The 71,560-nt window shown below is 46.5% G+C and overlaps 1 protein-coding gene across 3 annotated transcripts; it reads right to left on the bottom strand.

Annotated features, from left to right (window-relative positions):
• Positions 1-38,564: 38,564 nt before the first annotated feature.
• On the bottom strand, positions 38,565-71,273 carry LOC309395604 (uncharacterized protein). Of its 3 annotated transcripts, XM_081960006.1 has the most exons (6): positions 71,223-71,273; positions 68,953-68,988; positions 67,903-67,938; positions 66,904-66,954; positions 39,944-40,050; positions 38,565-38,840 (listed from the first exon to the last, which is right to left on the bottom strand). In XM_081960006.1, exons 1-6 carry the CDS (start codon positions 71,241-71,243, stop codon positions 38,687-38,689), a joined length of 405 nt encoding a protein of 134 aa, XP_081816132.1. In that variant the 5' UTR covers positions 71,244-71,273; the 3' UTR covers positions 38,565-38,686. The 3 variants fall into 3 exon arrangements, 2 of the variants coding, with proteins under 2 accessions (XP_081816132.1, XP_081816133.1); XM_081960007.1 differs by lacking the exons at positions 66,904-66,954; positions 67,903-67,938; positions 68,953-68,988; positions 71,223-71,273 and adding an exon at positions 47,705-47,892; XR_014175935.1 differs by lacking the exons at positions 38,565-38,840; positions 39,944-40,050; positions 67,903-67,938; positions 68,953-68,988; positions 71,223-71,273 and adding exons at positions 63,893-63,957; positions 66,085-66,126 and having other exon boundaries at positions 66,904-67,066.
• Positions 71,274-71,560: the final 287 nt, after the last annotated feature.

Genomic DNA, 71,560 nt, shown 5'->3' with positions numbered 1-71,560 from the left:
AAAGGAGCTATTAGCTAATTCTGAAGCTGTCTCCATTTTGTTGATCAAAATGTTTGCCTTTCCACTTACATTGGTTCTCATAACTTGCTCCATTCTCCAGCTGTGCACATTGGGATGAGATGTTCCATGCACCGATGAAGTAAAATGGCTCCCAAACCACCACCAGCAAAAGGTACGCTAGCTTTTCTTCTCTTCAAAATATGTCGTTATCATCGTCATCGGATGGGACCTTGGAGGTCTTCTAGTCCAACTCCCTGTTCAAGCAGAAGGCCATGTATGAGAATGTCAGTGCCCTCCCTGCAGGCTTCCTTCTTGGGAGGATCCTTGTGTGGTGACAATGGAGGCTGCAACCGGGAATGAAGAGCCCAGAACATGAAATGAGAATAAAAGATCTGGGGCTCTTCTAGGACTCAGAGCTGCTGCTTGGTGAACAGGTGGCAGCTGTGGCCAGGAAGTCTTGCCCGGTTCCATCTGGTGCACCAGTTGTGCCCTTTCCTAGATCAGAAAGTCCTTCAGAAAGTTACCCATTCCCTGAACACCTATGGCTTGACTACTGCAAGATGCTCTACTTGGTGCTGGTCTCGAGGCTCCCTCTAGTCCAGAAGAGAGCAGCACAGGCAGTGATGGGTATGCCTTAGAACGCCCATATAACAGCCCTACCTTTTACCTTGTGCTGGTTGCCAGGTTGATTCCAGAGAGAGCTCCAGGAGGAGATGTCACTCCAAGAGAACCCCCAGACTGGGCACGATGGGTAGCAAGTTCCTTTGGCTAACGAGATGGGTGGCATATAAATTTAAATCAATAATTGGGTGCAACCCGTCTTAAGACCAAAATTGGAATGTTCTTGCAAAATGGCCATAGTCCAAATAAACCTAATCATGCCAGGATTAAACCTGAATCTGTTCACCCCCATCTAGGCCCACACACTTTCCTGGCATTGGATCGGGACTTTGACACGGTCACTTGATCTTCCTGGGGTCCAGAAGAATAATATCATCAGCATATTGATGATATTCTCACCCCCAAACTCTGTGGTCCTTGGTGTTCTCTGAGCGTGGCTGTTTTCTTGCAGATGTTTCATTACCCAAATAGTGCACTGATGCTGTTACCTAGTTGGGTGATAGAATGCCTGCAAGAACACAACCAGGCTCAGAGAACTCCCAGGATCCCACCCTCCTCTTCCTCCTCCTCCCATTAATGCTGTTACCTAGTTGGGTGGTGGAATGCCTACAAGAAGACAACCAGACTCAGAGAGCTTCAAGGATCCCACCCTCCTCTTCCTCCTCCTCCTCGACTGGAATGGAATTCCTGCAGCTTCTCACCCAGTAAAAACAAGCTTCCTCATTAAGGCCGCCTGCTTGATGAACCTTTAGGCAGACATTGGGCTCTGGGGGATTGGATTCTTGGGTCATGCATTAGGCTGAGGCCGATCGCATTTGATATATTGAAGGTCAATTGGTTTTCTGCCTTTCTCTAGGTCCAGCTCCAGCGAAAGCTCCACCAAGTAAGTACAGTAGGCACCCAAAAATCCATGCTGTAGGTCAGGGGGCGAGGACTGTGCCTTGTTTATTTTTGTGTTCTTTTTAATTAATTCATTATTATTTTGTAAATGTTATTTTCATTTAAAAACAACAACTGGGCCTGGGCTTTTCCCAGCATGTTTAAGCTCAATTACTTCAGGGATGAGTTCCGGCAGGCACTACTGCCGGTTCGGTCGTGTGCACGCCATGCGCTTGATGCACGCTCTGCATGCCTGCGCAGTGCAATAAAAATTGTTCTGCGCATGCGTAGAAGCGAAAAACAAGATGGCGGCACCAAAGGCACCTCCCAGAGAACCAGTTCGGGGGCGGAGTAGGCCTGGGTCCTTGCTGGTTGCAGCGACCCCGGCTGCCAAACCACTAACGGTCCAGACTGGTAGGAACCCACCACTGAATTACTTATCTGCAGAAGGCAACTAATAGTGCTTAAGATTCCTCCTCCTCCTCTCTGCAAACCCCCCTCCCTTCTAGCACTGAGGATGTTACCTAGTTGGGCCATGAGACGTCTGCAAGAAAACCACCAAGTTCAGGGAGCTCCAAGGACCCCACAGTCCTCCTCTTCCTCCTCCTCCTCCTCCTCCTCCTCCTCTCTGCAACCCCCCCTCCCTTCTAGCACTGAGGATGTTACCTAGTTGGGCCATGAGACGTCTGCAAGAAAACCACCAAGTTCAGGGAGCTCCAAGGACCCCACAGTCCTCCTCTTCCTCCTCCTCCGCCCTACAAACCTCCCTCCCTCCCTCCTAGCACTGATCATCTTGTCTTGTTGGGTCATAAAACATCTGCAAGAAAAGAACAAGCAGAAATAGGAAATGAAGGGGAGGAAAAGGAGTGCGTTTGTGGGGCTAGAATACAAGGAGAGAAAAAAAGGGGGGGAGGCATTGACTTCCAACTCTTTTTAGCACAATACAACATAAAAACACTCAAGCCTCAACTTTTTGCTTTTACACATCAATACTGTATATAGCTGGCCATTGACAAATCTATCTGATTGACAAAACCAAAGTCAAAAGTTTCAAAAAAATTTCCAATCACAAGCACAAAATTCAGAAGTGATACCCAAGTGGAAAATGCCTTAAATGTATTTTCCTCTTTGAATAAAATAATCAATGTAACCATTCCTGCTTTATCTTCCTTGCTATGGAAATAGTATATATCTTTACTTACACCTAGTATGTCAGGGTTCCAGAAAATACCCCCAAAGAAATAAAACTCCGAGGCAAAAGATTCCTCAAAGTTCCACTTTATTAGAGATATCCTGTTGGCACATCTGGGAAAACCCGAATCGGAAAGCTTCCAGGTTTTTCCCACCCAATTGAAAGTTCACAACACTGCCCCACCCCCACAAGTCCATCACGTCGTCCAGTCCAATCTTCGCAGTCAGCTGGATACAATCCCCAGTCACACCCATCCCGTTGCAGGCAAATGTCCTTGACTCCCAAAGTAAGGAATGTTGTTATATGTAGCTAAGTTTCTACCGCTCCAACAACAACCAAAAAGAAAAAAACCCTCCCCAATTTCCCAGGCTAAAATATGTGGCAATTAGGAAACAAAAAAGGAAAAATGGCTTCCAAAAGTGACATGATAATCTTTGTGAATTGTCACTATTTTTATTAACAAGATTCCTTGTCTTTTATCAAATTCTTGGACCTTGCCAGGAAAACAAAAGAAACAAAACCTCTTTTTTCACCCTTTTTTAAAAAAAAATACTAAACTTTCTTTAATCACTTTTCTAAAATCAAAACTTTTGAATGGATCTTTTTCTTTAACGTCTTAACATACAGGCTTTGAACTTCAACATTAAATTTAGATCCCTCCCTCCAAACTCTCCTTATAGAACAATATATTTTTTCTTTTGTAAACATCCTTTTAAAAACACAATTTTTTTTCTTTAAACTACTACATTATATATGCGCGTATCTGTGTCTGTGGCCATGCGGGTGGGGATGAAATAACGGTTTAAAAAAGCACCCTTTGGAAGGCCAGTGCGAGGCAGTGGGGTACCCATCTCCTGCTGCAGAAGTGGATGCTTCCAAAGAGCACTTTTGGGAGGGGAGGCAAAGGGGAAGCTCAACCTGTTCTTAGCAAAACAAAAAAAAGGGACATTAGAAAAAGACCTGGTGTCCATCAAGTCTGTTCTTTGAGTTTGCCTGTTTTTTGAGTTCTTTTTAATTAATTAATTTATTATTTTGTAATTTTTAAATATTCATTTATTCATTTACTCATTTCATATTTGTCAGATGCTGGACCTGTGATTATCTCAAGGATCTTTAAAACTCCTTATCTGCAGAAGGCTACACCAATTTCTTAAGCAGCCAAGGAAATTGGAATTAGCTGCCTTAGCATTTCTAGCCCTGGTGCAGATTCACCCTCCCCGCAGCCTTCCATCACCGGGATGGTGGTGGGGATGCGTGCCAAGCAGTGGGAGGGAGGATCCGGACCCTCTCCAGGCAGAGGAGGAATGGAGACCCCCTGCTAAGCCTGGGATGCTGTCACAGAGGGTGGTGGAGGGTCTGCTCAGAGGAGGACACACAGCATGGCCCACCAAAACCTTCGAGGCCCCCAGTAACAGGGGGGAGCTGAGGGAAGCCATTTCAGGGGCAAGGAGCAAATACTGGGGATGTTCCATTACAGGGAGAGACAGAGAAGGATTCTCTCATAAGGGAAGGAGCCCCCTTGCCAATTTGGCTATGGTTAACTGTCTTTCTACGGTGGGTGTCTGGAACGCCTAAGCACTTTTCTTGCCCAAGGCCAGCCATTGGTCTGCTGAGGGTGAGCACAGTTGGTCCCAGTGCTTGTGCTATGTTACGTTGGCTGCTTTGGGCTGTTGGTCACAGTGACGGCACAGAGTGCGGGTGAGTGGTGAAGGCGTGGGCTAGGATTAAGGATATCCAGGTTGAAGCCCATCCTCGGCCATGGAAACTCCCTGAGAGAAGGGAAGGGACGGGGGAAAGGAGGGGATGGGGGGGAGGGAAGGGAACGTGAGGTTATTCCAGCCCAGGAGAGTCAACTAGCAGTTGGGTCCAAGGCCCAAATCTCTTGGTTCCTTCTTGGGCTGGATGCCTTGGCCCTTCAGTGGTGTGTCCAAACTCTCTTCCCTACTTACTCAGTGAAGCCTGGCATGGATGTTGTGTGTATAATCCAAGGCCACCATAGTGTGTAGGGCAGGTTTAACATCTCCTCCAAAGGTGAGCATTTCATGAAATGAAGGCTTCTTGAGGAAGAGGTTTGCTTGTTGAGGGCCCAGCTCTGGAGCAGTTGCAGATTAGGATCCCACAGCATGTGAAAATGCACCATGAAGATAGTGTGATTCTTATTGTTGCCTCTTCCGATCGTTTCTAATCAAGGCTTCCTTTCCAAAACACAGGCACTCCAAACAAATTTGCACAATATCTCCAAAGCTACAATTGCGCAACAGTTGGCATTATCCTGCTCTTCTCTCTGTTTCTGTACACCCTTTGGTATATCAGTCTATGTAAGTTTTTAATTTTATCCAACTAATGAACCAACTCTGAGGGTCTGTTATGTGGGAATGAGCTTGGGAGACAGAGGGAGAATCCAAAGCCAGTCAATGGTTGGCAAAGACCCAAGTTAGTCTGCAGCTGCAAAGATGCATTCAAAGGAACAAAATAAACCAACATACATATGTACACATATTTTCCCTTCTAACTGAATACTGATTAATACAATGCTACAATATTGATTCCTCTCCCTTGCAAAACAGGCTCTCATAATTTTTAAGATAGTATATCAAGGTCAAAATAGTTAACAGGAATCAGCAGCAGCAGCAGCACCACTGGCTGCAGCAAAATCTCACAGGCTGATTATCTATAACATCATGATTGAGTGGCCAAAGTCACACAATGATTGGAAGCTTCGCCAAAAGTTGGGGTTCAAATGTAGCAAAAGTTGCTGGGAACACCAAGTTGACAAAGTTCTTGAAAATGAACAGGTCAAGATCCTGTGGAACTTGTGGATGCAAGACTGAAAGCGGAACATGGAAAGGAAACAATTGAGCACTGAGCCTAACTGGAAAAAGAATCCTATGCGCAGCCAATACCTGAAGGAGAGTGAAGGAAAGGAACATACAAAGCTCACATGGAGCTTGTTGAGATCAGGGGTGTGGAAGAAAGAAACCGAAGGCTTAATTTCGGCTGCCCGAGAACAAACCTTGCAGACCAATTCCTTCAAAGCAAAGAATCAACATGTCAGTAACCAGAGCGAACAAGAAAGATGAAACAGTGGATGACCTCATCAGTAGCTGCAGCAAAATCTCACAGGCTGATCATCTACAAGCTCATGATCGAGGTGCCAAAAATCATACATTGATGCTCTTGGAGCTTGTGTCTTTTCTTGCAGGCGTTTCATCACCCAAACTAGGTAACGTCATCAGTGCTAGTGAGCCGTGTAATTTGCTGTAACACTGTACAGTGCTGTTAACCCTGATGACGTTACCTAGTTTAAAGAATGAAACCCTTGCAGGAACAAATGCTCAGAGAGTACCAAGGACCCCTCAGGTCAACCAGGGCTGGGTTCTAGCCGGCTTTACTGCCGGTGTGCTTGTGTGCACACTGTTTGCATGCGTGTGCATGCACAATTCAATTAAACTTGTTCTGCACATGAGCAGAACTGAAAAAAAAGATGGCGGCGCCAACAGCACCAACCAGAGAACCAGTTCAGGGGCGTGGCAGTCCTGGGTCGCTGCCGGTTCCAGCAACCCACACCACCATACCATTACAGGTTCAGAACCGGGCCAAACCAGTCGGAACCCACCTCTGATGTCAACCCTGAGCTACAAATATTCTCCTTTATTACATCATACATTGGAAGCTTTGCCAGAAGTTTGGGTTCAAAGGCAGCAAAAATGATTGGGAACACCAAGTAGACCAAGTCCTTGAAAATGAGCACATCAAGATCCTGTGGGACTTTGAGATCCAAACAGACAGACATCTGGCCCACAACACGCTTGACATCACTATTGTGGAAAAGAAAAAGAAATGTTTTTCATTGATATTACAGTACCAGGTGATGCACAAATTGAAGAGAAACATGTAGAAAAAGTAATAAAGTATGGTGATTTTTCAGCCATGGCGGAAGAAATCAATGGCTGTACCAATAGTAATGGGAGCCCTTGGAGCAATACCCAAAGGGCTGCCTAGATATATGGACATTTTGATCTTACTAGACCTGAATATCCTAACTTTGCAAAAAAAAACACCCTACTCTGAGGAGCTTACATACTTTTTTTACCAGCCCCAGACTGTTTCAAAACTTGTGTTAACAAATGAGGCTAGAACTTCAAAGAGGCAAGGTTTACAGAAGGGATTTGCCATTGCCTCCTTCCTAGGGCTGAGCCAAAATGACTGGCCCAAGGTCACCCAGACGGTTTCGTGGCCAAGGTGGGAGAAGATTTCATGATCTCCTTCTTTCTAGCATGGTGCCTTGACCACAACACCAAATGGGTCTCATTTCAACTTATTATTATATGGTAATTAAACCTCTCCTTCAGGTGCTGTTGAAAAAGCAAAGCGGGATCCACTTCGGAATGCAGTCGCACAAATTAGGCAATATATGATTGCACAGAATGCTGAATATGGTAGTCTTAATGGTAAGTAAAGAGTTCCACTCTGAACATTCAAATGCATCCATGTCCCCAAGGCCACCGAGCTCATTTTCCTTCCTCTAGCTAGATTGGTGGGTTACATCGGCTTGGAAGGAGCATTCCCTTCCACCTGCTGCTGGCCTTGAATTCTTCTCCAAGTGACCTCCAAACTGGTTCTGCAGAAGAATCAGGAGCTATTAAAAAGCCCAGCTCTGTCCTGACAGTAAATAAATTGATTGGCAATCTACTGATGGTCGGGAAACAAAATCTAATCAAAGCACGAGGGAGCCAACTGGATGAAGGCCAAGCCAAGGGTGGACAGGGGAGGAGATCCATTCATTCATTGCTAACCTCCAGCCACTCCACCAACCCGATGCCAGTCCGCAAGGCACAAGATTTAGGTCATGGTTCTGAAAGGCCAATCTTGCCATGATTCTTTATGGTTTGGTGAGATTTGCCTCCAGGGACCTCGTAATGGGATCTTTCCTGGGAAGAGGGGAGAAAAACATTCCTAACTGCAGAGACCGACAGACCCCTTCAGAAGACTGTCTCATGCATGGAAGGAAGTGGGCTCTGGATAGACCAGGAGGCAGCTTCAGATCTGAAGAGATGCTCTTGCTACATGTGTTTCAGATACTGAGATGATCCTGGCGGCTGAGAAGATGGCAAGAGGGTTGCTTCCATGGGCTCAAAAGATCACTGAAATTCAAGCAGAGATTGGTAGGTTTCTCACAGATTGAGATGAATAAGAATCCAGAGGGATAGCTTTCTCCGTGTCAGGATTTGGTGGTGGTTTTTTTGCAATTTTCTAGGCACCATCCACCAGTCCTGGGGATTAGAGCGGTGCCCCCTGCTTTTTTGAAAGTATTGTCTTGGGCAGATTGTCAGCTATCCCAACTTGGTCAGTTAGAAAAGAAAGACTCCCAAGCTCATGATTAGCCAAAAGTTCACTTTACTAAAGCGAAGTGGTTACAGCAGAAGCAAAGCTGGATCTGGGATTTTCGGGCCCAAGGTGTCGTGTGTGGGACGAGTGAAGAGACAGGCTATTGCAACAGCTCTTTATTGGATAGCTTCATATTTACAAGTGCTGGAGCTGTCTGACAGCTCAGCCACTGAAAACCCTTGAATGTTCCTGCCTGCAGCGAGTATATCAATCTCTATAAACCAGCAGATTTCCAGCCAGACAGGCGGACGAGAGCGAAACGTATTCCCAAGGTTTCCCTCCTCATTATCATATTCAACACAAGCCATATGGTCCCTTGTTCCCACCCACCCTCACCCCTGGTTGCCAACAAGTAGCCAAATCGGTGCTAACAAATTGTTTGGGTAAAAGTCCCTGTTTTTGTGGGCTGGATGGTTCTGCATTCCTTCGTGTGACCTTGGAGTGGCCAGCGCTTCTCACAGGACAGTATGTTGCATAGTTTTGTTGCCTCGTGATAACCCTTCCCTTTATTGCACTCCACTGATGCCCCCCCTCCCCCCACTGTTGAGTATGGCTGTCTGATAGCAGGCAATGCATGGCTGAGCAGGATAGCAATCCTAACACAGATTTTGCTTTCTTGGGCTCCCTGAAACTTCGGCTCGGGCAGTGAGTAAAAACTACAGCCCTATTCCACTCTACCATTCTCCTGGATCAAGGGAACTCCCACGTTCATGGTGTAGCTATGAAAGTGGCAATCTTTAGAAAATGTCAGAGAGGCTCGTAACACTAATCATATCACCATAAGAGAATCTCTCAGGTGGCTCAGGGTTGAACTGTAGAGTCCTTGGTGCTCTCTGAACTTACTTACCTGCACAGGCTTCATTACCTGGCTGGGTAACATCTTTAGTGCTAGTGGGGTTTTGCTCCCCATTTATGTACAGTAGCCTGCCCTGTCATTGATGGGGGGTGTGGCTTAGGCTATTATTTGCTGCTTGTTTCTTTGTCTGGTGTTAATCCCTGCTTATCGTGGATGCACCATGCACTGGTGGTGCTTACGGTGCTCTGATGATGTTACCTAGTTGGGTATTGAAAGATCTGCAGTCAAACAAGCCGACTCAGGGAGCACCATGGATTCCGCTTCCTTGCCACTCAGAACTTTTTGCAATTCAAATTCATTAAGTCAAATGGTTTTCTCTAAACCAAGTGATTTCTCCCGTCTCTCTTGATAGCTCCCTTTTCATAGGTTTCAGAAGTTGCATTCCTCCATTTGCCAGGCTGAGATGTCAATGAAGGATCCGTTTGGTTTGCTCAGCCCTTTAGAAGCAAGCCAACTGGATATTTGGGCAATTCTTTGTATTGTCCACATTCAGGGTGTCTTCCAAGGACTTCCCTTCCATTCATGTTTTCCGGATACTACCAGTTGACAGTTCTACTGTTTCACATATTGCTGTTTTACTCATGCAGATCCTGAATATGCACTTCCCAGACACTTATTTCTATCGTGTTTCTCATTGTTTTATCATTTTTGGTTTTAATTCTGTTTATTTAATTATAAAATGTATTGGTTGCACATCTTATCATGCGTCTTACAGTCATAAAACTCCATCTATACATATACAATTAAGGGATTGGACAACCCTTTGTCTAAAATGGAATAGGATCTCCTGCTCGAGCAAGGGATTGGACTGGAAGATCTCCAAGCTTCCTTCCAACTCTGTTATTCTGTTAATATATAAACCATTCAAATCAAACATTAAAAGCAAAGGACGCATGGGGAAGGCGGGGGCAGAGTGGGGGGAAGGTAGGATCTGTTGTTACTTGTTCAACCACCTCCATTGTGATGTTCCCCCATTGGGGCACAAAGCCAACCGTCAGAGTCAGGTCCTTATGAAAAGATGGGAGGGTTGGGGGCCGACCTCAGGTCAAGGTGTGTGTGTGTGTGTGTGAGAGAGAGAGAGATCTTCTAGGGGCAGGAGCCACAGCAGAGAAGGTCCTCCTCCTGACCCCACAGGCCAGAATAATCAGGCTGATGGAACCCTCAGCATGTCTCCTCTGCCGGCATGAGTGGGATGGGGCGATCTCAATGGGGCGAGAGAGTCCCTCAAGTAACCTGGACCCATGCTGTGAAAGGCTTTAAAGGGGATCAGCAACTCCTTGAATTGCACCTGGAAGCACACTGGTAACCAGTGCAGCTCAAGGAGCACTGGTGCTACTGGGTTCCTCCTAGGAGCCCCCTAAACTGCCTGCACTGACGCACACTGCACCAGCTGTGCCTTCCTGTGGTCTTCAAGGGTAGCCCCCTTTAGAGCGGATTACGATAGTCCAGCCGTGAGATGACCAGGGAATGACCGACTGAGCACAAGGAATCCTATCCAGGAAAGGCTGCAACTGCCACCCAACACAAAGTTGTGCAAAGTCTCTCATAGCCGTGACTGCCATCTGCTCCTTGAGCAATAATTGTGAGTCGGGGAGAACATGCAAGTTGGAGACTGGATCTGCTTCTCTAGAGGCTCCTCTATTAACTCTATTTTGCCATTTCCAAAACTATTTTGCATTTTCAATGTTAACATTCCTTATTCTGTTTGATAAAGTGCAAATGTCTTTTCCTTCGCTATGCAATCAAGAAATGACCAACTCACTCAGTAAACAGCAGCCCAATCAAGGAACCACCAAGAACAGTCCCAACACCACCAGCAGGGCAAGCCACATGTATATAACCAGAGAGCAAACCCCCCCCTCCCTTCTAGTGCTGATGACGTTACCTAGTTAGGTATCTAAATGTCGGCAGGAAAGCAGCTCAGCTCAGAGAGCAGCAAGGACCCCAGAGTTCATTGCTAATTTTTCTTAAAATATGTTTCCAAAAAACGGATGAAAGTATTTGCCTAACTGTGCTCCTTCTAATGTTTCTTTCTTATCTCCCTTTTCACGTCCCCATCCGCATTTGTCTCAAAGCTGACCTTCATTACAAACTGAATGACAACTGGGTGGCTTATAAAGGCCACCTTTATTTAATTAGTCCTGAATTATTCAACTTTGTGGACACAAAAAAACTATGCAATGAGTCGAAAGCTTACCTAGTGGATATTCACGATGACGGTGAGGAGGTAAGCGCCCTCTCTTCTCCCTCTTCTGACGGAATCACTTTGTCATTGACTGAGTTTGGTGGTTGTATCCTTCAGCTTTCGGTCTGTCCCCACCGTCAGCCTCTGCTTTGATCTGGCAGAAAAGAGCTTTTTACCAGTCGTAGTAAATTGGATTAATATGAATGAGGCTCAAATCTAATACTGTTCACACATAATATGGATGTATGGATGTGTGTGTGTGTGTGTGTGTGTGAATTGCAACACAGCAGCAGCCATGAGGTGACCACGCTCACTGCCTCCACCTAAAAAATAATAAGAGAGAGAGAGAGAGAGAGAGAGAGAGAGAGAGAGAGAGAGAGAGAGAGTGAATTGCAACACAGCAGCAGCCATGAGGTGACCACGCTCACCGCCTCCTGAACCTCAAAAATAATAAGAGCTCCCCGAAAATAAGGCCAAGCACTTCTTTTGGGGGTAAAAAAGACCCTGTCTTATTTTGGGGGTAATCGCTGACCCCTCTCCTGCATCGACCATCTCTGGATAATCTCTGGATAGCAAGACATCTGATTGGAAAGCTGTCGTCAAGCGTTCAGGCCAGGGGTGCATGAGAGGGCTCCGATGGGGCTTGTGGGGTGGCAGGCTTGAAGCCACAGCTTGACTGTGGGGATGAAGGCAGGAAAGCACCTGTGGGTGCCAAAACTCAGCAGCTCTACCTGGGTGCTCAACAGAGCTGTAAAGAACCTATTTTCAGCTTGGGGTTCATGCTCTTTCCAAGCCCCACCCGCCCTCTCACAGCTTGGCAGCTCCCTGCAACTTGCCATGGAGCTTTTGGGCACAACTGTGGAATGGTGTGGCAGAGCCTGCCTCTCCCCAAATCCTGGTAGCCGACAGTAATCTGTTGGGCTGGGGGATTGGCCAGCTTTGAGGGAGAATAGGTCCATCTCTGTTACCCCCTCAGTGCAGCTCTTTGGAAAGCCCACAGTTATGCTGAGTCTTGAGAGAAGACTCTGTGCTGCAACCAAGGCTACTATACAGCGGTTGCAGAGGTGTGGAGAACTGCCAGTGTTGAGAGAGATGGACGTTCCTGGTGGCCGGTAGTCTTGCAAGGCTCCTCCCTCCTGGAAGCTCCCAAAACAGGGACATTGAGCAGCTGCTTGGAAGGAGGAAAGGAGGTGAGCAGATATGTCCTCCCCACCTGGCCAAGAGACTGTTTGTCCTCCACTGTGGGGTGACCGGACTTTGCATCAGATTGTGTTCGTCGTGGAAGCCCTGAAGATGCTTGCTGATTTTATGGGGCCAAACTAAGGCCAGAGCGAGGGATGAGGGAAGACTTACAGGCTTAGGAGGAGATGAGACAAGGACTCCATAAACGGTGGAACGAAGCGGCTCCCTGTTCATCTCTCCCCACGGATAGGTGCAAATGTGGAATGGCCGATAGACTAGGTTTGATCATGGCTTCCACGGCCCTGCTTGTTCACCCAAAGGCCTCTTTGGTTCCCCCTGGATGTTCCATTGTTTCAGGAAGCTGATCTGCCCCACTCTTTGTGGTTCTACCGCATGGGCTGCATGGCTGCTGCTTCTACATATTCCTCCACTGATGCTTCTGGGGAGGCTCCGATTCTGAACGTCCTTCGGGTGAGGCAGTCTGTCAGTCAGTCACTGTAAATGATGTCTGCATTTTTTCTTTCAGCTGTTCTTAGAAGAAACGATTAGAGGGGCACATAGTACTTACTACATTGGATTGACTTATAGGCTGCAAGAATGGAAATGGAATCATACACTACTTCCTCCGTTTAGGGGGTAAGTGTGTAATTCAAGTTTGTTTCGGAGAGAGTGAGGGGGGGGATGTGTCACTAACCCCACCTCTGTTTCTCTACCAAATGAACCAGAGACCAACATTTGGAGTTGTTATAAACTCCCATTGAGGTGAGGGAAGAAGGTTTACTTCCTGCTCCAAATTCTATCCATGATGCTCATTTTGTCTGGAGGACTGACGACTGTTGTTTCTTCTTTTCAGCTACTGGAAGCAGGGTGAACCATCCCGCCCTTTCAGTAATAAATGTGCAAGACTTTTAAGTGATTGTACTGTCAAATTAAAGTGTTGGGCTAGTATAGAATGTAGCGCGTTGGCAAGAGGCATTTGCAAGAAGAAAGCTGAGGACAAATGGCTAAATTAATTCTTTGCTGAATGATATTTGTATTTGAGGAACTCAGGGAGAAGCTGGTCTCTCAAAATCAGTTGCCCCAGTCAGCCAGTGTGGGGACATGAAAGAACCTCGGGCTTTGATATCAGCTTCCACACAGCTTTTCCATCCTGCCTTTTGGGAGATGAAAGACCCTGTCTTATTTACCAAATTAAGGGGCAAGTTAAAAAAATGAAAAAAAAAGAGTCCGTCTTTTCTGTATTCATTCTATTTAGTTTACGCTTGGCAAACCTGAACCAGAGCAGTGCTGGAAGCGGCCTTGGAAGTCTTCTAGTGCAACTCACAGCTCAAGCAGGAGATCTTATACAGAGGTGGCATTCAGCAGGTTCTGACCAGTTCTGGAGAACCGGTAGCGGAAATTTTGAGTAGTTTGGAGAATCAGTAAATACCACGTCTGACTGCCCCCGCCCCCACCTATTCTCTGCCTCCCAAGTCCCAACTAATTGGCAGGAAATGGGGATTTTGCAGTATCCTTCCCCTGCCACGCCCACATGGCCACGCCCACCAAGCCACGCCCACAGAACCAGTAGTAAAAAAAATTGAATCCCACCACTGATCCTATACCCGGGATGGCACACCTGTGGCATGCGGAGCCATTTCTCAGCCATTTCTCATCTGTGTCAGCGGGCCAGGATGCAAGCGCATGCTGACAAGCTGAGTTCAGCCTTTTTTAAAGCCATTTTTTGCCCTCCCCAGGCTCCAGAGGCTTTATAGGAGCCTGGGGAGGGCAAAAACGGCCTCCCCTGGGCCCCCCAGAGGCTTCAGGAGCTTCCCTGAAGCCCCCAGAGCGCAAAAAACCAGCTCAACGGGCAAACTGGAAGTTCGGGAATGAACTTCCAGTTTGCTCGTAGGGCCGGTTTAAGCCCTCCGGAGCCTTCAGGGAAGCCTCCTGAAGGTCCGTGAAGGCTCCGGAGGACTAAAAACGGTGGCTTCTGGTTTGCTCGTAGGGTCATTTTTTGTCCTCCGGATGCTTCAGGGAAGCTCCGGAAGCCTCTGGAGGGCCTCCGGGGGGAGGCTGTTTTCGCCCCCCCCCCCCAGGCTCCTATAAAGCCTCCGGAGCCTGGGGAGGGCAAAAAAACCATGCCAAAAATGGAGGGGGGAGCACCTGTCATGCGCGCATGCGCGCTGGTGTGTGTGCTATGTATTGCATTATGGGTGCATGCCCATGCACGACCCCCCCTGCAGTCCTCCTGCTTATGGCACGGGAGCCAAAAAAGTTTCGCCATCGCTGTCCTATACCATTTCAGACAAGTGACTGTCCAGTCTCCTCTGTTTATACAACCAAGGATTGTCTTAGCTTTTTTGGCTGGTGCCGCAGACGGCTGGCTCATATCTAAGTGCTGGTCCATTAGGAGTCCCAGTGGTGTGTAGGTTTCCAGAAATCCATCAAGCAGTGGAGTCCAAAATGCCTGTCTCCCTTACGCAGAGTTTATTTGGCTTTTATACAGTTTTAACAAGCAAAGCAAAGCAGGGGTAGCAACAGCATCTTATTGGTCCATTCTCTCTCATTACTGTTGTCAATCTTTAAGTCCATCCCAGCCAGAGTAGAGGCTTCACATATCTCCCTGGTACTACCTGGTTCTCATAAACAGCTGAGGTCATTGGTCACTGAGATCATGGCCATCTAACGCGCATGTCCGTGCGTAACCTTTCCTCTTTTCCCACATCTGGTTCTGCTAATTAGGTGACCTTGTAGGTATCCAAGATAACCAGCTACTGAGATCATGGTAGCTTCCTACGCATGTCTTTGCGTAAGGTTACCTCTCATTTCCTCAGTGGTGGGATTCAATTTTTTTACTACCTGTTCTGTGGGTGTCACGTGGTGGGCATGGCTGGGTGGTCATGTGATTGGGTGGGTGTGGGTGTCACGTGGTGGGCATGGCTGGGTGGTCATGTGATTGGGTGGGTGTGCATCACTCATGACGAGGGGCGCCTCACCCGGCTCCTCCCCTCCCAGCCACTCCTTGTCATCCCTGGCCTCAACATATCTATAGTTCTGTAAAAATGCTATTCACCTTTTTTCGACTTTATTATCTGCATCTACATATTACAGATCAGTGGTTCCCAAACGTTTTCAGTCCACCGCCCCCTTGGTGCTACAAACTGATCCTCAGTGCCCCCCACCCAGTGGTGGAATTCAATTTTTTTTTTACTACCGGTGCTGTGGGCGTGGCTTGGTGGGCGTGGCTTGGTGGGTCATGTGACTGGGCAGTTTGTAACAGGAAAATTCAAAACTATAACAATTAATTGCACGTTTATTCAAGATCCAATTTAAACAGCTTTTTAGTTAATGTTGATTCAACAAAATTGTTGAACATGATCCAGTGATACCAGGTTTTCAAAGTCTGATAGTCATTTATCAAGAACCGTAGTAACTTAATAACTCAGTAAAATTTAGTAACTACTTCACTGTTCAGTAAATTCTTAATGGGATGGATGGGCTTGATGAAGTGATACCAGTTTCCCAATGTCTGGTTTTAAGTCACTTAGCAGAGTCTAAAAGCATCAGAAGTGTTTTCCTCTCCTCTCCTATTACGGAATCAGAGGAGCCTTTTCAGTGCATGAACTCCTGGCTCTAGTTCCCAGGAGTTTTGGGTGATGGTTTGTCTTAAAAGACACTTAAAAGGAGCAGCCCGTTTCCTACCAGTTTGCCCCTGGAGTTCATGCAAAACTTGCTTTGTCGTCGCCCACGTCAAAATCCCCTTTGGCCATTGCCCTGCTGCCCCCTTCCCACCCAAGGAACACCACCCACCACCCCCTTTTTTGTGTTGCCGGAGGATTTTAGTTGCCACACTCACATATGGGGATCCCTGGTCCTGGGATCGCCCTTCGCGTACCCGCAGAAAAGAGGGCTCCCTGCCTGCGGAACGCGATACTGCCATCCTTGGTGCACAGTGCGCGGATCGGCGGAGTGTGTGCCGACTGACTGGCTACCCTGAGGAATGCACGGTATGCAAGAGGCCAGAAGCAACCATTCGACGGGATGGGGAGGGGGGAGGACGGGAGTGGCCCATGTCTGCGTCGGGCTCAGGGAACATGCACGTTCCGAGCCGTGGCGCTCAGTCTGAAGAGGGGGGAGGAAAAAAGCCTGAGCAGCATGTGCGTAGCCGCTGTGGGGAAGCAGCTCGGTGCCTTCCAATTTCGTTGTTTCGACTCCCTCCCCTCCTCTGCTCGGTTGCATGCCCTCTGTATGTTCTCTCTCTCTCTCTCTCTCTCTCTCTCTCTCTCTCTCTCTCTCTCTCTCTCTCTCTCTCTCTCTCTCTCTCTCTCTCTCTCTCTCTCTTGCTGGGTGGTGGTTGAGGCCGCTGATAGTTAGGATTGATTCTGCTGTTGCTTAAGTTGCCACGGCAGATAGCAACAGCAACAGCAAGAAGCAGCAGTAGATCAACGAAGGGCATTTATGGCAGGCTGGCCAACTGAAGCTGTAGGCTCAGTGCAACTCCTTCTCTGCCGCCTGCCACCCCCCTTGCCTCTTAGCGCCCCCCTAAGTCATCCCAACGCCCCCCAGAGGGAGATATCGCCCACTTTGGGAACCACTGCTATAGATGTACTTTCATGGACCACTGAAAGGAGGAAATGGCTCCCATGCTTTGCCCAAGAGTGTGACAAGCAGGTCACAAAACAGGGGTTTTGAGGGGCTGCCACAAAGAAGGGGGTGCAATATATTTTCCAAAGAAGCAGAAGGCAAAACAAGAAGCAATAGATGGAAACTGAGCAAAGAGAGAAGCAACCTAAAACTAAGGAGAAACTTCCTGACAGTGAGAACAATTAACCAGTGGAACTACTTGTCTCCAGATGTTCTGGGTGCTCGATCACTGGAAGTTTTTAAGAAAATGTTATAGGGAGCCCCCCAAAGTCCCTTTCAAGTGTTATTCTGTTATTCTGACACCTTTCCCGAGCCCTCCACTCAGATTTTGGCATCCTAGGTTTTCCTCCCTGAGCAGGGGGTTGGACTAGAAGACCTCCAAAGTCCCTTTCAAGTCTTATTCCATGAGCTAAATAGCTAAGACCCTCATTGGGGCCCTACCCCTTTTGCTCCCTCTGGACTAATGCGTTAAAGAGCTGCCTCTAGACCAGTTGTTCCCAACCTTGTTTTGGCCATGCCCCACCTAAACATCTTTAAAATTCTGATACCCCAAAAGGCCATTAATCTGGTTCAAGCAAGGTTCAAATTGCCCCATTAATTGCCCTCACCACCCTGCCCCCCTTGTGGGGCGTGGGCCCCATGTTGGAAACCAATGCTCTAGACCAGTGTTTCTCAAACTTGGCGACTTTAAGTCCTGTGGACTTCAACTCCCAGAATTCCCCAGCCAGCTATGCTTTTAATAAGAATTTTGGAAACCTACAGTTGAAAGTCCTTCATCTCTCCTTACCCCGAAGACCCAATTTCATTTGGAATTTAATCCCAAACTGATTTTTAGCATTTCTCTTGATAATTCTCCAAAATGCACCCCAACACCAATTCCCTCCCTCCCTCCCTTTCTCTCTCTCTCTCTCACACACAAAGCAAATTCCCTTGTTTTGCAGATTTTAGAATCAGAAGGTACCTTGGAGGTCTTAAAGTTCAATCTTCTACTCAAGGCAGAAGACCACATAACATACACAAGTTCACAGACATTCTGGCTTTGGCTGCAAGAACTGCAGGCCAACTACACACTTCCTCCTCCTGCCGCCCCACGCGAGGCGGGAGGCCCAAGAGAAAGTCCCTGGTCGGGGCCCTCCATGACAGAGCCCTTTCTGTGGAGCAAAGCAAGAACGTACTGATTCACCCCGAAGGCGAGCTTGAGTGGCAGCGGCAGCAGGAGGGCTCCAAAATGGTGGCGGAAGGAGAGCTCCAGAGCTGTGGCAGTAGCGCTCCAGTCGGACAGCCCTCAGGAGGAATTTTCTCTCAGGCCTCCCACCTATTAAGATGTTGGTTGATCTCACAGCTGTTTCTTGCAGCCCTTGTTGGTGCTGGGCATTCCTTGGGTGCTCAGGAAGACAAAATTTAGCAGCCATGAGCCACCTCTTCCCTCTAATTCCCATCCAGAAAGTGCTGCGGCAGAGAGAAGCAGCCATGTTGAATGCTGTTTCTCTCTGCCACAGCACTTTCCGGATGTAACTTATAGAACCCAAAGCGGCAACTCACGGTTGCTAAATTTCCCTGTGCTGCACGATGCTTTCCCAGCAAGAGCAGCGGTGGAAAAAAAACAGCTGCCGACCTGGAGAAGACGTGGAGCTGTTCCATGTGCTTTACAGGTAAGCGGCTGCTTCTCTCTGCTGCTACTCTTGGTAGAAGAGCATCTTTCGGAGCACAGCAAACCTCAGGCACTGGGGGAGATGCTCCATTTGTTCTCCCGACACAATGGCCCAACCTGGCTGCTTCTCTCCACTGCAGCTCTTGACAGATGGGACAGTAAGATAAGAACCTTACCGAAACTGCTTCAGCCCACCTGCGCCTGTGCCTCCCCCCACTCCACCGCTCTCCCCACCCCCACTGCCACTCAGCGGCGCTTCGGCCGAGTGTGACAGGCCACCGGCTGAGTAAATTACTTTGGCCCAGTGTGTGTGTGTGTGTGTGTGTGTGTGTAGTTTGAGGCCAGGGCAGGGTTCTCTAGGCAATGTGGGCAGCGAGCGTAGATTCCCCAGGGGGAATGCATTCAATGGGCCCTGGGGGTGAGATGTAAGTAAAACAGAAACTCACCTAACTCGGGAGCGTCGAAGGCTTAGGTTGGGAATGGGGAAGCCGGAGATCAGCTGGGCTGCAGGGCCACGTGCTCTAGGCTGCACACTAAGTGAGCTGCAACAACTGGGGAGCCAGGAAAGCAGGTGAGCCAGTGATGGAGCCGGAGAGGGCCTAGGTGAGCTGCGACGGCTGGGGAGCCAGGAAAGTGGGTGAGGGAATCGTCTGGGCTGACAGAAATTTACTTAACTAGGGAGTGGTGAAACCTTAGGTTGGGAATGAGAAAGCCAGAGAGCAGCTCGGCTGTGGCAGCGGCATGCTCTAGGCTAGGACCTAAGTGAACTATGACAGATGGGGAGCCAGAAAAGTGGAGGAGCCGGTGAGGGAACCGGAGAGGGCCTAGGCGAGCTACAATGCCTGGGGAGCCAGGAAAGTGGGTGAGGGAATTGTCTGGGCTGTGGGCACCTCATGGGAAGGCAGACAAGCTGGCTGGCCTGCAGAGACTGCAGAGAACAAGTGGCGAGTAGGTGGGCAGGGCAAGGGGTGAGTGGGTGGGGTGATCAGCGAGTGGGCAAGTGAGCATGCAGGGGCGTGGCCAGCCAATGGTGGGATTTGCTGGTTCTCCCAACTGCTCCAAATTTTCACTACCGGTTTGCTCGAACCAGTCCGAACCGGCTGAATCACACATCTGATTAGGACTCCAAGGTCCCTCTCACAGTTACTCTTTTTGAGCTAGTTTTTGTCTAATTTGCACTTGTACCTTTGTTTTTTTCTGCCCTGTTATAAAACCTTGCTTTTTCTCCACATTAAATTTGATTTTGTTGGATAGGGTCCAGTGTTCAAGATCTTTTTGGATCCTGAATTTGTCTTTTGTGATGTTGGCTATTCTTGCCTGTTTAAGACAAAATAAAGACTTGCCACAAAAGTCAAAGATAATTTTATAAAGTTTATTTCAACATATAAACAAGAAAATTGTCAAAAAAATAATCAGTCCACTAAAGAGAGAAAATGGCAAGGAAGTAACAGGCAGCAAAAAAAAAGCAGAAACTGCTTAACTCTTTATTTGCATCAGTTTTCACACAAAAAGAAACTTATAGCCCAACCTACCAATCATCTAACTATAAAAGAAAGACTAGAAATAAAAATTAAAATGAGCAAGAAAAAGGTTAGAGAACCTGTTAGATCGGGTGGATGAAGTCACACTCAGGCTTCAGAGGATCAAACAGCTCTTTATTAACACAAGTCAACTATGTTTCTTCCCTTACCATAGGGAAGAAAATGGTAAGTGAGCACCTGTCTACCCTAGACGAGTTCAAATCACCAGGACCGGATGGATTACACCCCAGGGTTCTGAAGGAACTAGCAGACGAGATCTCAGAACCACTGAATTATATCTTTCAGAGATCCTGGAACTGGGGAACTACCAGAGGACTGGAAAAGAGCTGATGGGGTTCCCATCTTCAAAAAAGGGAAAAAATTAGATCCAGGAAACTACAGACCTATCAACCTGACCTCAATACCAGGAAAGATTCTGGAAAAAATAATCAAGCAACGAATTTGCGAACACCTAGAAGCAAACAAAGTAATAGCCAAAAGCCAACATGGATTTGTCAAAAACAGATCATGCCAGACTAATCTTATTGCATTCTTTGATAATGTGACAAAATCAGTGGACCAGAGGAATGCCGTTGATATAGTTTACTTGGACTTCAGTAAGGCTTTTGATAAAGTAGACCATAACCTACTACTAGATAAAGTAGAAGAATGTGGGTTGGACAGCATCACAACCAGATGGATTTGTAACTGGCTGACCAACTGCACTTTTATTTTATTTATTTTCTTAGCGCTTATAGACCGCCCCCTCTCCCGAAAGGGACTCGGGGCGGTGTACAGTCCATATCAGAAATACATCATGAGTAACTATAAAATTTAGACAATTAAAATTATTAAGTAGATAGATAAATAAATAAGAGGAGGATAAAAAGATATACAAAACTGTACTGCTAAGTAAATAATTTAAAATTTAAAAATTTAAAACCCCAACAAATATCCTATAAAATTAAATTTAAAAGAATAATCCCCCTAAAAAACCAGTAAGAAATATGTATGCCAGGAGGTAGACGTTATAATTATGCCAGGCCAGCCAGTTGGAACAGGTGTGTCTTCAATTTCTGTCGGAAGGAGCGGAAGTTGGTGGTGGTTCTAATGTCGGGGGGGAGGTCATTCCAGAGGGTTGGGCCCATCACAGAGAAGGCCCTACTCCTTGGTGTCGCCCGTTGGCATTGCCTAGTGGACGGCACCAGGAGAAGCCCCTCCCTGTGAGAGCGAATTGGCCGCAGGGATGTGTGTGGGAGGATGCGATCCCGCAGGTAGCTAGGTCCTGTGCCATGGAGCGCTTTAAAGATGGTGGTCAAAACCTTGAAACGCACCCGAAAAACCACAGGCAGCCAGTGCAGCTCGCGCAGGAGCGGTGTTACGTGGGAGTACCTGGTACTCCCCATGACTGCCCGCGCGGCTGCGTTCTGGACTAGCTGCAGTCTTCGGGCGCGTCCCAAGGGAAGCCCCATGTAGAGAGCATTACAGTAGTCCAGGCGAGACGTCACCAGTGCATGAGTGACCGTGCGTAGGGCATCCCGGTCCAGAAGGGGGCGCAATTGGCACACCAGGCGAACCTGGTGGAACGCCCCCCTTGCCACGGCTGCCACATGGTCGTCCATTGACAGCCGGGCATCTAGGAGGATGCCCAAATTGCGCGCCCGTTCCACAGGAGGCAATTGTTCGCCCCCTATGGCCAGCGTTGGAGTCAGCTGGCTGAACCGAGGTGCCGGTAGCCACAGCCACTCAGTCTTGGAGGGGTTGAGTTTGAGTCTGTTGTCCCCCATCCAGACCCCGACGGCTTCCAAACACCGGGACATCACTTCGACAGCCTCGCTGGGGTGGTTTGGGGTTGAAACGTACAGCTGAGTATCATCAGCGTACAGATGGTATTCAACCCCTAAACCACGGATGATCTCCCCCAGTGGCTTCACATATGCGTTGAGCATTACAGTACTCAACGTGTAGTCCTCAATGGAACTGCATCTACATGGAGGGAGGTATGCAGTGGAGTACGCCAAGGCTCTGTTTTAGGCCCAGGACTCTTCAACATCTTTATCAATGATTTGGATGAGGGAATAAATGGGGAACTCATCAAATTTGCAGATGACACCAAGCTGGCAGGAATAGCCAACACTCCAGAAGATAGGCTTAAGATACAGAAGGATCTTGACAAACTTGAACATTGGGCACTATCTAATAAAATGAAATTCATTGGTGAAAAGAGTAAGGTTCTACATTTAGGCAAGAAAAACGGAATGCACAGGTACAGTATAGGTGGTACCTTGCTCAGTAGTAGTAACTGTGAAAGGGATCTTGGAGTCCTAGTGGACAACCATTTAAATATGAGCCAGCAGTGTGCAGCAGCTGCCAAAAAAGCCAACACAGTTCTAGGCTGCATCAACAGAGGGAGAGAATCAAGATCACATGAAGTGTTAATACCACCTTGGTAAGGCCACACTTGGAATACTGCATTCAGTTCTGGTCGCCACGATGTAAAAAAGATGTGGAGATTATAGAAAGAGTGCAGAGAAGAGCAACAAAGATGATTAGGGGACTGGAGACTAAAACGTATGAAGAACGGTTGCAGGAACTGGGTATGTTTAGCTTAAGAGAAAGAAGGACTAGGGGAGACATGATAGCATTGTTCCAATATCTCAGAGGTTGCCACAAAGAAGAGGGAGTCAAACTATTCTCCAAAGCACCTGAGGGTAGAACAAGAAGCAATGGGTGGAAACTAATCAAGGAGAGAAGCAACTTAGAACTGAGGAGAAATTTCCTGACAGTGAGAACAATTAATCAGTGGAACAGCTTGCCTCCAGAAGTTGTGAATGCCCCAACACTGGAAGTCTTTAAGAAGATGTTGGATAGCTATTTGTCTGAAATGGTATAGGGTTTCCTGCCTAGGCAGGGGGTTGGACTAGAAGACCTCCAAGGTCCCTTCCAACTCTACTATTGTATTGTATGTACAATCCAGCGAAGGTTCAGTCTGACAGCAGCCCTTTTATAGGGAGCTGTCAGACCCTTCGACCAATCAGATTGAATCTCTGTTCCCACCGGAACAGAGGATCTTGGTGTAAACCATTACCAATGTTTCTGGTATCTAACACCCCTCCCTTCTTAGATGGGCTCAACCGACTTGTGATGTAGTCACACAGATAGGCGGGCTTTCTGGTGGCTCGCCCAGACCTGCACAGTTCAGTTGGTGGGTGTTCTTCAGTCATGTCGGATGGACCTGTTGTCTCCGGAGAGGAGGAGGAGCTTCCGGGACAATGGCGGTCTGCCTTTGAGCTCCGCACGGACCGCGGGGCTCTTTTGGAAACAGGGATGCCGCCCGACCCTCTTTACCATCTCCGAGGGTCGGGCCCAGTAAGTGACCACCCTGGCTTCCCATTAAGACCTGGGTCGGCCCCCAGGGTGGTCTGACGATCAGGAACGGGGCTCGAGAACGGGGCTTCGCTGGCCGGAAGGCGCCAGTCAGCTGGAGCCAGCTGGAGACGCCGGGCGTTTGGCCAATGGAGTCAGCTGGAGACACTGGGGCATTGGCCGATGTCGGTCTGATGTTTGGCCGATGTCGGGTCTCAAGAGCCTGAAGAGCCCGCTGGGGGAGTAAGCCGAGATCGCTGGGGGAGAGGGCGGAGCGTTGGAGGCCTGGCAGGAGGTTTGCAGACTCTGGAGTGGAATGAAGAAGGAATGGAGACGCTCTCCAGACGTCTGAGTGGAGCGGAGTGGCGAAGCGATGGAGTTCGGACAGGTGGCTGGGCAGGAGGCTGGCCAGAAGGTCTGTCGAGGTGTGCCGGGCTTGGAGTGCCGAGGGACGCGCGAGGCCTGGTTGCCTGAGGCCGGGACACCAGGCCGGGACACCGGGCCGGGACACCAGGCTGGACAGAAGGCAAGCCGGGACTGCCGAATGTGGAGGGCCATGGTAGCCGGGAATCGGGAGGTCTGTATAACAGCTAGGCCAGGGCTTAGAAGCCCTAGGCTGAGGCTGCTCCACACTGATTAACTGACTACTGCCCTGTTATAATCATGTAATCGCTCTAATGCCAGGACTCATAAGGGGGCCGGGAGATCTTGCAACGAGCCCGTCTATGAACCATCTTTGACCGAGACCCGTTGCTTATGGCCCTGGAAGAGTAGCTCTGGGCTGGATTTGCCATCCACTGACCATCTACCACCCTACACAGGATTTTGGCTTTTCCATGCCGGACTGTCTTACTGGAATTAGTGACTTTTAATTATGTATTTTACCCTGTAACATCCCTATATTCAATTGATGCCTTGCTGGTAATGTGATCCATCATATACTCGAGGGCAGACCTGATCCTACTGCGGGAGTCCCCCCTCTCGCAAGTATGGCCCTCCGCCCTTTCGAGGGCCCACCTTGATGAGGGATTTATTAATCCAGAGAGGTGGACGAAGCGTAGCCTCAGGGGGGTTTTAAATAAATTTTTTATCAGTTTTTTAGAGGGTTCCAGGGTGGGGGGTGGGGTTAGTCAGGCTGAGAGAGGGACCAGTGCCAGGCCGACAGGTGGGGCTAGCAAGGGAGTGAGCGGATCTGTTAAGATGGGGGGGGGAGTAGCGACACTCCAGAAGAGGGTCTTTCTATCTCAACGGTCGTGGGGAGGGGTAGGTGCAAGGGTAGACTGAGATCCTATAACCGGTTGGGAGACCGTGGTCGTTGGCTATGGCCGGTCATATGTCCCAACCCCCGCAATCTAGGTGGTCAGGACTTACAGAACCAGGGCCTGAGACTGATGCTATGCAACGCCAGGTCCGTTGCCAATAAGGCCCCCCTCATTAACGACCTGGTCTCAGAGGGGGAGCCGGACCTGGCAGGGATAACGGAGACCTGGCTGGGCCACGAGGGAGGTCTCCCCCTCATGGAAATGTGCCCGCCAGGTTACCGCGCATTTCATCAGCCTCGGGCCCTTGGCAGGGGTGGTGGGGTAGCGGTCATTGTAAGGGAAGGCCTTAAGCCAAGAGAGTCCACTGTACCACAGATAACCGGTTGTGAGTCCCTGTGCATGAAGTGGGGCCCAGGGAGTCTGTTGGGCTTGCTGATTGTATACTTGGCTCCTCGCTATGCATCAGCAGCCCTGCCCGAGCTCCTCGTGGTGATCGCCGAGATGGCGGTTGAAACCCCCAGGCTGTTGGTCATGGGGGACTTTAACTTGCCATCGGTAGGGGAAACATCCGAGGCAGCTCAGGAGTTCATGGCTTCCATGACAGCCATGGACCTGACCCAAGTAATTCAGGGCCCCACACAGGAGGGTGGTCACACACTGGATCTTATCTTTGTCTCTGGCCAGTGGAGGAGTGATCTAGGAATAGGGGATTTAGTCATTACACCCCTGTCATGGTCAGACCACTCACTTCTCTGGCTCGACTTCCCAGCCGCTACTCCCCATCGCGGGGAGGCGGAACCAGAATGTCCTAGATGGTCCCGCCCCAGACGCCTGATGGAACCTGATAGGTTCCAGATGGAGCTTGGGCCATTTCCTGTAGCCCTGACCCGCACCCGGATGGAGGACCTAGTGGCTGCATGGAACAATGCGGCCGCCGGGGCCTTGGACCGGGTTGCGCCCTTGCAACCTCTCTTGCGGCAGTGATCCACCCAGGCCCCTTGGTTCACTGAGGAGCTGAGCGCCGCAAGAGATGCCTAGAGAGCAGATGGAGATCGTCACGCTCTGAATATGACCGAGCACAGGTGAGAGCCTATTTGCGGACTTACCTTGTGGCTTCAAGAGTGGCCAAGCGTCAGTATTGTGCCACTCTTATTGCGTCCGCAGATAACCGCCCTGCCGCCCTGTTTAGGGTGACCCACTCCCTCCTTCAACAGAGGCCGCGGGAAGCCCCTCTGCAGGGTAGAGCAGAGGAATTTGGGGAGTATCTGCAGGACAAAATTGCTCAGATTCGCAGCGAGTGGGTCCCCTCCAGTGGTTTAGAAGAGACGTCAGAGGTGGGTCTTGAGGTTCCATTCTGGGAGGAGTTTGACTCTGTTACTTCCGACGATATGGACAGGTTGCGCGGGCGACTGCGAGCCACCACATGTTTATTGGACCCGTGTCCCTCCTGGCTTATACTGGCATCCTGGGAGGTCACACGAGGCTGGCTCCAGGAGTTAGTCAACGCTTCTTTGAGAGAGGGGCTCTTGCCGACCGCCCTGAAAGAGGCGGTGGTGAGGCCCCTACTCAAGAAGCCTTCCCTGGACCCAGCTATGTTAGCAAACTATCGTCCTGTCTCCAACCTTTGCTTTTTGGCGAAGGTTGTAGAGAGTGTGGTGGCACAACAGTTCCCACGCCACTTGGAGGAGATTGATTATCTGGACCTGTGCCAGTCCGGCTTCCAGCCGGGCCATAGCACGGAGACAGCTTTGGTCACGTTGGTAGATGATCTCTGGAGGGCCAGAGATGGGGGTTGTTCCTCCATTTTGGTCCTATTAGACCTCTCGGCGGCTTTTGATACCATCGACCATGGTATCCTATTGCATCGACTGGTGGGGTTGGGGGTGAGGGGCACCGTTCTGCGGTGATTCTCCTCCTACCTCTCTGGCCGAGCGCAATTTGTGTTGGCAGGGGGGCAGAGGTCGACCTTGAGGCCGCTCACTTATGGGGTGCCGCAGGGGTCGGTCCTCTCACCTCTCCTGTTCAACACATACATGAAGCCGCTGGGCGAGATCATTCGTGGGTTCGGGGTAGATTACCATCTGTACGCAGATGACACCCAGCTGTACATCTCTACCCCGAACCACCCCAACGATGCCGTCGAAGTGATGTCCCGGTGTCTGGAAGCCGTACTGATCTGGATGGGAAGTAACAGACTCAAGCTCAACCCGTCCAAGACGGAGTGGCTGTGGCTACCGGCATCCCGGTTCAACCAGTTGATTCCATCACTGGCCATTGGGGCAAACATCTGGCCCCCGTGGATCAGATGCACAATTTGGGCATCCTCCTAGATGCCCGGCTGTCAGTGGACAACCATGTGACAGCCGTGGCAAGGGGAGCGTTTCACCAGGTTCGCCTGGTGCGCCAACTGCGTCCCCTATTGGACCAGGCTGTCCTTCGCACAGTCACCCATCCACTTGTGATGTCCCGGCTGGACTACTGTAACGCTCTCTACATGGGGCTCCCTTTGAGATGTACCCGAAGGCTGCAGCTTGTCCAGAATGCGGCCGCGCGGGCAGTTTTGGGAGCCGCTAGGTACTCCCATGTAACACCTCTCCTGCGCGGGCTGCACTGGCTACCTGTGGCCTTCCGGGTGCGTTTCAAGGTGCTGATTATCATCTTTAAAGCGCTCCATGGCACAGGACCTAGGTATTTGCGGGATCACATCCTGCCCCATACATCCCTTCGGCCGATCCGCTCATACAGAGAGGGACTTCTCCGGGTGCCGTCCACTAGGCTATGCCAGCGGGCAACGCCCAGGGGAAGGGCCTTCTCTGTGATGGGCCCGACCCTCTGGAATGACCTTCCCCCTGATATCAGAACAACTACAGATCTCCGCTCCTTCCACAAGAAGCTAAAAACCCACCTGTTCAATTTAGCCGGCCTGGCCTAATTCCAGCTTCCCACCCCATGCCTGTATTTTTTAAATTCGATGGGTTGGTTTTAGGTCGTGTTTTAATTTTTAACAACTTGTACAGAGCTCTAGGTTTAATCTGGTTTTAAGAGTATTTATTATATATATGGTTTTTAATGTGGTTCCTGTACACCGCCCCGACTCTTTTCGGGGAGAGGGGGCGGTCTATAAATCAAATAAACTTGAAACTTGAACTCCGTGGTTTCACCTGGTGGAAGCTCCTGGAACTTCTCACAGGCCACGGCTGGAGTTTCTGGAGCCGGTTCGCTCAGAATTCGCTGCGGGTCTGCAACAATTACAGATAAGTGCCCCAGTACCTTCGGGATTGAGTTATTTGTGAAAGGAGTGAATTCGTGCTCCTTTTGTGTAGGGCTTTGGCTAACTCGTGCAGGAGTTACCTCTGGTTGCCTAAGACTGGAGTTGGAGATGAGGCCATGGAGTTGGTCAATTGTTGTCTCCAATTTTGACCGTCCTCGAGCTCTAATAGGTAAGAGCGAGGCCCGGTGATGCCTATTACTGTGGCAGGAATCCAAAGAGTTCCCCCAGTGTAGTTGTGGGTGTAAACGTGATCCCCTACGCTAAAGTTTCTGATTTTGCCGGTTGAATCTGGGGGCGATGGGGCAGAGTAGTTTGGGTGTAGCCGGTCTAAGTGGGAACTTAGCCGGCGACCCATTAGAAGTTCATTAGGAGGGGCTTCTACCAGTGGTAGCACTTGGTGCGATGTGCTGTATGAGGAGGAATTGATCAACCCGTGTTTGCCAATCTCCCGGGCCCATCCTGCATAGGTCTTCTTTTGCAGATCTCACCATTCTCTCCGCCTGACCATTGGAAGCCGGATGGAATGGAGCGACCAGGGCATGTCTGATTCCCTGTGCTGCTAAAGAGGTCTCGAATTGCATGGCCATAAATTGGGACCCGTTGTCAGAGACCAAAATATCGGGCAGGCCGTGAGTGGAGAAAAGTCTCCGTAGTGTCTTGATGACCGCTTCTGCCGTGGTAGAGGTCATGAGGACTACTTCTAGCCATTTCGAGTAGGCGTCCACAACAGGTCTGGCCATGAACAGAGCCAGCAAAATCTATGTGCACCCTAGACCATGGTGCTTGAGGTCACTACCACTCCTTAGCGGGCGCCTCTGGGGGAGCTGGTCTGGACTCCTGGCGCAGTGTGCAGGTAGCCACCCATTCTTCTATCTCCCTGTCCATGTTAGGCCACGACACGTAACTTCTGGCTAAAGATTTCATCCTGACAATTCCAGGATGCCCTACGTGCAAGGCCTCTAATACTGCAATGCGCAGTTTGGGTGGAACAACGACCCGGTCCCCCCACAGTAAACAACCATTTATTACTGACAGTTCATCACGTTTGCAGTAAAACATTTTAAATTCAGACCCCACAGGCCCCTTGGGCCACCCCCTCCATACCCAGTTCAAAACCTGTCGGAATGTAGAGTCTTTTGCTGAGTGGCGGGCGACGTCAAAAGATGAGACAGGACCAGCCTCCAGACAGTCAATGAGGAGGACTGGCATCTCAGGGGTAGGTCTGCAAGCAGTTCAGGCAGTGGGCATTGACTCAAGGCGTCGGCATGCCCCAAGGTAGAGCCAGGTCGATGGACGAGGCGATAACTGTAGGCGACGAGGAAGATTGTCCATCTGGCCATTCGTGGCAACAAAGAAGCAGGGGCAGGCCGGTCCCCAGCCAGCAATCCCAGCAATAGTTTGTAGATGTACTCATGGAACCGTTTCACACCGGCAACTGCAGCCAGAGCCTCACGGTCCAGTTGGCTGTAGTTCTACTCGGCAGCAGACAATGTTCTTGAGTAGTAGGCGATGGGCGCCTCAGTTCCATTGGGCATGCGGTGGCTGAGGACGTCTTCGATACCAAATGGGGAAGCGTCACATGTTAGGACAAGTGGCAGGATCTGGCTATATTGGACCAAAAACGTGTCCACTGACAGCAGTTTCTTTACCACGGCAAATGCGGCTGCTTCAGCTCTGCCCCAGGACCACTTGGCGTGTTTGCTGAGAAGCTAATGCAAAGGCTCAGCAACCATGGCTTTCTGCTTGAGAAACACACTGTAGAAATTAAGGAGCCCGAGGAATGGCTGCAGTTCGGTCTGATTGCGAGGTGTAGGGGCGTCCTGGATTGCCTTAATTTTTTTGTTGGTCGGGTGAATCCCAGAGCCGTCGATGAGGTACTCTAGGAATTCAACCCTTGGCACGTTAATTTGGCATTTTTCTTTTTTGAGGTGGTGGCCTTTGTCTCTGATTCTGGCCAGAACAGTTCCCAATCTTTTAAATAATTGTGCCTTATTTGTAGCCAATACCAATATGTCGTCAAAATAGGGGACAACTTCTGAAATCTGCTGCAAAAGCCGTTCCATGACGCTTTGGAACAGTCCGGGGGAGATACTAACTCCGAATTGAAGGTGGGTGCATTTGAATGCACCCCTGTGCGTCACAATGGTTTGGGCCTCCGCCGTGGCACCATTTACAGGCAACTGCTGGTATGCCTGCGCCATATCTAATTTTGCAAAAACTTTTCCGGGGCCTAATGAGTGCAGTAAATGCTGTACAATGGGTACAGGATAAGCGCTTTGCTGCAAAGCTTTGTTTATCGTGCACTTGTAATCCGCGCAGATGCGGACAGACCCATCAGGCTTGACAGGTGTCACTATAGGGGTCTCCCAGCGTGCGTGATCTACCGGCTCTAGGATTCCCTGGCCAATCAATTTGTCTAGTTCCAAATCAATTTTAGGGCAGAGAGCAAAAAGTACTCTCCTGGGTTTTAGCCTGATGGGGGCTACATTGGGGTCCAAGTTAAAAGATATTGGAGTCACCTCAAACTTACCTAGACCGGTGCTGAAGACGTCCTCGAACTCCTTAAGGAATTCCTCAGTGCTTTCGTCTCATATGGTGTTGACTCTGGTCACTTCTAGGCCCAGGGCTTCAAACCAGTCAAGCCCCAGGAGGCTCTGTAGGTCTCGATCGACTACCGTCACTGGTAGCTGGCCGCAGAAGGTCTTGAACCTCACCCGCAAGGTCCCCGATGGGCACTCGGTTCCCGTGATAGTCGTGAAGGCGATGTCTGGAACCCGCAGCTGATGCTTTTTAAGGCTAGGGATAGCCTGTTTGAGCGCTGCCAAAGACATATTGGTCAAGGATGACCCCGTGTCAATCTCCATATTGCATGGAGAGTCCTCAATGAGGACTGTGACTTTCAGCTTTTTTGGCCGCTTCGTGTGGACTTGGTCTATGGAGGTGTGGTAGGTGACTCTGGTGTTGCCTTCTGTTCGCCATGGTGGCAGCTGCCATGCCCCTTGGTTGGGCCTCTGCTGGCGGTTAGGTATGCTTCTGGGCTTCCAGGTTGTAGCGGGGTGATCGCTACTCCAAACCTTGGTGATGTGCCCCTTGAGTTCGCAGCATTGACAGATGGCATCGCGGAAATGGCAATGTGTTCTGAGGTGGTTTCCTCTGCAGCCGGCGCAAGGCGGGAAACGTGGTTCAAATTTTCATGTCGGCTTGGTGCAATCACTGCGCATGCGGTAGCTATCATCTTTGCTCTCCGAGCCTTCAGGCTCTGTGGCCTCGCGATCCACACCTGTACGCTCTTTGGACTATTTTGGCACTGCAGGGTTTCCGTTGATTTAATTGAAGACTCAGTAGCCCTGGCTTCATCTAGGGCAATTTGGAGAGTAAGATTAGTGTCAGCATTCAAAATATCATGCAGAATTATATCATTGTCCAAGGCAAAGTTATCCTTAAAGCTCCAATTTAATAAGACAGACATGTTGGCATTATGCTATGAAATTTCAACTCTAATGTACATCCTGTGGGTTCACCCAGTTGAAAGTTCATGATCTATCCCCACACCTCACAATTCATCACATGTTCCAATCATCATCTTCCACGCTGGCATCTACACCCCTCTGATTCCGGTCAAGTGTCGAGGTGCGGAGACAAAAGATGACCTTGAGCTTCTAGGAAGAATCACAACAATACATTCCACAATCCTTTCTATTCCCCCCTCCCAACTACTACACTAATGAAACACATAGGAAATTATAAGAAAGTGTGGCAGGCCAAAGATTCTTAAAGGAACCTCTGCAGGCCTGACAATTAGTTTTTGCTAATAATCTCCTCTGCAGGCCAATGTCCCTAACATCGCATATGATGCGGTCAAGTAGTAGTTCATCAAGATCTCTAAACTCCAAGTACGCTGCGGCCTGTCTGAGTGCCGCAACGTATTTGTTGATGGATTCCCCTTCTTTTTGGTTACGGATGTTGAATTTGTGCCTCCGGATGTATTTAGACGGTCTGGGAGCATAGTGTGTCCTCAGTGTCTATTGTAGAACCAACCAAGCGACCGATTGGAGTGGCGTTGGCTCGGATAAATCCTTTGCTGTCTCGAACACTTCTGGTCTGCAGTAACTCAGGAACATATTATTTTTCTTGCCTTCAGAAAGGCCCACGAGGTCGTTGGCTTCAAGGAAGCAATCGAACCTCATCATGTAGGATTCCCAGTGTTTGGTGGCTGCGTTGCACGGAGTTGGTGGGCGTGCGTTGTCATCTTGTGTTCCTGAGCGCATTTGAATTTGCCGCTCAAAGATGGCTGCTCGATGCCGCACTGTGCTCCGGGCTGGATTGACTTGCTGGATTGTCGCGCTCTTTTTGTCTGCCTAGTTGCCTTCCAATCCCACCTTCGTCGCCAGTGTTAGATCGGGTGAATAAAGGCACACTTAAACAGCTCTTTATTAACACAAGTCAACTATGTACAATCCAGCGAAGGTTCAGTCTGACAGCAGCCCTTTTATAGGGAGCTGTCAGACCCTTCGACCAATCAGATTGAATATCTGTTCCCACCGGAACAGAGGAGCTTGGTGTAAACCATTACCAATGTTTCTGGTATCTAACAGAACCCCATCTGACCTTGATGAATATAAATCACCAGAACCTGTTGGATTATATCCCTCAGTTCTGAAGAAGCTGGAAAATGTTATCTCAGAACATTGTATCATATCTTTTAAACATCCTGGAACACCAAATAATTACCAGAAGATTGGAAAAGAACTGATATGGTTCCCATCTACAAACAAAGAAAACAAAAAGGAGGGGGGAAACAGACTCAGGGAACTACAGTCCGATCAGCCTAACATGAAAACTTGGGAAGATACTGGAAAAGATGATCAAAAACAGATCTGCAAACACTTAGAAACAAATAAAGTTATAACTAGTAGCCAGCACAGGTTTGTTAAAAACAGATCATGTCGAACCAAACTAATTTCGTTCTTTGACAAAGTGACTAAATTAGCAGACCAGTGAAAGGCTGCGTTCCTAGTCTCTTTCGACTTCAGCAAGGCATTCGGCAGAGTGGACCACAACCGACTTCTTGGTAAGCTAGGAAAATGTGGAACAGACAGCATCACCACCAGATGGATTCGTAGCTGGCTGACAAACCATACTCAACCAGTAGTCCTAAATGGTTCTGCATCTACAAGGAAGGAAGGAAGGAAGGAAGGAAGGAAGGAAGGAAGGAAGGAAGGAAGGAAGGAAGGAAGGAAGGAAGGAAGGAAGGAAGGAAGCAGTGGGATACCACAAGGTTCCATCTTTGCCCCAGGACTCTTCAATATCTTTATAAATGACTTAGATGAGGACATAAAAGGGGAACTCATCAAATTTGGAAATGACACTAAGCTGACAGGAAAAGCCAAATTCACAAAAGACAAGCTCAGGAATCAAGAAAGATCTTGACGGACTTGAACAAATAGGCAAAACCTGGCTCAAACACAGTAATTGTGAGAGGGAACTTGGAGTCCTAGTGGACGATCATTTAAACGGGAGCCAGTAGTTTTCAGCCGCCACCAAAAAAGCTAATACAATCCTTGATTGTATAAAGGCATAATATCAAAACCACATGAAGCCTTAGTACCGGTTTACAAAGCCTCAATAAGGCCACACCTGGAATACTGCATCCAATTGTTGTCATCACATCACAAAAAGGACGTTGAATTTTTGGAAAAAGTACGAAGAAGAGCAACTAAGATGATTAAAAGCCTGGAGACTAAAACATGAAGAACAGTTGCAGGATTTGGGTTTGGCTAATCTACAGAAAAGAAGGAATAGGTGGAACATGATAGCAGTATTCCAGTATTTCAGAGGCTATCATAAAGACGAGGGGGTACACTTACTTTCCAAAGCACAAGAAATAATGAATGCAAACTAATCGAGGAGAAAAGCAACCTGGAATTAGGACAATTAACCAGCAGAAATGGTAGAGGGTCTCCTGCTTGAGCAGGGGGCTGGACTAGAAGACCTCCAAGGTCCCTTCCAGCTCTATTCTGATTGAAAAGTAACTGAATGAAACAATTAATACAGCATTAAATTGTCTCAGAGCAAGTTGTGCTGTGTCAAATTAGCCATAGCGAGTTGTTCTAGACCCGTTTTGGAGGCCCTGAGGTTGGCCTATGTAACAGTGCTCTTGGGTGAGTTTCATTGGTGGCCAGCTCTCTTCCAGGTCCAATTCAAGGTATTGGCCCTTATCTTGAAAGTCCTGTAGGGCCTGGGAGCAAGTTCTCTGAGGAACCACCTCACCCCAATGGGATTTCCCCCCCCCCCACTCGCTCCAGTGGGAGAGGCTTACTGCAGACCCCCTTTTAAATGGATTTTGGCTGGTGGGGTCCAATGTGGAGAAAGGTTTTACACCAGGGCAGAAAAGAACAAAGGTACAAGTACAGATTAGGCAAAAACTGCTCAAAAACAGTCGCTGCGAGAGGCACCTTGGAGTGCTAATCAGAGGTGTGATTCAGCTGGTTTGGCAAACTGGTAGCAACAATTTTGAGCAGTTGGTAGAACCGGCAAATCCCACCACTGGCTGGTCCAGCTCTGCCTGTTCGCCTGCCCGCTCACCCCGCCTGCCCCACCTGCCCGCTCACCCCGCCTGCCTGCCTGCCCACTTGCCCCACCCGTCCACTCACCGCTTGCTGTCTGCAGTCTCTGCAGGCCAGCCAGCTTGTCTTCCTTCCCACGAGGCACCCACAGCCCATCCGGTTTCCTCGCCAGCTTTCCTGGCTCCCCAGCCGTCGCAGCTCACCTAGGCCCTCTCCGGCTCCATCACTGGCTCACCTGCTTTCCTGGCTCCCCAGTTGTTGTAGCTCACTTAGTGTGCAGCCTAGAGCACGTGGCCCTGCAGCCCAGCTGATCTCCGGCTTCCCCATTCCCAACCTAAGCCTTCGACGCTCCCGAGTTAGGTGAGTTTCTGTTTTACTTACATCTCACCCCCAGGGCCCATTGAATGCATTCCCCCTGGGGAATCTACGCTCGCTGCCCACACTCGCCTAGAGAAGCCTGCCCTGGCCTCAAACTACACCCTCCCCCGGGCCAAAACCATTTACTGTCCTGTGGCCTGTTGCCCTTGGCCACAGGGCCGCAGGGTGGCAGTGTGGGTGGGGAGGGCGCAGGTGGGCTGAATTGGTTTGGGTAAGGCTCTGGCCTTACTGTTCCATCTGTAAAGCGCTACAGCGGAGAGAAGCAGCTGGGTCAGGCCATTGTCTCGGGAGAACAAATGGAGCGTCTCCCTGAGCGCCCAAGGCTTGCTGTGCTGCGCCAAATGCTCTCCCACCAAGAGCAGCGGTGGAGAGAGGCAGGTACTGAGCCGGAAAGCGCGTGGAGCAGCTCCATGTGTTTTCTGGGTCGGCAGCTGTTTTCTCTTCACTGCTGCTCTTGCTGGGAAAGCCTCTTGTGCAGCACAGAGAAATTTAGCAACCGTGAGTTGCCGCTTTGGGTCCGGTCATTCCCATCCGGAAAGCGCTGCGGCAGAGAGAAACACCACTCAACCTGGCTGCTTCTTTGTGCCGCAGCGTTTTCCAGATGGGAGTTAGAGGAAAGAGGTGGCTCATGGCTGCTAAATTTTGTGCCCCCGAACACCCAAGGATTGCCATGCACCAACAAGGGCCGCAAGAAGCAGCCATGAGAATAAGCAACATCTTGATGAGTGGGAGGTCTGAGGGTAAATTCCTCCCCCGAGGGCCGCCCGACTGGAGCTGCTGCCCCTCTGGAACTCTCCTGCTGCTGCTGCCGCCGCTGCCACTCTGGAGCTCGCCTTCGGGATGGATCAGTAAGTTCTTGCTTTGCTCCACAGAAAGGGCTCTGTCATGGAGGGCTGTGTGCTCAGACCAGGCACTTTCTCTTGGGCCTCCCGCCTCGCATGGGTCGGTGCAGGGAAGTGTGTAGTGGGGAAGGCTGCCTGCAGTTCCTGTTCAATTTAGCCGGCCTGGCCTAATACCAATTTTAGTCCCCCAAGCCTGTATTTTTAAATTTTTAGGGGTATGTTTTTAGTTGATTTTAACTTTTATTATTCTGTACAGTTGAATTTAGGTTTAATTCGCTTTTAAGGGAATATATTAAGGGTATTTATCTTTGTATGTGTTTTAATGAGATGCCTGTACACCGCCCCGAGTCTCTTCGGGGAGAGGGGGCAGTCTATAAATTTTGAAAATAAATAAATAAAGTTCTTGCAGCCAAAGCCAGAATGTCTGTGAACTTTTGCGTATGTATGTGGTCTTCTGCCTTGAGTAAAAGATTGAACTTTAAGACCTCCGAGGTACCTTCTGATTCAAAAGTCTGCAAAACAAGGGCATTTGCTTGAATTTGCTTGAAGTATCAAGAGAAATGCTAAAAGGGCAATCAGTTTGGGATTAAATTCCAAATGAAATTGGGTCTTCAGGGTAAGGAGAGATGAAGGACTTTCAACTGCAGGTTTCTAAAAATCTGTTTTACTTATATCTCAGCCCCGGGGCCACTGAATGCATTCCCCCTGGGAAATCTACACTCACTGCCCATGCTTGCCTAGAGAACCCTGGCCTGGCCTCAAACTACACCCCCCAGGCCAAAGTAATTTACCCGGCCTCTGGCTGTCACACTCCGCCGAAGGGCTGCGAGGTGGCAGTGTGGGTGGGGGCAGGCGCAGGTGGGCTGAAGCGGTTTGGGTAAGGTTCTTACCTTACTGTCCCACCTGTCAAGGGCTGCAGTGGAGAGAAGTAGCTGGGTCGGGCCATTGTCCAGGGAGAACAAATGGAACATCTCCCCGATTGCCTGAGGCTCACTGCCCTCCAAAAGATACTCTCCCACCAAGTAGAGAGAAGCAGCCACTGACCCAGAAAGCACATGGAGCCGCACCACGTGTTCTCCGGGTCAGCAGCTGTTTCCTCTCCATTGCTGTTCTTGCTGGGAGAGCCGCAAAATTTAGCAATCGTGAGTTGTCGTTTTGGGTCCTGTCAGTCCAATCTGGAAAGTGCTGCAGTAGAGAGAAACAGAATAACAGAATAACACTTAGAAGGGACTTTGGGGGGCTCCCTATAACATTTTCTTAAAAACTTCCAGTGATCGAGCACCCAGAACATCTGGAGACAAGTAGTTCCACTGGTTAATTGTTCTCACTGTCAGGAAGTTTCTCCTTAGTTTTAGGTTGCTTCTCTCTTTGCTCAGTTTCCATCTATTGCTTCTTGTTTTGCCTTCTGCTTCTTTGGAAAATATATTGCACCCCCTTCTTTGTGGCAGCCCCTCAAAACCCCTGTTTTGTGACCTGCCTGTCACACTCTTGGGCAAAGCATGGGAGCCATTTCCTCCTTTCAGTGGTCCATGAAAGTATATCTATAGTATGTAGGTGCAGATAATAAAGTCGAAAAAAGGTGAACAGCATTTTTACAGAACTATAGATATGTTGAGACCGGGGCTGACAAGGAGTGGCTGGGAGGGGAGGAGCTGGGTGAGGCGCCCCTCGTCATGAGTGATGCAGAGTTGGCCAAATCCACCCAGTCACATGACCACCAAGCCGTGCCCACCAAGTGACACAGAACAGGTAGTAAAAAAAATTGAGTCCCACCACTGGGACTCCTAATGGACGATCACTTAGACACGAGCCAGCCGTCTGCGGCAGCAGCCAAAAAAGCTAATACAATCCTTGGTTGTATAAACAGAGGCATAGAATCAAAATCACGTGAAGCGTTAGTACTGCTTTAAAGAGCCTTAGTAAGGCCACACCTGGAACAATGCATCTAGTTTTGGTCACATTACAAAAAAGATGTTAAGATTTTGGAAAAAGTGCAAAGAGCAACTAAGATGATTAAAGGCCTGGAGGCTAAAACATTTTATGAAGAACAGGATTTGGGTTTGCCTAGTCTTGAGAAATGAAGGACTGGGGGGATATTATAGCCATCATGCCTGCAAACCCACTTTTTTTTTTTTTTTACTTCAGGCCTGCCACACTTTATATTGTCTACTTTCTATTGTGGGAAAGTGGGAGGGGAGATTATATGGAGTTGGGTGATATGTAGTCATAATAACATTCTTCTTAGAAAGCCAAGGTCATCTTTGTTTCTGCACCTGGCTGGAACTGGATGGGAGGAATCTGTCTTCATGGCAGTGGGAGATTGGACCATGGGATGGACTTGTGGGTTCTGGGGCAGTATCTTGAGCTTTCAACTGGGTGGGGAAACCTGGAAGCTTTCAGATTCTGGTTTTACCACATGTGCCAACATGACATCTCTAATAAAGTGAAACTTTGAGGAAACACAAGCTTCAGAGTTTTATTTCGTTGGGAGAGTTTTTTGGAACCCAACAACAGATGGGTGTAGTTTAGGGGGGCTTTCAATACTCCAGGATGTGGTTGTACTTATTTATTTTAAAGATTTATATGGCCGTCCATCACTCTCAGCAATCCTGGGCAGCTTACAAACAATAATGTTCACCCAGCATTGAACCAAATAGAATGAATATAGAGAAGACAGATTCTCTTTTCATTCTTTTTTATTTGCTAAACAAGATCGTGTCTTTAATCTCCCAAAAGGCAGGATGGAAAAGGTGTTTGGAAGCTAATGTCAAAGCCCGGAGTTCTTTCATGCCCCCACACTGGCTGACTGGGGCAACTGTTTTTAAGAGCCAGCTTCACCAATTGGCATTTTTTTCTCACTGAGTTCATCAAATGCAATTTTGGGAAATGTTCAGCAAAGAATTAGGTCATCCATTTGTCCTTCGGTAGCTGCTTGCAAATGCCTCTTCCTGGCGTCTCACAGTCCATACCGATCCAACAGCTCAGTTCGGTAGCACATCCATTCAGAATTCCTGAACATTTTAGCCCTTGGCCGGGATGTCCAGCATACCAGTAGCTAAAAAGAAGAAACAACCATCATCAGACCTCCAGATAAAATGAGTGTCAGGGTCCAAAGAAACACCCCCAACGAAAGAAAACTCAGAGACTTGTATTTCCTCAAAGTTCCACTTTATTAGAGATGTCATGTTGGCATATCTGGGAAAACCTGAATCTGAAAACTTCCAGATTTTCCCACCCAGCTGAAAGTTCAAAACCCTGTCCAACACCCACAAATCTATCACATGGTCCAATCTTTTGTTGTCACGAAGACAGATTCCTCCCATCCACATCCGTCCAGGTGAGGGACAAAAGTGACCTTGACTATCTGAGAAAGAATGTTATTATGGCTACACATCTCCCATACTCTGTATAATCCCCCTCCCATTTTCCCACAGTAGAAAGTGTGGCAAGCCTCAAATCCCAAAAGAAAAAGATGGCTTCCAGGTCTGACACTATCATTTATAGACTTTGAAACAGGAAATCCATTCACCTTCTTCATCACTCAACGGGAGTTTCCACAACTCCAAATGTTGGTCTGTGATTGATTTGGCAGAGAAATAGAGGTGGGGTTGGTAACACATCTCCCCTCTGTCCTTTTGAACAGGGCAAGTCAAAAGATTACGTATCTCTAGGCATCTTCTTTTTTTTTTTTTTTTAAAGGATCGTGGCACCCTTCTTGGTTGCTTCAGGAATTGAGGCTTGGGGAGGATTCTGGAGTGTTTCTATTCCCCTCTTCACTCGTGCTTTCAGATGGGGATGGTAGGGGGAGGAAAAGTCAGGCTTATGGGTACTCGTTGGTGGGGCACTGTAGAGTCTTGTCCTTTCCTCATTATTATCTCCCTGCAAGAAAGCATTCGGGAAGATCTTCCTTCCATTCAGGGCTCAGTGTCATCCCCATGTGTGATGGAATATGCACCTGCAGGGGGCGCAGTGGAGAGAGATTTGGCCATACAGAGTTTTCCCAGGAAGAGGCCTGTATTAAGAGGCTGTATTTGCTTGTGGCCTCAAGTTACATACTGAATACTGAGTTATGATCATAACCATTGCTTCTTATGCCACCTGTTTCAGACCTGAAGACTTTTCAAGCTATAAAAAAACAAATGTGAATTAGACACTTACGTGACTAAAGGTTCAGTGTTAACATCATACCACTTCCAATTGGCGTCCAGAATCAATCCAATGAAGTAAGGACCTTTCTTTTTTCCAAGTGCTTCTTCTAAGAACACCTGAAAGAAAAAATGCAGACATCATTTACAGTGACTGACTGACAGACTGCCTCACCCGAAGGACGTTCAGAATCGGAGCCTCCCCAGAAGCATCAGTGGAAGACTATGTAGAAGCGGCAGCCATGCAGCCCATGCGGTACAACCACAAAGAGTGGGGCAGATCAGCTTCCTGAAACAATGGAACATCCAGGGGGAACCAAGGAGGCCTTGGGGTGAACTAGCAGGGCCGTGGAAGCCATGATCAATGTCTATCGGCCATTCCACATTTGCACCTATCTGTGGGGAGAGATGAACAGGGAGCCACTTCGTTCCACCATTTATGGAGTCCTTGTCTCATCTCCTCCTAAGCCTGTAAATCTTCCCTCATCCCTCGCTCTGGCCTTAGTTTGTCCCCATAAAATCAGCAACCACATCTTCCAATCTTGCCCCCTTAGTTTGATCTATGCTCTGGCTGGTGCCAGCTGCGATGGTCTCCAGCCACGGAGTTCTTGGGCAACCTAGGTTCCTTTTTGCAATAACTTTTCCCAACTGAATTGCTTTCTCCAGTGAATTCCCATGCATGACATGGCCAAAATAAGTGAGAGGCAGTTTTGTGATTTTGCTTTTAGTGACACGTCTGGTGTTATTTCTTCTAGTACTTGTTTGTTAGACACCTTTGCTGTCCAAGCCTTCTCCAGCACCATAGCTCAAATCAGTTGGTTTTCTTCCTGTCTTGCTTATTTAAGGTCAAACTTTCACAACCGTAGGTAGCTACAGGGAAGATAGTAGAGCCGACTAACCTACATTTGGTTGCCAGGTTGATGTCCTTGCTTTTCAATATTTGGCTTATGTTCATTTATATGCAACCCAGTGCAATCTGATGCTTTATTTCTGGGCTGTGTTGTGTGCCATTATGTGCCTGCTTATTCTCCTAATCCCTTTCTCTCCAAGAATATAAGTACAAATATTAGTCTGCTGCTTGATCATTGTCCAAAGGCTGAGGGGAGCATTTTGAGTGTGCAGGAGTATGGAAAGAGAGTTGCAAATTTACTTGTGTGCCCAGCCTATCTGTGTGTGTGTGGAGAGAGAGGGGGTGGATGGAAGAATGAAGGGGGGGGGGCGTTCTGACAGTAATTGCTGCCAGTTCGCTCATGGCCATGCAGTGCATGCATGCGCAGTGCAATAAAAATTGCTCTGCGCATGCGCAGAAGCAAAAGACAAGATAGGGCACCTATGGTGCCACCCAGAGAACCAGTTTGGGGGGGCGTGGCAGGCCTGAATCGCTACCGCTCCAAACCAGTAGGAACCCACCTCTGGAAGGATGGAAGGAAGGAAAGAAGAGAGGAAGAAGGAGGGAAGGAAAAAATGAAGTAATAAGGAAAAGTGCAGAAAGAAAGAATACAAAGAAATAGAAAGGAGCTTCCAATTTCCTTTGCACCACATATAATGCACCATATCTGCACCACAAATTATTTCTTACTCTATATTATAAAAAGCTCATTATTTCCTATTATCTATTTCTTTCTAAAGATCCAAACCAAAAGTGTAAGTGCCTTTTTTTCCATTTCATGCAAAAAGTTTGTAAGTCGTTTCCAGTCAGCCATAAATGTAGATATTGTTTCTTCTATGACCGAAGAAGTTAATTTAGTCATCGTTGCAAGTTCCATCATCTTCACCAATTCCTCATTAAGAGAAGGATCAAACCTTTCAATTTTGGAGCATATAATAATCTTGATGCACTTGTCATATACAAGATTAGACTTGTATTTTTAGTTGTCTGTCCATTAGTCCCAAAAGAAAAGTCTCTTCAGTTGCAATTTAATCTTTAAAATATTCTGAATTAATGTATGCATTTGTGTCCAAAACTCCTTGGCTTTCTTTACTTCACATCTGGATGCGATGGTGCTTTCCTGGACTGAGCTGATGCATAACTTTGGGGTCCTCCTAGACTTGCAACTCCTACTCAAGGTCCAGGTGGCAGTCATGATGTGGGAGAGGCTTTGCACAGATTCATCTAGGGTGCCAATTGCATCATTTTTTAGACCAGGATGCTTTTCTCCTGGCTGTAAGAGTTGGACCATAAGGAAAGCTAAACACCAAAGAATTAATGCTTTCGAGTTGAGGTGTTGGAGAAGTCCCTTGGGATGCAAGGAGGTCCAATCAGTCGATCCTAAAGGAAATCACCAGACTATTCTTTGGAAGGACAGATCCTGAAGCCGAAGCTCAAATACTTTGGCCATTTACGGAGAAGAGAGGACTCCTGTGAGAAAAGATGGAAGGCAAAAGGAGAAGTGGAAGAAGAAGAGATAGAATTTGGGCAAAATCCAGGGAACAGTGGAGGACAGAGGGGTCTGGCGTATTGTGGTCCATGGAATTGCAAAGAGTCGGACACAACTTAGCAACTGGAAGACAACCAGCTTTCCTTGTAGTCATGCCTTGGTCCCTCCCTTTTAGATTCCTGCAGTGACCTCCACTTGGGCCTCCCGGTGGAGACCACCCAGAAACTTTAGCTGGTCCTGAATGCAGCAGCACACACACCAATGGATTTCCCGATGGGTGAGCTGCATTGACCTCCGAATTCTTTCTGGCTGCAGGTAGATTCCTCTCATCATCACCTCCAAGACCTCACGTGCCCCTTATGGGCAAGGTGATGATCTGGATCTTCTGAATAAGGGGGGCATTCTCCTAGGCCCTTTCCCTAAATAATGCCAACTGATGGGAACCAGGATCCATGGAGTCCCTGCCCCATGGAACACTCTGCCCTCTGAAGTTCAACAGGCCTCTGACCTTCCAGCTTTCCATGAAGCTATTAACAGAATAACTGAATAACAGATTTGGAAGGGAATTTCAAAGTCTTCTAGTCCCACCCCATGCTCAGATAGGAGACCCTAGATCATTCCAGACAAATGGCTGTCCAATCTCTTCTTCTGAACCTCGGTGGTGCAGTGGTTAGAGTGCCATACTGCAGGCTACTTCTTCTGCCTGCCAGCTGCCTGCAATTTGGCAGTTCCAATCTCACCAGGCTCAAGGTTGACTCAGCCTTCCATCCTTCCAAGGTGGGTAAAATGAGGACTCAAATTGTTGGGGGGGGGGGGGCGGGATTTGCTGACATTTGTAAACATCTAAGAGAGGGCTGTAGAGCACTGTAAAGTGGTATATAAGTCTAAATATTATTGCTATTGCTATTCTTAAAAGCCTTCAGTGATGGAGCATCCACAACTTCTGGAGGGAAGACGATCCAGTGATTAATTGCTCTCATTATCAGAAAATTTTTCCTTAGTTCTAGGTTGGTTCTCTCCTTGATTATGTTCTGATGCAGCCTTAGCAGAACCAAGAAACAGACTCCTTGTCCTAAAAAAAAAACCCCTCTTTATTTAGCTCCTGTGAATTACTGACATTCACAGACTGAAAAGTCCAGGCAATAGTCCTTCAAAGGCTTAACTTCAGTAACAGACCTTCTCAGTTCCTGGGATACTTGCCAGGCCCGGAGCTTCCAGTCACAAAGCTGTAAATTATGTTCTGGCAAACAGTCTCAGGAGGCAGGAACCACGCTAAGCCAATCTTCCAAAAGAAATCCGAAGGGTTGCCTCCTGCAACCACCCCTCCCCTTTCCTCCTATTTATTCCCCAGCCAGGGAGGGGCCATTCAGCGTCCATGTGTGCCTTCCTTCCCAAGTCGGCTCCTTGTCCTCAGTTGTTCTCCTCCTAACAGCTCTGTGCATGCGCGCATTTGGAACAGGCCCCAGCTGTTCGTCCTCCGCACTTATCTCTGACTCGGCTGGGGAATGTCAGACGGCCTTGGCTCTATCTCTGCTTCTGATGCAGAGCATCCTTCAGAGCCTTCCCCAGACTCCAGGACTGGCCCAAATTCCTCCCCAACCTCCTCACTGTCCAAGCAGAGCAGGCGGCTGGCGGGCCACAACAGATTCGTTTCTATCCATTGCTTCTTGTTCTGCCTTCAGGTGCTTGGATAAGATGAAGTGACTTTTGTCAGGTTTTTCTTTTAATGTGTTTAGTTCTTTATAGTTTTAATATGGTTTTAATGCTGTTTTAAGTTTCTGGTGTCTCAGAAGCTGAAAAGGCTGCTGGTTGAAACAATGTTGTTAGCAAATGTTGTAAATGTAATGTAAATGATCGATGATCTTTATGTCTTAAAAAGTCTGTGATAAAAAATATTCCTCATTATCTGGCAGTTGGTCCAAAAACAATATCCTTGTTTCCATCCAATTGTTCCATATCACCATCCATTTCCAATTTTCAAAGTTAGGATGCCTCATAAAGGCAGTTTTGTATTTCCCATGTATGCTTTTTCAAAAGGCTCCTGGACTCTCTTTGTTTTTCCTTGAAGAAGTTTCGTTTCTCGTCCAAGAAGCTTCTTCAGTGCCTTAAGAAGTTCCTGAACTGAAGAAGCTTCTTGGATGAGAAGCGAAACTTCTTCAAGGAAAATCAAAGAGAGTCCAGTTACCTTTCCAAAAAGAAGCTTTGGGACAACCTGACCTGAATGACTGAGAATCTCCATAGACATTCCGTTTGGGGGGGGGGGGGAATCCACCAAATATTATAAAATATCCCTTCATGTTGTTCACATTGCCAGTAAAGATTTGAAGCACCTTCACACATTCTAGACCGGCGTTTCTCAGCCTTAGCAACTTTAAGACAAGTGGACTTCAACTCCCAGAATTCCCCAGCCAGCAACTGTTCTAGACAACTTCTCTGGTGACAAATGTCAACGATGCATCATCTTATAAAAAATAAAAATTATATTTAAGGTTAGAGCATAATGCAAATTTCAGTCCTTTCCCATTGTTCCGTTTGTATATCACAACTAACAATTTAGCCCATTTTATCACATATTCTTTCATTTCTTCTTTTGCCTCTTGTTTCAACCAAATATGTATCCATATTAGCAATGTGTTCCATCTTCAGTAAATAAATGCTATGTCAAACCCAGTTTTACAATATATTCAACATAATAAATTAAATGATATTAATTATTAATGATTTAAATTTCTTACCTAATTTAATTATTGAATATAAATACATAAAAAAAATAAAATATTGTATCCACTTTAAATCTTTTTAATAATTGTACATTGGAAAATCATTGACAAGCATATTCTTCTATCGTCTTTAGATTATTATTTTTTTACAATTTCCTGGCAAAAATTCTAGTATATCACATGTTATATTTATCACATACTAGATTAGCCACTTACGTTTATTTATCTTTTCTGGTCTATAAAATACTTTTTTTTTTAAACAAAATTTGTATTGGTTTTAAGAAAAATAATCAGGAAAAGGGATGGTGGATAAAGTTACAAATTTTGGCAGTTACATTATGCAGGAAATGGTCCTCCCCCCCATTCTCATAACTTTCATTTATTAATACATTAAATTGTTACTACTTAATAGTATTTTGTCAGCACATAACCTTTTATCTTCAAATAATTTCAATCATTTTATATCAAACAGATTTTCTAGTTCATTTTTGTGATCTGAGTTTTCTCGATGTTGCCTCTTCTCCCCCCTCCAGCAGAGCTCCGGCACCTCCCATGTCCTGTATGTCCCGTGCAGTGTCATCAGGTTTATCTAGGAGGACTTTGTTTTTTTTCCATGAAGGCCTCAGCCTCCATAGTTGTGTTGATTCTAACTCTCGTGTCCTCCCAGAATATTAGCATACCTTCTGGCATAAGCCATCTGAACCACACCCCTTTCTGGTATAATTTCTTCGCTAAAAGCGAATAATTTTTTCTTTTATCTCTAACTTTCTTTGGGATTTGTTTCAGAATGGCTATTTCTCTATCCTTGTATTTTAATGCTTGCCCCCTTTGTGCACTCAGAATCTCATCTCTTGTAGTCTTTCTGAGAAATTTAATGTGGACCTCCCTTGGAACGTTATGTATTCTGGCATATGCTGAGTTTACTCTATAGACCAGGTCAATATCCCACCCCAACTGTTGTCTGTCTTTTTTGATATATTCAGCCAGTAAATTTGTCATAATATCCCTCAGGTCTTCATCATCAGCCTCAATTACATTTTGAAATCTAAGGAAAAAAGACATCCTTTCAAATTCCATTTTTATCTGATGGTTCTCAAGTTCTTGGTTTCCTCTCTGGACCCCCTTCACCTCCCCCCTTATCTCAGCCGTCCCCTCCTCCAAAAGTTCCAGTCTCTGTGAATTTTGAATTGTTCGGTTTTGGTTCTCTCTGAGCTGTTCGTTCATTTCTTTCAATTGGTTTTTCAAGTCCTCCTGCCCCTTTAAGAGTTGTTGAAACATCTGTTGAAAGTCCACCTCCGGGGGCTTAGGCTGGAACAGAGATATTAGTGTCTGTTGTCCACTGGGGCTGGACGTTGAAGATGCTGGGGCAGAGCCAGCAAAACCCGGTTTCCCCGGTGGTGGTCTTTTGGGTGGCATTGTAGTAAGAAGAGCTCAGAAGTGACTGTGTCCGTACAGAGAAGAAACAGTTGTAAAGGTGGATAGCCGAGAGAGATCACGAGGCAGGGAGTCCAGACAAATAGAGACCTTTTCTCAATTCTAAGTCCAGGCAATAAAGTCCATTGTTCCAAGTCCAGGATAAAGTATAACAAGAGATATCTCTGAGTGTCATGGAGACAAAGACAAAATGCCAGCAGTTTCTGTGGGTGGAGTCAAATTTCAAAGTACATGAAGACAACGGAACTGTGCCATCTTGCCCTGCCAGCTCCGGGATCAGAAGGCAACAAACCAAAAGTTTTCAAAGTTTTCAAAAAGAAACAGATCATCACCTCATTTTCACAATTGCAGTAAAATAAATCTGCTGTTTGCTATGAGCGTGACTTCATTCCAGAGCTCCCCTCCTCCTCCTCCTCTGGGGGCAGAGAGCAGTTTAAAGCCGCTTATCCAAGGGGGGGGGGGAAATCCCCCTCCCTCCAGTCACACTTCCCAGGAACGGGTTGAAAGTTTTTTCTAAAGAGCTGACAGTCTTTTTGTTTTTCCTTCAGTCATAAAAGGGAACGGGGGGAATCTCCATCTCACCGCATTGTAACTGGGTCCTTCAAATCGTCAGTTTCGCCCAGCTGCCTCAATGCGAAGATGCAGAAGCACCTCCCCTTTTGCCTCCCGATGCCTAGGGCGATGGGGGGAGCCCCCCCGGCTGCCCCCGACACAGGGGGTCCCCCACTAAGCCGCCCCCTCAGCAGGAGCCCCTACGAGGCTTCCTGTGCCCCCCCCAATCAAGGGGGAGCCCACCAGGAGCGCGCGGGGCGAGCAAGGCATGCCCGTCGCAAACCACAGCCGGAACCGGAACTATAAAATGCTTTTTTGTGCTGAAAGCCATAAAGGTATTTTCAGACAGAATCTAAATCTGCATTTATTCTATACTGTAAGAATATCTGGCCTAACATAATGGTTTTTAAAATTGACATTCAGCTTAGCTTTATTGTACCATAGGTAAGTATCCATGCCACCCAAACCTCAGATCATGACTTTCTAACGCAAATGTCTTCTATTTCTCAGCAAAACTCATTCTTTCATCCAAACTAAACAGCAAGTAGTGAAATATTATTCCAAATCTGGTTACCTGTATCCTTTTGACACTGTAAAGCAAAGGAAAGCTGGAGTACGATTGTAAACACAGTTCCAATTGTGTCATTTTCATTTAGCAACTAACAAATCTAGGAACCTTATTTTACTTACCTCCTCTTCGTCACTTATATCTGAAAGAAGTGCAGCTCCTTCATCTTTACAATAGGTTATGAACTCATGCTGGCTAAGCATGTGGTCACTTAATGAATAAAGGTATCCCTTATATGCTACCCAGCCGTTATTCAATTTGTATTGAATGTTCACTTTAAGCCAAATCAGGATTACGACATGGAGAGAGAAAGGCAAAAAAGCACAATTAGATTAATCAGTGGTTAGAATCAGGGTATACTCTAGATTGAGCTATATGTTTTATCTTTCTATTTAAAAATTACATAGCAGTGGTGGGATTCAAATAATTGAACAACAGGTTCTGTTGTTAAATTAGTCAAATCTGGGCATGGCTAGATGGTCATGTGACTGGGTGGGCATGGCCAACTCAACGTCACTCACGGCAAGATGGGACTGCACCTTGCTGTGAGTGATGTTGAATAGGCCACGCCCACTCAATCACATGACTGATGCTGCAAAGATAAGGCGATTCTGTGTGGAAGGGGTGGGGTCAGCCAGAATTTTAACAACCTGTTTGCCCAAACCGGCTGAATCCCACCACTGGTAAATTTCCTTTATTTAGTTATGTTTATTGCTATTTTGCATACTGTGGCTTAATCTGAAGAGGAATAGTATTATGGCAATCTCTATATAGAATATAGAGTCCTTGGATGCAAGATGGGTAGCAAATAAATTTCAGAATAAAGAAAGAAAGGCAATCTCTATCTACAACGATATCTACTCATCAGTTGGAGAAGTTATTCTGCTGCCTTCTTCCTGTGCCTGTTCAACAATCAATAGACACCTAATAGAGGATGTGTTCAAGGCATCCTAAATTTTTCTTCCTTACTTCTTACTTTGAAATATATTTCACAATATGCATAATAATAAATTATTCTAAGGAGAAGACCATTAAAGTTAGAGAGAGACGATCAAGGGTCACATTCTCTAAACCATAAATTTTGGAGGTTTTTCCATCGTGGACAATGGAGGTGGCAATTTGGAATAGACCTATGGAAGTCTCCACAAAGAGGCAGGATTTTGATCACACTGCCCGAACGGGGAAGCTCCCCACCTCACATATATATGGAATAACAGAGTTGGGAGGGACCTTGGAGGTCTTGTAGTCCAACCCCCTGCTCAAACAGAAGACCCTCTCACTGCCACAAGGTTGGTGGATGCTGCCTTTGAATGGTACTTCAACCCACCCCCCAAAGACCACCCCAAAACCAACACCCCAGTTTCAGGGTGGGCCCTCCTTCCCTTCACATACTATACTTATCTGTCAAAACCTGTGAGAAACATACTAATCTCAGCTTCAATTTCATTGAGCATTCCAGCCCACGGCAACAGTTTTGCTGCTGCATGCTTTTCAGCTTCCAGGATTATTTCAATATCTGAAACAAATGCAACAAGAAAACATACTTAGATATGAACAGCTTTCTGCCTCTATTGAAAGAGTCCATCTTCCAGCACCACAGCAACACAAAACAAGCATCTGAAGACATGTGTAGGATTACAAAGCTAGGAAAAGGCCTTCAGTTAAAGGAGAATTTTTGTAGCTCAGGGTCGAAATGAGCGGTCCTCGGTACTCTCTGAGCTTGGGGGTTTTCTTGCAGCCATTTCATTATCCAAACCTGGTAACCTCCGCAGCATGCATGTGGTGGCACTGATGATATCACGTAGTTTGGGTCATGAAACATCTGCAAGGAAACCACCAAGCTCAGAGAGCACCAGGGACCCCTCGAAAGCTCCTTTTCCCTGTTCCCAAAGAGATCCCAAGGCAAAATAGATCACTTTCTCTGACGAAGCTAAAGCCCAGCCTTTGCCCCCAATGCTGTGCAGTTTCTTGCTGGCCAAGAGAGACATAGGTCGGTGTCTTTGTGAAGCTCACTCTGGAAAGCAGTGCGTCAACTTCCTGTTTGCACTGTGAGAATGTCAACATCACAGCAATGCAAGAGAGCCAGTTTGGGATTAAGGGCTGAGGAGACCATGAATTCTCATCCTGCCTTAGGCACAGAGCCTGGGCCAGCCCCTCACTCTCAGCCCTGGGAAGAGGGCAATGGTAAGGCAATCTGGCTGATTGAAGGCTGATAGGCAGAAGGAATCCAAGTGGAAACCAGAGTCAAGACTGTCCACGTGTTGTGCATGTTTACATCATGCCTTATGACTGCTGGTTGGGGCTGAACGGATGCGTTCTGCTAGCCTTCTGCCTGGTTGTCCTATGAAGTGGCTGTTGCAGTCTTTACACACTGGATGTTGTCAATGACTCCTGTTTCTGCTGGATCGTTGGGTTTCTTGGGAGGTTCTGGAGGGCTTTAGTTGGGTTGTGTGCTAGGGTGAGGTCATCTGGTAGTTTCAGAGATGTTTTTGATATGTGGCAGTGCTGTACTTGGTTGTGTGGTAGCGGGCTGAGTGGTCAGGCACTTTGGGTAAAGTTGCGTGGATGTCCATTTTGTTGGGAAATGTTGCATAGAAGATCTGTTTCCTTCTCCAGATGTTCAGGGATGCTGCAGTGAGTTTGTGCTCATCTAAGCAGTGTTCTCCCACAGCTTCTCTTGTGGGGGGTGGGGTACTTTGGCAGTGGTGCATTTGCTTGGTGTGGGTGGTTTTTCAATGGCCTTGTGTTTCTAGTCTGCCATCAGAGTCTCTGCCGATAAGGATATCCAGGAAGGGTGCGGTCGTTTTCTTCTTCCCTTGTGAAGTTTCGTCCTATGGGGTCTTTAAGAAGAGGCTGGACAACTCTTTGTCGGGAATGGTCTAGGGTCGCCTGCTTGAGCAGAGGGTTGGACTTGAAGACCTCCAAGGTCCCGTCCAACTCTGTGATTCTGTTGAGATGTTGGCTCGTGGTTCTCTGGATCTTCAGTGGGGCATCTTCCTGACTCTAGGGAATACATGTGGCTAGTTTTCTGAAACCGAAGGAGTACATGAAGAATATCTGCAGCAGCAGCTGAATATTTAATCCTTCCATTCTGCTGCTAATCTAGCTACGGGGATGGAAATAAAGGCTACTGAATAGTTCACTATTTTACTATTGTGAGCTACTCAGAGTTACCATACCGTAAGATGAATGGCTAATATATTTTACAAGTTTATTTATTTGTCTGATAAATACATTTGGCCCAAAGAACACTGCTACACTCTGCATCTTCATTTTCCTGCCAATCTTCAGCGTATCCCAGGATTGCAACGCTGAAGCCTCGGAATGGAGCCATTTTCATGAAAGATGGGAAAATGGGGAAGGGGATTTTCCTGCCTAACATCGTTCCCTCAGTCTGTGCTGAGCTTCAGGAATGGATGAGCAGGTGGGCGAGGGAGCGGATGGGACCGAGGCCAACCAGGGGTGGTTTTTACCAGTTCAGCGAACCATTTAAAATTGCTGCTACTGGTACCCACGAACTGGTCTGAAGCAGTCGAATTGCACCCCTGGGTTGGGCTACATCATCCATTCCTGAAACTCAGCACAGACTGACCTCCTAACGCCGCCCTGGAGCTCACCTTTCCCCCCCCCCACCTGCCACCACCCTTGGGATGGATCAGTAAGTTCTTGCTTTGCTCCCCAGGAAGACTCTATCGTGGAGGGCTGTGTGCCCAGACCTGGACTTTTTCTTCTGTGGCTTCCCAGTAGAATTATGCAGATGATGAGTGCCGAGTGACCGGAAGGGGTGAGTGGGCGACCAGGCGGCCATGGGCAGGGCCAACCAGGGGTGTTTTTTACCAGTTCAGCGAACCATTTCAAATTGTCCCTGCCAGTTCGCCTGAACCGGTCCGAACAGGTCGAATTTCACCCCTGCAATATGTCCTCCAAATGTTGGAAGTGTAATCAGACTCCAGGTACCTATTATCACATGTGGTGGACTTGTATGAAAGCAAGAAAACTTTGGACAAAAATACATATTTGGTTGGAAAAGATGACCATGTAACGCATAGGTCTGAAATTAGAAATATTGGGTCTAATGCCAGAAGGCTATGATAAAGGGACTGTATATTTAGTTTTGCATGTATTGAGATCAGCAAGGATTCTATTTGCACAATATTGGAAAAATAAGAACACTCCGTTAGATGAGGATGTAATTCAGAAAGTAGTAGACTGTGAGGAGATGGACAGTTTGACATTAAAAATAAAGGACAAAGAAGGCACATAATATTACTGGAATAGAGTTTACGAGTGATTAGAGATAAGAAGTAGAAATTAGATGATGAAAGATTAATGCTATGTATGAATTAAATATAAAGATGGTGTATTTTCTTATTTTTTTATCATTAAATTTATATTGCTGTCTATTTGCCCATGGCAACTCAAGGCGGCATACAGGATATAAAAAACCCACATCTAAAACAGTAAAACTAATACAAAATCAAATAAATTAATGTAATACAATCATCCTCCACCTCCCACCTCCTGCCCCAGCGACAGCTGATCCCACGAGCCATTTAATGGGCTCCATCCCGCTCTGGCTTCCTCAGGTTCACTGCCAGAACCAGGTCTTCAGCGCCTTCCGGAGGAGTGTTGGAGTGGGGGCCGTTCTAATCCCTGGGGAATGATGTTCCAGAGGGAGGGAGCCACCACATAGAAGGCCCTTCTTCTGGGTCCCACCAGGTGTATATCTCTCAGGGATGGGGCCCGCAACATTCCCCGTCTCCCCGCTCTGATGGGTCAGGTAGATGTGACCGGCAAGAGACAGTCCCTCAGATCACCTGGTCCCAAGCCATGAAGGGCTTTAAAGGTGACAACCAGCACCTTTAATTGCACCCAGAAGCAAATCAACAGCCAATGCAGCTCCCGCAGGAGAGGTGATACATATGCACACCGAGGTCTGCGCAAAACCATGCAGGCCGCTGCAGTTTGCACCAACTGGAGCTTCCGGATGCTCTTCAAGGGCAGCCCCATGTACAGCGTGTTGCAATAGTCAAGACGGGGAGTGACTAAGGCATGAGTGACTATGAGTAGGGATTGCTAGTCCAGGAAAGAGCGTAACTGGTGCACAACTCGTAGTTGCGCGAAGGCCCTCCTGGCTGCGACCGTCACCTGCTCTTCAAGCAGGAGTTGTGAGTCCAGGAGAACCCCCAGATTATGCACAGGGTCTGTTTTGGGTAGTACCACTCCATCCAAGACTAAAGATGGCAATTCTCCCTGGGCCAACGAACCCCAAACCCCAAAGCGCCACTCAGTCTTGCCAAGGTTTAGTTTCAACCCGTTGCTCCCCATCCAACCCCATCCCTCCTCATTTACAATTACAAATACACTAATATAATTGACAGAATTACAAATAAAGCAATAGAAAGAGAAATCTAGCTAAAATTATTCTGTTACACTATTATTATCATTATTAGTATATGTGTGAATATTTCTTTTTCTTTTCTCTCTGCTTTTTTGTAAATGATATGCCCTGACAATACAGTGTATCCAAAATGTTTATGATTAAAGGGGGAGGGGGAGAAAGAAAGAAAGAAAGAAAGAAAGAAAGAAAGAAAGAAAGAAAGAAAGAAAGAAAGAAAGAGATGCCTCTTGTACATTTAGACTGTAACATTACTTACCCTGAAGTACCTGAAAGTCAGGATTGAATGAAATCATGAACTTCCTAATGTTGTTTATTGCCTTACGAATAGGCTCATATTTCTCCCTTAATTGCCACACTGAAAGAGAAGTTGATCAATGCAGGGACTTTAGCTGTGAGATAATACTGCAACACTTGCACACCCAAGATAAATATCAGTTCGTCTTAAATTGTAATCTATGGGTTTGAGTGATTCATTTGGGTGTCCTTGAACTAGGAACAAACAAATTGCTTCTGGTTCTTCAACCTCCTTCTGGTTACCCTGAGAATGATTGTTGAGGGAGGGAACACTTTTAATGCCAAGCCCTGTTGTATTTTTTGTTTTATTTTTATTTTTTCCCTTCTGCAACATCTTACAGTCATTATATCAGCATTATATCATCATACCTGTACATGTACTGTATGTATTATCTTGCTTACAGCAAGAAGAAGAAATAGCACTCACCAACCTGAGGAAAGACAACAACACAATCATTCTCCCAGCAGACAAAGGTAACGCCACAGTGGTGATGAGCACATCTGACTACCAAGCCAAACTATCCAACCTACTCCAAGACCCTGCTTACAAACCTCTAAACACAGACCCCACCACCTACCTGGAAAAAAACACCAAATCCAAAATAAAAGCCTCTCCCATCAGTGAAGAGATCCAGCAAAGAATCATCCCCAGGGAGAAATCTTCCAGATGCCCCAAACTCTATGCTTCCCCAAGATACACAAAGAAGGAACACCACTCAGACCCATAGTCAGCTCCATAGGCTCCCCTCTACAGAATTTTGCCAAATTCCTCGCCAAACAACTCCAACCCTACGCAGAATCCATCACCTCACACATACAAAACTCACTCCACTTCATAGAAACAATAAAGAAACAAAACCTACAATGCAGCGACCTACTCGTAAGCTTCAATGTCATATCCCTCTTTACCCAAGTGCCTATAAAAGAAGCCTTGACAGCCATCCAGAACAAACACAACCCCACTAAACACATCCTGGACCTGACCAACCACTGCCTAACCAACACATACTTCATCCATAATGGACAAAGATACAAACAGATAGAAGGAGCACCCATGGGATCACCCCTCTCACCCGTCACCCCAAACTTATACATGAAACATTTTGAAACTAATGCCTTAGATAAATCTGAACACAAACCCAAACTCTGGCTTAGATATGTTGATGACACTTTCGTGATTTGGCCACACGGGAGAGAAAAACTGGACAACTTTCTCACACATCTCAACAGCCTACACCCCAAAATACAATTCACCATGGAAATAGAAGCAAACAACCAACTTCCCTTTCTGGACATCCTAATCTACAAAAAACTCAATGGCTCCCTAGGACACACCATCTACTGGAAAAAAACACACACCAACCGCTACTTAAACGCACAATCCCATCACCACCCTGCTCAGATCAACTCTGTAGCCAAGACCCTCATCTCCAGAACCAAACGCCTAGCCGACAAAGACCACCTGAAAACTGAATTACACATTCTCACAAACGTATTAATCTCCAACGGATTCCAAAGAAAAACAATTACCAACCTAATCCAAAGGGAGACTCCCCCAAAAAACCGAGACATAGAACAGGACAATGGCATCGCCCTCCTCCCTTACATCAAAGGCACCACAGATAAAATCAGCAAAATTCTCCACAAACACAATATCAAGACAGCCTTCAACACTGACCAAAAAATAGCCAACATCTTAAGAAACCTCATATATTGCTATCCCTTTTTCTCTTTTCTTCTGCTGATGCTGCATATATATTCCTAATTTAGGACATTCCAGGTATTTTATATCTTGTTTTTTTTAATGTGTTTCCTGTAAGCATATTATATCTGCCTTTTGTTTTATTAATTTTGCCCAGATACACTTTCTTTTTGTTGCCAAATTTAAACCATTAATATTTACTGACAATAATTGAATTTCTTCTTCCATCTTCCTAATTCTCTACCTGTCTTTGTTTTTTATTAACTCTAGTTTCTTTTTCAGGTCCTTGTTTTTGGTCTCACTTCCTCCTCTCTCTGCTGCTCTTCCTCCTCCCTACTACTTTCTCCCTGTTCTCCTTCCGTTATTCTCTGTTGTTGTTCTTCCTGGCTTCTATATTCCATCTCCTCTTTACTGCTCTGTTCCTCTTCCGGGCCTACTAGTTGCTCATATAAATCCTGTGCCTTCTCCAGATTGTCAACTTTAATCCTTTTCTCCTGCCAGATTACCAGCATCCATTCAGGTACCAACCACCTAAATAGTACATCTCGTTTAATCAGTTGTGTCGCCAGGAATCAATATTCTCTTCTTTGCTCTCTCACTCTTTGCGGGATTTGTTTCAGGGTTTGTATCTCTTTCCCTTTGTACATCATCAGCTCATCTGTTGTTATTCTAGAAATTATATCTCTTACTTTTTTCCTCACGAATCTGGTGTGTACTTCTCTAGGCAATTGGTGTCTTCTGGCATAATTAGTGCTTACCCTGTATATATCGTCCAACTCATTTAGAATCTCATGCTTGTCTCTTTTTAACATCTCTGCTACTAATCCCGACATTATCATTGGTAAATCTTCCTCTTTTGTCTCTGTTACTTCTGGAATCGAAGGTAAAATGCTGCACAATCCATTTCCAGATGGATGAGAGAGTCTTCTAAGTTCTTGCTTGACGTTTTCATCTGCTGTTCAACTAAGTCTAATTTCTTCTCTATTTGTTCTTTTTTCCACTGCTTTTATTGACTGTTCATTTTTTTCCAGTGTTTGTGGCATAATTCCCATTTTGTCATTAATTTCTGTATGTCGTTTTTAACTTCATTTTCCATTTCACTCATCTCTATTTTCATTTCATTCATATCGGTTTTCAATTCACTGTGGTTTTTAGCTACTGCCTCTTGAAGCTTAATCATAGTTTCTTGGATAGTTAGCAGTGCTGTCTACACATTTTTGATATTCGATCCAGAATTTGGTTTTTCCATTGTAGTCATTTCTTCTGTTGACCTTTGGAATGCTGGAGAAGCAATCAATACCTTTGTCGCTAGATTTGTTGCTAGGTTTACAATTGTCTTTTTCCCGGTTCTCAGTGCTGTTGTTGTGATATTCACCATCTCTTTTAAAATTTTATCTTGTTCTTTTAGTATCTTACATATGCTGTCCCAAATTAGCATCCAATATCTTTCCCTTTCCCCCCCCTTTTTAAAATAATTCTTTAACTTAGCTTGTTCTATCTATGTTAACCCACAAACAGTAGTCTTAAAGCAGTATAAGCAACTTAAATAATGTATCTATATATCTCTGATTGTTGAGGGAGGGAACACTTTTAATGCCAAGCCCTGTTGTTGTTAAAGTACTTTGGTTTTATGCCAAAGGTGCATTAGGGTTTTTTCCCGATGTTTTTTCTCCTATTTCCCCCTGCACCCATACATCATTGTTGTCCCAAGGGTGCTTTTTGAGAGGTAACTGGACTTTGTTTCTCCTTGAAGATGTTTTACTTCTCATTCAGGAAGCTTCTTCAGTTCTCACTGAATGGTGGCAAATGGAAGGCCCTGCACTCATCTGGCTGTTTGCACTCTCTCTGAGATTCATTGAGGCCCCTTGGAGGTTTACCTGAGCCCTAAGGCTCACCAGAATAGTCAAATGACTATGGAACCTTCTTGGAACTGCTGGAAGGACTGTGTTGTAAACTGGAGATGGGTACTGTTGTACCCCTCTGTTGAGTGAGGGCTGTTCAATTTTAACATAGAAGGGCTCTTTGACCCCTCTTTTTAACCCTTGCCTTCCTGTGACATTACCTTTGACCTAGTGGTGGGATTCAAATAATTTAACAACTGGTTTTCTGCCCTAATGACCAGCTGGATAGCCATAACTGGGTGGGTATGGCCAACTCAACGTAGTTCTTCTCCTCCCCTCCCCACCAGAGGGTTTCCTTTGGGCTCTCCTGGGATACCAAGAGGAAGTACGTGAGCTTTGGAAACCCAGCAAGAAGCTTAGTTTGTCCTTGCACAGAACTGCTAGCAGAGCAGGAAGTTCACCCAGCTCCAGCCAGAAAAGCTCCCATCTAGGGCCTCAACTTTTAGGTGGAAAGGAAAATGCTAAGCGGCTAATGCAGGACAACATGCAGCAACATGGCAGAAACTGAGCCGCCACAGCTCCATTTCTCCGGCGGTATAGGCAGTGACACCACCTTTGCCTTAAAAGAAGCGAACTCAGGGCAGAAGGGAGTCCCCCGCCCAGGGCCTCCCAAGAGTGCAGCCCAGTCTGGTGCAGTGCAGGAGTGTGAGCACATGGGGGCATTCCCTGCCAGAGCCTGAGCAGACAGCCTGCTGCAATCTCATTTCATGTCTCCATCCATGCAAATTTGCTAACAGAACAACACCGCTCGCCGCTGGTTTTCACTGTAAGCATGGCACAAATTGCACAGCCTCTTGAGCAAAGGAGCTCCCAAGAATGGAGTTTTTACATCTGCCTCTTTTCTTGGTGTGTGCGAGAAGTTACACCCGCCACTCTGCAATGCTCTCTACATGGGGCTGCTCTTGAAGAGCACCCGGAGGCTTCAGCTGGTCCAGAATGCGGCCGCGCGGGTTGTCATGGGGGTACCTAGGTGCTCCCATGTTACATCCCTTTTAGGCGGCCTGCACTGGTTGCCGGTTGTTTTCCGGGTGCGATTCAAGGTATTAATTATGACCTTTAAAGCGCTCCATGGCTTAGGCCCAGGGTACCTGCAAGACCACCTACTGCCACCAGTAGCCTCCCACTGTCCAGTACGATCCCACAGAGTTGGCCTCCTCAGGATGCCGTCGGCCAGACAGTGTCGGCTGGTGACCCCCAGGGGGAGAGCCTTCTCTGTGGGAGCGCCTTCCCTCTGGAATGAGCTGCCCCCGGAGCTTCGCATAATCCCCGACCTCCGGTCCTTCCGACGCACCCTAAAAAGTTGGCTTTTCCAGCAAGCCGGCCTGGCCTGTTAATTTTAACTCATTTTAAATGTATTGTCTTTTAAATTCGGTTTGGTTTTTTTGGATATGTATTTAATTTCTTTTTAACTTTTGGGATGTGTGTTTTTTAATGTTGTACGCCACCCTGAGTCCTTTGGGAGAAGGGCGGCATATAAATCCAATAAAAAAAAACCCCACTCGTTCCATGGCAACCATAAGAGGCGCTACTTGGGGGAGGGGGATTTTGTGTAATCCTTGGCTTATGTGCAATGGTTCTAGATGAGGGGAGGGGAGAATAACCCATTCAGATGAAGACCAATGAATGGGAACACTCCTGCTGACCCTCAGGGAAGAATCCCTTCCTCTCACACACACAGTTCCAGCCCAAACCCCTACAAGCAACTGCAGCTAATGCGCTGACACCCGAGCGCAGAGGGCCCGGAGTGGGTTTCCCTCCCCCATCGCTTACATCACTCTGCTCACCATGGCTATCCACAAAGGTGAGGCCGATGGCAGGGGAGGAAGGGCATGGAAAGGCTCAACTGCCTCTTGGGCCCATCTCCCAGCTTCTGTGGGGTCTCCGGGCAGCTGCCACTCACTCACCCTCCCCTCTGCTTCAAGTCCCACATCCAGCCCAAGACAGGGGGACACACTGCTTCCAGGCTAGCACAGGTGATGGTTGGGAGAACGGGAAGTCCTTGGGAGAAGAGTGTCACAGTGTGACTGAGTCTGTTGTGGTGTGCTGAGGTACGTACATGCAGCCCCAGGATCTCTGCCTGCCTGCCCAAGAGCGCTGTTGGGATATAAAAGGCAGGGTGCTTGGGCTGGCAGAGGCACATGGAAACTCTGGAGCCCCTCAAGGCCTTCAGAACACATCCGGTCATCCAAGGCTTTGCTCCCTGGGAAGAAGGGCTCCATTATGGAGGGCTGTGTGCCCGGACCAGGCACTTTCTCTCGGGCGTTCTGCCCAGAGGCCCCACAGAAGCCGAGAACTGGGCCTGACAGCCAGCTGAGCCTCACCTTCTCCCCCCACCAGGCGGCCCTTTGGCCAAGTGCACTGGGCCCAGAGTGGGTCTCCCTCACCTGCCATGGGCCTTAACTTCTCAGGCCAACCAATGAGTGGCTGGGAGGGGAGGGGAGGGGAGTGGTGAGGGGCCAGGCATGGCGAGGCACGCAATTCAGCTAGTTCACCAAACTGCACAAAAAGTTAACTATCGGTTGAACCAAACTGATGTGCACTGGGTGAATACCACCACTGCTTTGAACCCTCTTTCAAAGAGGTCATCTACATTGAAATTGAACAGCTCATTAATTGAAATAGTTGATTTTGGGAAATTTCTCTTTTGTTCTAGATTTCCTCTCTCCTTGGTTAGTTTCCATTTCCATTTCCATCTAGGAAAAAATGAATCATGGGGTATATTTTTCCAACTCCTGAATGACTGAAGTGTCATCTAATATTTTAGGACTTGCTAAGAATGCTTCTCCCTCCATAAGGGTAATCTCCCATCCTCTCCTACTCTACTCACTGGTTCTTCAGTCTTTGCCGTCATCATCGTTTCTGCTCGCTGCATAGATCTGCTTCGGTCACCATGCTTCCACCGGCAGCCCAAAGCAATAGTCATTCTTGTGCCAATTTCTCTCACTTGAATAGGGAAATGGGCTCAGAGCCCAACCCTTTGGTGCATGAGAAGTGGTTGACAGCCTGCCTGCATTTGCCCTTGCCAGATCTAGCGCTCATGTGATTAAAGAAAGGGCAGAGGTACCTGTGCTACACCTTCCTGGGGAATTCCAGGGAGATGGTGGTAACATCACTGGTACCGATTTTGGCTGAGATTTTCTATTGCTGGTATTTTATGTTGCACGTAAGGCACAAACAGCTACGTGCCATAAAGACACCGCAGCCATTCTTTCTAAATTGCCAACTCTGCATGTTTTTGTTCTGAAAAGGACCCTTTGTAGAACCCACTGAATATAATTAGAAACTTACTCAGAATGACCATCCACACAGTGAGGATAATAAGGAAGAGGAGAAGTATAAGACATATTGTGGCGCAGTCGTGTCCTATGAGGAATCGTATTATCAGGGTTTTAGTACCTGGTTTGGGAAAAATAAACACGGGGAAAAATTATATTCAGTATTACCGCCAAGGACTTCGCTGTTTGTGATGCACCCCGCTGTGCTTCCTCTAACAGCATGCCAGGCTTAGCAGGGGGGCTCCGTTCCTCCTCTGTCTGGAGAGGGTCCGGATCCTCCCTCCCCACCTCTCTCGGAGGGGCCTCCCTCCCATTGCTTGGCATGCATCCCCACAACCATCCCGGTGATGGAAGGCTGCGGGGAGGGTGAATCTGCACCAGGGCTAGAAAGACGCTCAGAGGTGCAAATACATCTAGTTACAAGCTTTTTAACAGTTAATATTAGTAGTTTTTTATCTAAGAAAGGATTGGTTCCAAAATTCACTTACTAGGGGGTGGGGGTGGCGGCGGCGGCGGCGGTGCATGTTTTGATTTATGACCTAGAAAATAACACAGTGTGTTTTGACATCCAACTTACCCAGCTATTGTGGTTAATGTACCATTAAGACGAGCGAGGCATTTGTTCCTAATTAAATACAGTACCCAAGACTTACAACAGCTCCTTTAGTGACTGTTCAAAATTGCAACAGCATTGAAAAAAGTGAGTTATGACCATTTTTCACACTTATGACCATTGCAACATCCAAATGGGGACATGATCAAAATTCAGATGCTCATATTTGTGACCGTTGCTGTGAGCAAAGTCAGTGGGGAAGCCAGATTCATTTAACAATTGTTTCACTTGCTTAACCACTGCGGGGATTCGCTTAGCCACTGTGGCAAGAAAGGTTGTAAAATGGGGCAAAATTCACCTTCTCCTTGTCTAATCACTCGCTGGCATTCTCACAGTCTGGTTCCTCCCCATCTGTCTTAAATAGTCACAGAGGCATGCAGAGAATCCGGTAAACTACATTAGAAGTTTCTCCCACCTCCAAATCATCTTTGTAGAACATGAAATGTTCATTTTAGGATTAAACTCCCTTCACTCTTTGATGGACTAATGATGCTGGACAGAAGACTCATCCCAGGTTTCACAGAGGAGGAGGCCACAACACTGTGGACCCTGGACACACCACTGAGAGGCCAACAGCATTTGGTCTGTTCTGGACTTACCATGAAGTACAATTTAAAAATAACATATAAAACAATATATAAAAAGCAAAGCAAAGTTGATGGAAGACCAGGCAGGCTTTAATGGAAAGAACAAACTAACAAACAAACAACAAAATAGGAAACAAAGGGGTTCAACCAGCCATTCTATCCCAAGGCCAGGTTTTCAGCAATTTGTGAAACATAAATAAGATGTCAGCAGTATGGATTGCTGGGTCAGCAGAAATATCATTCCAGGGGTAGGAGCCATCACTGGGAAGACACACCTCCTTAATACGGGAAAAGTATGATAAAAGGGAATCTATGCTTAATATTACATATTTTGATAGCAGCAAGGCTTATTTTTGAATATGGGATTTGTTTTACAAATGGTTGGAAGTAGAACTAGAAATTAGGAATGGGAAAAACATTCTATATAAATAAAATGATCCAGACATACATTACCTATGTATGTAATGTGAAAATATACAAACAAACTCTTTAAAAAAAGAAGACGACACACCTCCTGGATCTTATGGCAGTGCTTGATAGTATCCAGAGCAAATCGACTGTAACTGACCACCCTGGGCAGGCCAAGACATAGGAAGACATGCGATCCCACTGTTGGCTGGGCTCTAGGCCACCAAGAGCTTCATAGGTGATAATCAGCAGCCTGAACTGCACCCAGAAGACCACTGACAATCAATGCTGCTCGTGAAGCAATGGGGACATGTACATGGCCACCATTGCACACACAGCTGTATTCTGGATAGTTCTGGCATCTGAGTAGTCTTCCAGGGCAGCCCCATGTTAAGTGCCCTACAGGAATCCAATTGCAAGGTGAAAGCGGCATCATTGACTGTTCTGAGGAGCCTCCTGGGCCAGGAACAGGTGCAACTGGGATACCAGATCGACCTGTGGAATAACTCTCCTCACCTCAGCTTCCACTTCCTCCTTGAGCAGGAGCCGGGGGTTCAGGGGGACCTCCCTTTATGTACCTGTCCCGCCTGGGGAAGTGTCACTTCATTAAGGACCTAAGAAGGAAAGTCCTTGGGCCCATGGAAGCCAAAGCAACAAAGCCACTTGGTGTTGTCAGGACTGGGTTTGAGCCTGTTTCTCCCCATCCTGGCTTGCAAAGCCTCCAGTGGTGGATCAGGACTTTAAGAACGTCACTTGTCAGATGAGGAACTGGGTGTGATCAGTGTGATGATGATGATCCCAGAGCCCAAACTTATGGATCACCACACCCAATGGTTCATCTAGATCAGGGATCTCGAAACGTGGCTTGTGGACTTCAACTCCCAGAATTCTCCAGCCAGCAAGGCCACAAGTCTTAAAGTTGCCACGTTTGAAGACTCCTGATTTAGAGGTTAAGCAGAGCTGGAGAGAGAATTGACCTCTCTCCCCCATCAACACCAGTTAACACAGGCCACAGAGGAAAGAGGAGAGCAGTGCCAGTAAACCATTAATCCCAGTCCCCGAAGCTTTCCTCAAATGGGGCCTTGGTACAATGGTTAATGATAACTGAATGCTACTGAGGACTCAAGAAGTACCAAGATGGGTGCATCACTCTTATTTTTGCTCTGCCACAGGACTTCAGCATTTGGGACTGTAGTGCCTCCATTCTGAATCCCAACTGGTCTAGGTCATCTATTTCCTTCCTCTAGAGTAGAAGCCTGGTCATCCGAAATGCTTTCTGTTCAAGGGAAGGTTTGAGCCTGGATGAAAATGGCCGAGGACGATGGGGCCCAGCAATTGCTCCTTAAGGAGAGGCACACCACAGACTCCTTCAAGGCTGAAGGTACCATCCCCTCTTGCAGAAAACACCACATTACCCAGACCCAGGCCACTTGATGGGCAGCTGGGACCATCTGAGAGGGTCTAACCAACAGGTGCCTGAGTTGACAGACTGGAGGATGCCATCTACCTCCCTCCCCAGGAGTTACAGAGTCAAACGTGCTCCCGGTAAGTACAAGGCATGTCATAGGTACCGCATCAGGACCTGTCCAGACACTCTGAGCTGATCCAAGCAACTTTATCTGCCAAATATCAGGAATATTTCTCACAGCAACCCTGCAGATTATTCTGTGACTTGTGTTTCTCCAGGGACAGGGTCACCTTGAACAGGGTCAACGGGGAGGGGGGGGCTACTGGGAGATGTGATAAAGGCCGGGAAAGACCGTTGTTTTGCCACCATGATTGCCATCATGTAAATTCTTAATATTGGTTATTAAGAGAGCCAGTTTGGTCTAGTGGGGAAGACATCAGACCAGAAACCAGGAGACTGTAAGTTCTAGTCCTGCCTTAGGCCTGACAGCTGGCTGGGTGATCTTGAGCCAGCCACCCTCTCTCTCAAAGGGTTGCTGTTGTGAGAAAAACAGGAAGAGAAAGGAGTATCGGGTATGTTCACAGCCTTGAGTTATTTGTAAACATAATAAAGGCAGGATATAAACAAACAAACAAACAAATATTCACCTTGAAACCTTAAGATCCAAAACAGTCAAAGAAATAGCATTCTGATTAAAATGACTGGCTGTTACAAAAGCTTACATACTTTTTTTTTCTTTTTCTTTTCTTCTTTCTTTCACTTCCTCTTCTTCACCAGGAACTGGAACTAAAGCATGAGAGAATGTTTGATTTAGGGTTCAAGGCTGCTCACTCTGGAACAACTCTCAGCGGCTTTCAAGGCATAACATTGAGAAGTGATGGATGTCAGAGAAAAGAAGAGACGGTTGATCTGAAGAACAATCCATAATGGAGCTCTCTGGAGATTCTCTCTCATCCAGGTCAAGATTGTCCCAAAGGGCTTTTCCAAAAGGCAACTGGATTTTCTTGGTTTTGTTTAAAAAATGTTTTGCTTTTCATCTAAGAAGTTTCTTCAGTTTCCTCTGGCCTTGGTTTTTAAAAAAACAAGAGAGCCCAGTTGCCTTTTGGAAAAGCACCTTTGGGAAACCCATAAGAGAAAAAGCCCCCCCCCAAAAAAAAAGATAAGGAGGGGGACCAGAAGTCTTCGACCGGTCATCCTACCCCCAAGGCCAGATTTAGAGAAACACGTGAAGCATCAATAAAGTGCCAGCAGTATGGATGACATTGTTTAGTTGCCAAGACCCAGAGCATCCAGGAAGGCTGAAACATAGGGAGATGTGTGGCTTCAGAAGCCAACGGGCAACCAGCACAACTTGTGAAGTGAGGGAGACACATGAACACACTATGATTCAGCCAGTACTGTCGGCAACACTACATTCTGGACCAGCGGTAGCATCTTGGAGGCTTTCCAACGCAGCCATAACATTAAGAGAGGGATTGAATCAAGGTCACCTGAAGTATTCGGTTTTTTTTAAAGTTAAAGCTTTCTCCTGTCCGTTTCGTGTCCAACTCAAGGGAGTGGAGCTCATATCCGTTTCTTGGCCAAGGGAGCCAATGTTGTCATTTCCTGCGGTCAGATGGCCAGCAGGGCGCTAAGCCAAAGGTGAAGGGAACGCTGTTACCTCCCCCTGAAGTGGTACCTAATAATTACTCGAATTTGCATGCTTTCAACCTGCTAGGTGGGCAGGTTGGGTCAAGGAACGGGAGCTCAAGGAACGAAAGCATGCATTGCACTCAGGTCTCGAACCAGGGCTCTTGGCTTTCCAGCTGAGAAACTCGGCGTTTTTAACCACTGAGCCATCACATCCCAAGTACGCGTTAGCACCACTTTATAATGCTTGGTAAGGCCATGCTTGGAATGTTGCATCCGGTTTTTGTTGTCTCAATTTTTACAAGATGTGGAGACTCTAGAAAGAGTGCAGAGAAGAGCAACAAAGAGGATTAGGGGACTGGAGACTAAAACATATGAAGAACGGTTGCAGGAATTGGGTAGGTCTAGGTGTGACATGATAGCAATATCCAATGCCTGAGCGGCTGTCACAAAGGAGAGGTATTTGATCCAAAGTACTTGAGGGCAAGGCAATAAGCAAAGGATGGAAAGTAATGAAAGAGAGGACCAACCTAGAACTAAGGAGGAGTTTTCTGAACAATTAATCAGTGGAATGGCCTGTCTCGGGAAGTTGTGGTTGCTTCAACATTGAAGGTTTTTAAGAAGAGATTGGGCAGCCACTTGTCTGAAATGGTATTGGGTTTCCTGCTTGGGCAGGGGGTTGGACTAGAAGACCTCTAAGGTGCCTTCCAACTCTGTTATTGTGTAAATTCCAGAGCAGCCTCATGTAAATCACACTAGAGTAGTCCGGTTGCAAGGCAAACAAGGCATCAGTGACAACCTGAGTGGCCTCCTGGTCCTGGAACAGATGCATCTGGCACATCTGTAGAAAGACTCTCCTGGCCAAAACTTCCACCTGTTCAGGGATGGAAGGCGCAGAAATTGGGAATCCAGGAGGACCAACGTTTCTCACACCTTGCAAACTCTTTAAAGACCAAAGATGGAATTTCTCTAGAGTGGAAGGGGGGAGGGGCAAACAAACCCATTCAATGTTGTCATGATGTAGATCTGAATGTTGATGTGATTGTTAGATTTATTATTTAGTATTTAATATTTTCTGTAGGAATTCTCATCTTTCTCTGAAAGATCCACAGTATTTATCCCGTTCACCAAGAACTGCTTCCCAGCAGCTCCCTCCTAATACTCAGTACTCTTCTATTGAACGCTGCACCAATAGAACTATTTTATTTATTACTTATTAAATGTATATGCCGCCCGTCTCATGATTTGCATATAATGTTGGGTGGCCTGCTAGAGCTTACATACTTGGTGGTCGATGTTTCTTTGCTTCATGAGGCTTCTTTGGCTCTACAAAAATGAGGGAATTTTGTTTTACATTCAGTTTGAAAGCTTTCATTACTAATACATTTTTTAAAAAAAAAACATTGGTCCCAAAGAAATAGTAATTGGTGAAAACCCGTTCTCCAATTGCATAGCATAGAAGCTGATGCATGACCACAAATTAAGGGATCCAATCTAGATTTAAATTCTTTTCATCTTGCTCAGATTTTAGAGGTGAATTGGTTTCCAGCGGATATTCCACCCGAAACGGGGACTCCTGCAATTCATCCCTTTCAAAATAAACAAAACTATAAGAAAATACAGAAACAGAGCCAAAATAAGCCAATGCAGTTACAACCATTAGGAGAAATGAATACAGAAAATAAAGTTAAACAGAAAGCCCATCACAACCAAAGGTTCCTCCCTCTCCAGCCTTTCCCTCTCTAGGGATGATGCTCATCTTCGTTTCTTAGCCAAGGCAGCCAGCACTGTCCAAAGACACTTTCCGTGGTCATGTGGCCAGCATGACTATATGCAGAGAAGCACAGGACTCCCTTACCTTCCCTCCAATAGTGGTACCTATTTATCTACTCGCATTGGCCTGCTTCCAAACGGCTAGGTGGGCAGGAGCTGCAGTGAGTAACGAGAGCTCACCCCATTGCACGATGATCGGGTCTCGAACCCAGGCTGCCGGCTTTCCAGCTGACAAGCTCAGCATCTTTAACCGCTGTGCCAATGTGACCCATCACAACTAAGCTAGTATTAATAGTATTCTGCGTAGGATAGAAGGGAACACTTACATACCTCCTTCATGTCGTTCATGTCGTTTCTTTTCATGAGGTTCTTTCTTCGAGCCTATGAGAAGGCAAAATGCTTGTTTACATCCAGTTTACGTATTCCAGTAGGAAAATGATGGCTCTGAGCTGGTTTTAGAGGCTCCAGGGGGCTTTCTGTCCTTCACTCAAAATATTCCTACATGAGCACCTCGCACGCTAATCCCTTTTGAGGTGACCAACATTTTTATATAAGCAGAATGGGAACAAGAAATAGAGGAACCAAAACGGTTACGTTGTTGTAAGTATTTGGATTATCTGAATTCAACAAACTGAGATAGGCCTGAAGGGAGGGGAAAACTGGGAAAATGAAAGACATAAACAAGAAATACATAAACAAAGAGGAAACGAAGGAAGAAAATCAGCAAACAACCAGGCAATAACAAGTATGTCAAGGTGGGAGCCATCTTATTTCTGCAGGGATGATGGTCCACAGGGAAGAAGCCACCACAGAGAAGGCCCTTCTTCTTGGAGCCTCTAGATGGACCTCCTTAACAGAGGGCAGCCATAAATGCCTTGCCCCCCTTGCCGGGCTCCAGGTGGATTTAACTGGGAAAAGATTCAAACAATTGACCTCCCTGTCTTCCTCTCTATTTCCTCCTCCCTCCGACTTTTCCCTCCCTCCCCATTTCCTTCCTCTTCCCCTCCCTTCCTTCTTTTGTATATTGTTTTATTGTGGTCTGTACACCGCCCCGAGTCCCTTTGGGGAGAGGGGGCGGTCTATAAATTAAATAAAATTAAATAAAATTAAATTCCTCCCTCCCTTTTTCCTCCCAAAAACCCTGTTTGGAATAGCAGCGTTTTTAAAGCTTTCTTAAATTGCAAGGAGAATGCAAATCTTATTCCTGTTGGAAGAACAGAACAACACAAAAAAAAGCACACCAGATTAAACCATAAGGTCCCAATTAGTTAAAGGAGTAATATTAAATTGCATGCCAAATTAAATGCTTGGCTATAAAAGCATACGTACCTTCTTCTTTCTCCTCACCATGGTGTTTCTTTGAATCTGGAAAATGACAGAATTGCATTTTTACACCCGGCCTAAAGCCATCATTTCCAATGCGTTACTAAGTCTCTGCAAGGAGCATGCCCCTAAATAAATATGGATAATTGAAACAGCCATTCTCTACCTGAATTGAGGAAAAGATGGTGCATTGCAAGTAAGTGATGGATGCAAATTTTTCAATTTGATAACAGATTTTATAACAGAACATGCCCGTGGTTTTCTTATGTACAATTATTAGAAAGTTTGAAGTGGATAAAAGATGCTATGATTTTGAACAAGTAAGTCTGAATTTCAAATATTTATTAATAATGAACATGTTATTAAAATGTGTAAGCATTGGCTGAAATAGGATGCAAAAGAAGAACAAGTGAAAGAATGGATGATTAAATGGGCTGAAAAATTGGCTACAATATACAAATAGATCAATGGAGAAATATGTGGTTGAAATTGACTGTTGAGACAACTAAATAAATGTTTTTGATCAGAGAAAAGGCAATATCTTTCTGACTGACTAGAAACTCCTCATAGCATTAAATGGGGGGAAATGCACATGCTTTGAATAATTGGATAACAGAAAAAAAGATTATTTTTTGCAAAATAGTTTTGTAATTATATTCGCTACAAAGGCAATCGGAAACATCTTTCTATTCTTTTGGCACTCTTCCTTCTTCCCTCCCTCCCTCCCTCTTTTCCCTCCCTCTCCATTTTTTTCCCTCCTTCCTTCCTCCTTCTTTTCCCTCTCTTTCCATTTCCTCCCTCCCTTCCTCCTCCCCTTCCTTCCTCCCTCCCGCTCCCACTCCTCCCTCTATAACTCTACATCAATCATTGTAACTTAAAAATACAAAACTACAATTATATGGTACAAAAATACAAAATGGTTAGGTACAAAATCATATTCAACCTAAAAGTATAAGAGACATGAATAATATATGTTCTTCATGTGTTCCATGACCCTAGATACTTATTATTAAATTGCATGCCAAATTAAATGCTTGGCTATAAAAGCATACGTACGTTCTTCTTTCTCCTCACCATGGTGTTTCTTTGAATCTAGAAAATGACAGAATTGCATTTTTACACCCGGCCTAAAGCCATCATTTCCAATGCGTTACTAAGTCTCTGCAAGGAGCATGCCCCTAAATAAATATGGATAATTGAAACAGCCATTCTCTACCTGAATTGAGGAAAAGATGGTGCATTGCAAGTAAGTGATGGATGCAAATTTTTCAATTTGATAACAGATTTTATAACAGAACATGCCCGTGGTTTTCTTATGTACAATTATTAGAAAGTTTGAAGTGGATAAAAGATGCTATGATTTTGAACAAGTAAGTCTGAATTTGAAATATTTATTAATAATGAACATGTTATTAAAATGTGTAAGCATTGGCTGAAATAGGATGCAAAAGAAGAACAAGTGAAAGAATGGATGATTAAATGGGCTGAAAAATTGGCTACAATATACAAATAGATCAATGGAGAAATATGTGGTTGAAATTGACTGTTGAGACAACTAAATGAATGTTTTTGATCAGAGAAAAAACAATATCTTTCTGGCTGACTATGCAAACTCCTGGATGCATTAAATGGGGGGAAATGCATATGCTTTGAACAACTGGATAATAGAAACAAAATCACTTTTTTTGCAAGATAATTGTAATTATGTTCACTACAAAGGAAATCGGAAACATCTTTCTATTCTTTTGGCACCCTTTCTTCCTTCCTTCCTCCCTCCCTTCCTCTTTTCTCTCTCTCTCCATTTCTTTCCTCCTTTCCTCCTCCCCTTCCTTCCTCCTTCCTCCTTCCTCCTTCCTTGCTTCCTCACTTCCTCCATCCTTCCCACTTCCTCCCTCTCTCTCTCCTCCTCCACACCCTCCTCCCTCTATAACTCTACATCAATCATTGTAACTTACAAATACAAACATACAATGATATGGTACAAAATTACAAAACGTTTAGGTACAAAATCATATTCAACCTAAAAGTATAAGAGACATGAAGAATATATGTTCTTCGTGTGTTCCATGACCCTAGATACTTATTATTAAATTGCATGCCAAATTAAATGCTTGGCTATAAAAGCATACGTACCTTCTCCTTTCTCCTCACCATGGTGTTTCTTTGAATCTGGAAAATGACAGAATTGAATTTTGACACCCGGCCTAAAGCCATCATTTCCAATACATTACTAAGTCTCCGCAAAGAGCATGCCCCTAAATAAATATGGATAATTGAAACAGCCATTCTCTACCTGAATTGAGGAAAAGATGGTGCATTGCAAGTAAGTGATGGATGCAAATTTTTCAATTTGATAACAGATTTTATAACAGAACATGCCCGTGGTTTTCTTATGTACAATTATTAGAAAGTTTGAAGTGGATAAAAGATGCTATGATTTTGAACAAGTAAGTCTGAATTTGAAATATTTATTAATAATGAACATGTTATTAAAATGTGTAAGCATTGGCTGAAATAGGATGCAAAAGAAGAACAAGTGAAAGAATGGATGATTAAATGGGCTGAAAAATTGGCTACAATATACAAATAGATCAATGGAGAAATATGTGGTTGAAATTGACTGTTGAGACAACTAAATAAATGTTTTTGATCAGAGAAAAGGCAATATCTTTCTGACTGACTAGAAACTCCTCATAGCATTAAATGGGGGGAAATGCACATGCTTTGAATAATTGGATAACAGAGAAAAAGATTATTTTTTGCAAAATAGTTTTGTAATTATATTCGCTACAAAGGCAATCGGAAACATCTTTCTATTCTTTTGGCACTCTTCCTTCTTCCCTCCCTCCCTCTTTTCCCTCCCTCTCCATTTTTTTCCTTCCTTCCTTCCTCCTTCTTTTCCCTCTCTTTCCATTTCCTCCCTCCCTTCCTCCTCCCCTTCCTTCCTCCCTCCCCCTCCTACCTCTATAACTCTACATCAATCATTGTAACTTAAAAATACAAAACTACAATTATATGGTACAAAAATACAAAATGGTTAGGTACAAAATCATATTCCACCTAAAAGTATAAGAGACATGAAGAATATATGTTCTTCATGTGTTCCATGACCCCAGATACTTAACAGCTGCCTGAAATCCAGTTTGGAACAGCAGCATTTTTAAAGCTTTCTTAAATTGCAAGGAGAATGCAAATCTTATTTCTGTTGGAAGAGCAGAAGAGCACAAGAAGAACACACCAGATTAAACCGTAAGGTCCCAATAAGTTAGAGGAGTCATATTGAATTGAATGCCAAATTAAAAGCTTGGCTATAAAAGCATACGTACGTTCACCTTTCTCCTCACCATGGTGTTTCTTTGGATCTGGAAAATGACAGAAAGGGTGTTGGTACTTACCTGATACGCCTCTTCTAATAGGGTGGAGATAGCATCCATACATGGGTCGACATTGTCTGCCTTCTAATTGGACTGAGTCTGATAAAAATTAGTTAAGATACGCCCCTTGTTGCTAGCTTTACCCAGCTTTTCGGCGAAGAACCTAGACAACGTGTCATCGCACAGACATTCTAGTAAACAAACCTCTCAAACCAGAGAAATGAACCACATATTTACAGTAAAATTTTTGAATACAGAGCTCTTTGTAACGCATAGCAGGCAAACTCATT

This window comes from Natrix helvetica (genome assembly GCF_964273705.1).
Source record: "Natrix helvetica genome assembly, chromosome: 7".
In the NCBI taxonomy this organism is placed as follows: domain Eukaryota; kingdom Metazoa; phylum Chordata; class Lepidosauria; order Squamata; family Natricidae; genus Natrix; species Natrix helvetica.
The sequence above is the reverse complement of the archived record's forward strand: the minus strand, read 5'-3'. Positions and strand labels throughout refer to the sequence as shown.

Bases quoted from the DNA above. Each gene is read 5' to 3' on its own strand.
- LOC309395604 (XM_081960006.1), bottom strand. From the start codon at position 71,243: ATGGTGAGGAGAAAGGTGAAC. The intron at 68,989-71,222 runs GTACGTATGCTT...GTCATTTTCTAG, and splicing joins TGGTGAGGAGAAAGGTGAAC to ATTCAAAGAAACACCATGGT. The intron at 67,939-68,952 runs GTACGTATGCTT...GTCATTTTCCAG, and splicing joins TGGTGAGGAGAAAGAAGAAC to ATTCAAAGAAACACCATGGT.